This window comes from Gossypium raimondii, chromosome 5, assembly GCF_025698545.1.
Source record: "Gossypium raimondii isolate GPD5lz chromosome 5, ASM2569854v1, whole genome shotgun sequence".
NCBI lineage: Eukaryota > Viridiplantae > Streptophyta > Magnoliopsida > Malvales > Malvaceae > Gossypium > Gossypium raimondii.
Genome location: NC_068569.1, coordinates 19028546 through 19100634, shown reverse-complemented (window position 1 = coordinate 19100634; position 72089 = coordinate 19028546). Strand labels below are relative to the sequence as shown.

The window sequence follows — 72089 nt, the reverse complement described above, 5'->3', positions numbered from 1 at the left end:
AATATAATAATGTTACCAAACATTTTCAATTCTCCTCTCCAAAACTATTTTTATTATTATTATTTGTTTTTTCAACAACCTCTTGTTTTATTATTAAAATTTATGGTTGAGAGACAATGTAATTAGTTCTGACTCCGCATTAATGCTTAGTATCCAATTTTAAATTGTGTAACTCGTGTTTGACTGGTGATTATATTTATATAAGGACCACAAATATTTTTTTTTTTTAGAAATCGGGACGTCAAATTCAAGTTTTCATACCTACCTTATAATGCTTTTTGTTATTAGGTCATATTTTGAAATTGTGGCTTCATTGTTTGTAAGCCATACGTAGGGACGGATTGTATTTCGACCCTTCTACTGAAAAATGGATAAATTAGCACTTATACGTTTCAAAACGTGCAAATTAGCCCATTTGTTAAAACTTTTTTATTAAATAATGACATGAAAAATGCTGATTTTTTTTTTATGGTAAACTATAAAAATGGTTACCCAACTAAGCTTTTCATTCTACTTTGGTCTCCCAACTATTTTTTTCTAATTTAATCACTAAACTTTTCAAATTCAAATATTTTAGTCATTAATGTTTACGCATTCTATCAATTTGATCCTAAATATAAAAAAATTCAACAATTTAGCCCTTAATGTTTACAAAATTTGTTATTTCAGTTCTATTTCTAAAAAATTAAAATTTGGTCCTCAACATTTACAAAATCTATCAATTTAGTCCAAAATTTAATTTTTTAAAAAATTCATTTTAGCATTTTATAACCAATTGGCTAACCCATGAGAGATATTAAAATAAGAAAAGAGTACATTCTTTCAAGTCACTTGCAACAAGTTTTTTTTTCCTATAATTTAGACTTCACACTGGACCAAACCAATTGATTTGTAACTTGTATGGAATAATTGGCAACAAATAATGTTTTAAATGCTTTTATTTTCTTTTAGATCTATTTTTTTTATCCCAACTTTTTAGAGTTCTTTGACAAGTGAATTGAAATAGGGTACTTTTTTTTCTTGTTTTAATTTTTCACATGGGTTAGCTGCAGAGATGGCAAAAAAACCCAAATCCAACGAGTTTCGAGCCAATCTAACCCGGCAATGTAGGTTTTTTTATTGAAGTTAGGGGTTGGGGTGTGGTGGGCTAAAATTTTAAAATAGTCGAGTCAAGTTTAGAATGAAACTGCCCACCTTGCACTGAGATATTTACGAAATTACCCTCTATACTAGTCTCAAGGTTATTTATCACTACTAATCTCATTCTACCGCCTCTATACTAGTCCACGTCCACCATTGTAAGGTTATTTCCCTCATTTTTTATTCTTAATTTAATAATTTATTAAAGGAATCTTTGTTCCTTCTTTTGTTTTTCTATGTTGTAATCACAACATGTGTGTAAATATACATTAACACACAACTCCATAAATAAATCATTAAGAAAATCTAATAGAAAATGGTGCCAAAGCCTTTCATTTAAAAAAATTAAACTCGAGTTAGATCGGATTGGAGTTGAGTATGCTATTAATTTTTGGGTTCGGGTTTAGAGCAGTTAAAATATTTTAAGTCGGGATAAGGTTGGGGTGGGCAAAAAACCACCCCACCCCACCCCATTGCCATCACTAGTTAGTTGGTGGGTTATAAATGGCTAAAAATAATTTTTTAAATATTTTTAAATTTTTAGAGTTAGGACTAAATTGACAGATTTTGTAAATATTGAGGCCAAATTTATTGTATTTTTAGAATTAGAACTAAAATGACAAATTTTGTAAACATTGAGAGCTAAACTTGTTGAATTTTTATATTTGGGATCAAATTGATAGAATGTATAAAAATTAGAGGGCTAATTTCGTTACTAGACCAATAAAAAACCCACATCATTTCAGAGTGACTAAAATATTTAATTTCAAAAATTTTAGTGACTAAATAAAATAAATTAATAGTTGGGTGACCAAAATAGAATGAAAGCATAGTTAAGTGACAATTTTAAATTTACCCATTAAAATAATTTTCAACATGTTCCACATCATTATTTAATAGAAAATTTTAACTGAAGAGCTAATTTGCATGTTCGAATATACAATCTACCTCTAAATACACTCTTTATTGTTTAAAAACATTCCATAAAAAATTACTAGATTTGATGGTATCATAAAATAAATTTAAAATGATAATGATAGTAAGTATATGCTACAAGTGACAACACCTACTTCATCTAAAATTTTATGGATGTTCATAGGAATAATGAAATTAGGGGGAACCTTTGAATACCATGCAAACTGTGAATTTAAAACCAAAATTTTCTCCATAATTAATCTTTGATTTAATAATTATAAAGAGAACAAGGTTAAGAAAATAAATTATTTTATTTAGATAGTTAAATTTAGTAAGTAAAATTAATTTAACCATATTTTTGTTAAAAGAAAAGAATTGAATATAATAATTTTGCAATTACAACAATGTAAAAATAAGAAGGGTTTTAGGTATATATGTCATGATTTTAATCTTTATTCTATAATTTAAAACTTAAGATTAGGATAATGTATTCCGTAAATACTCTCCAACTAAACTTTAATTCCCTTGTATATGTTAAAAAATTCTTATGTTTAAAAGAAAATATTTTGTATTTATTTAAAAAAAGTTTTAATAATATATCAAATATAAATAAGATTTTCTTACTATTTTCTCTTCTAATTACTATTTTAGCAAAGATGTTTGAAAATTTTTGTTTGATGTTAATTTTGATGAATTTTAGAATAGGGTCATTTGGGTTGAAATCAATTTATCAATTTAAAGTTAATGTTTTATGATAAGATAAGATAAAATAAAATAAAATTTGATTTAGTAGAATTTTCAAACTTATATTAAAATTGACAAGAGTGAGTACATACCTAATACCGAAATGGTAAATGTTCTACAATTATTACACTCTCACTCCTCATTCATTTTCCTGATATGTGAAAGTGATTGAATGATCAAAAAGTAACTGTTGGATGCAATGTTAAGGCACTTGTTGAGAATCAATCCCTATTGTAACGAACAAGTAAATAAAATAAAATCGAAAAGATCGAACACACAAATTTACGAGAAAAAATTCCTCAAAATAGGATAAAAACCACGAGTGCAAAGAGATTTCACTACAATAAAATGAGCGTATAAAAGATAAAGAGAATCAAAAGAAAACCCGAAGCCTCAAAATGAAAACCCTTCAAACTCAAAGAACAAAATTCTCTTAATCTTAATATCTCTGTTATATAAAACCTAGAGTAACTAAGGCTTATTTAGAAGCTGAAATTCATAGCATATATGACTAGAATATCCCTAGGTTAATCAGGGTTTAAGTGGAAAACTGAAACAGTGTTCAATTGAAAGAAGTAAAGCCAATAAAATTGAGGAACACGTCGTGACGTGGCTTTCTTCTCGTTGTGACGAAGTATGGTTGTGTCGTCGAGACGAAGCTTATTTTCTCGTCGTGACGTCAGCTGCTCATCGAGACGAAGAGCTCCACCTCGTCGTGACATCACACACTATTTATGCTGAAATACGAGGTATACTCCACAAATCTCCACCTTGACTCATATTTCACTTAACTCCTTTGTCAAGCCCTGTTACGTGCCTAATTGGATCTTTGTCGGATACTCATCAAGTCCAAGCAATGCTCGGACTTTGAAACTGGAAGACTTTTTGTCAACATGTCGGCTGGATTGTGTTATGTGCTAATTTTATGAATCTAAACATCCCCTTGAATGATCACCTCTCGAACAAAGTGATAACGAATATTTATGTGCTTTGTCCTCTCGTGGTGCATCTAATCTTTGGTGAAATGTATGGCACTTTGACTATCATAATATACAACAGTTGCTCCTTTCTTATTAACCAGTTCGCTAAACATGCCTTTTAACCAAACCGCTTCTTTTATAGCTTCGATAATTGCCATGTATTTTGCTTCAGTAGTAGATAAGGCTACTGTCGCTTGAAGAGTAGCTTTCCAACTGATGGCACAATCTCTAAAGGCGAATAGATAACCTATGAGAGACCTCCTTTGATCTGAGTCTCCTGCATAATCTAAAGCAACATATCCGACTAAACCCTTTTCACTTCTTTCGAACTCTAAGCACATGTTGGAGGTACCGTGTAAATATCTAAATATCCACTTAACTGCATGTCAATGTAACTTACCTGGTTTGGCCATGCATTTACTAACAACACTAGTAACATGTGAAATATCGAGTCGAGTACATACACCATTGCGTACATCAAACTTTCAACTGTGCTTGAATAAGGTATTTTCGATATGTACCTTTCTTCTTCTTCATTTTGGGGAGAATATGAAATTGATAATTTAAAATATGCAGCTAAGGGAGTACTTATCAGTTTTGAGTCTTGCATTTCAAATCACTCAAAGATCTTCTTGATGTACCTTTGTTGCGATAAAAAACCATGAGTAAAAAGAGATTTCACTATAATAAAACGAAAGTACAAAAGAGGAAGGGAATCAAAAGAAAACTTGAAGCCCCGAAATAAAAACCCTTCAAACTCAAAGCACAAAATTCTCTCAATCTTAATATTTCAATTATATAAAACCTAGAGTAACTAAGGCCTATTTATAGGTTGAAATTCATAGTATATATGAATAGAATATCCCTAGGTTAATCAGAGTTTAAGTAGGAAACTAAAACAATGTTTAACTAAAAGAAATAAAGCTGAGAAAATTGAGGAACATGTCGCCACATCGTGATGTGGCTTTCTTCTCGTCATGACGAAGTATGGTCGTGTTGGGGGGACGAAGCTTGTTTTCTCGTCGTGACATCGACTGCTCGTTAGGACGGAGAGCTCCTCCTCATTGCGACGTCACAAACTTTTTATGCTGAAATGCAAGGCATACTCTACAATTAGGAAAAGAGCTTGAGTATTGAATTCTGAAGATACCATTGTTGGAAAAAAAATCACAAATCCCTAAAAAATTAAACCGTAATATGTAGATGAAAAATACCTTAATCATACCAAAAAGTAATTGAATGAACCTTTACAACGTTTACAAATGAATGGAAAATAGATAGAGTGCTACCAATACCAATACAATCTTACCTTCTTTTTTTCGTAATGCCAAAGCTCAGAAGCAAACAGTATAAATGGAATAAGACTGTTTAATCCTTGAACCTTACGGATGAATGTATTGATGGCTAATGAATTTTAAGTACAAATTTTACGATTTGGCAACACAAGTTGGTGGTAAAAAAACCTTATTTTTGGGAGTAAGGGGTGAAATATTCCAAGGTATCAGATGGGTGGTCCCTGAGTTCAAAAGAAGAGAGGAAGGGGTGGGGGAGAGATATTGTTGGGGTCGAAAAGTACACATGGCCAGGAAAGTAATGGTTGTTTCGTCTCTTAGTGTTAAACCAAAGTTTATTAATTGACTAGACTAACCCCAGTCTTTTTGCGACTTATTGTGTGTTAGTGCGCTTCTGTGATTTTCGCCTTTTCTTTCCTGTATATTTTCTTCTTCTTCTTCTTCTTTTTTTTATCTTTTCTTTTTTTTTTGTTTTATTTTTGGTCTCCCTCTCTCTCTCTCTCTCTCTAAGCCTTTGCTTATTTAAAACCTACCATTGGGCGTCTTTGTAGTCCTAAGATCTCACATTGCCATCTTCTCTGCTCTTTTGATACTCTGTTTCTTTCTATACTCTCTTCAGGTATCGAGGCTAGGCATTGAAATAAGATTTTAAAGCGTGTGTGTTTTGTTTTATTGGCTATATCCCAGTCTAAAAGTTTTTCCTATTTTGGTTTCTCTGAAAATAGGCAGAAGATAAAGCAACAAGAAACTAAGAAAAACAATGACTAACCAACAAAATGTGGTGGTTCTTGATGTGATATCGCGGGGTGTTAGCAATGTGTTGCCTCGATCATCTCTGCCAGTGCCCAAGTCCTTTTCACCGCAAGACCTTAAGATGTTATTGATGAAGAGATTCGAAGCTGAAAATGGGGGCGCTAAAATCAGTGCCTGGGTGGATTCCATGAGAGCTTCTTCACCAACCCGTATCAAGTCCTCTACCACTGCTTCCTTACCTGAAACTGACGACACTAGTTCCTGGATCGTAGGTTCCATTTCTCCATCAACCATCATTACTTCCCACTTCTTCAGCTTCTGAGCATTAATGATTAACCACCCCTTTGTTTCTTTGTTTTGTTATCTGTTAGGTTCACCATCCCTCGGCTTTGAGCATGTTTGAGCAAATAGTAGCCGCTTCTAAAGGAAAACAAATTGTGATGTTTCTGGATTACGACGGCACACTCTCTCCGATTGTTGAAGACCCGGATCAAGCTTTCATGCCCAAAGAGGTTAATTTCTTCTTATTCCCTATTCATGTTTATCATCAGCCTATAAAACTCCTACTAATTCCCTTCTTCGTCTCTAATCAGATGAGAGCAACTGTAAGAGATGTTGCAAGATATTTTCCAACAGCAATCGTGACCGGAAGGTGCAGAGACAAGGTACATTACTGTACCATTATCTTACAGTCGATATACTTTTTCTATATTTACATGTTGGATTGGATTGGTTTTTGATGATGGGATTTTACAGGTTTACAGCTTTGTGAAACTGGCTGGACTTTATTATGCTGGTAGCCATGGTATGGACATCAAGGGACCATCTAAAAGTTGCAAATACAAGAAAGTAAGAGCATCAGTGTACTTGTGCAATTTCACCTATTGTACTTTTTTTCTTCTTTTTTTCAGCACCAGTGAAACACCCCTTTTTTTTTTCTTCTTTCTTTCCTTGGATGCTTCTAATTTTCATTTCTACTGTCAACTTTTTTGGTTGTGTGGTATCCAGGGTAACCAGGGAGTTCTTTTCCAGGCTGCAAGTGAATTCTTGCCCATGATTGATGAGGTTTCCTGTCTCCCACCATCTTCTTCACTTGAGAAAGTTAAAAAGAAAAAACCCATATTCAGGAAAGAAAAATTATACCTTTCTTTTTCTTTTTTCCCTTTTAAATTTTCAGGTTTACAAAGACTTGGTGGAGAAAACAAAATCCATTCCAGGAACGAAAGTGGAAAACAACAAGTTTTGTGTCTCCGTACATTTTCGTTGTGTTGATGAAAAGGTACAAACCAAACCCAACTTTTGTCTTCTTTTCCTGTGTAAACTGTAAATCTATACTCTTTATATCTTACTTAAAAAAGTGCCTCAGACGGAGTATTTATACATTTGAAAGTTGATGTTTATATTCATATTGGAAGGCTAATATCATGGTTGGTGTGATTGGCAGAGTTGGGCTGCACTAGCGGAGCAAGTTAGATCGGTGCTCAACCACTACCCTAAGCTTAAACTAACTCAAGGGAGGAAGGTATTAGAGATCCGACCCACCATCAAATGGGACAAAGGAAGAGCCCTAGAATTTTTGTTGGAGTCCCTAGGTGATTTCTGTACTCATCATTTTCAACCTAGGTCTTTTTTACTAGGAATCATTTCAAATTTACTTAAAGAAATTTAGTTTGTGTTTTTAGGATATGCGAATTCAACTAATGTTTTACCGGTGTACATTGGCGACGATCGATCCGACGAAGATGCTTTTAAGGTTGGATTTAATTATATAAAATAGATGTTATAATATTGAGTTTGTAAGTAAATTAAAGACATTGTTTATTTATGAACAGGTTTTACGTGAGAGAGGGCAAGGGTTTGGGATTCTTGTGTCCAAGCTACCTAAAGAAACAAATGCTTCATATTCTCTCCAAGAACCATCTGAGGTAATTTTACTAATCTTAGCTGCTTGCATTTTTGCTATTTTCTAACATTAATTTTGGGCTAACTTTTAAAGGTGTCTTTATTCCTTTTTACTATAATTTTACAGGTTAAGGAGTTTTTGAAGCGTTTGGTGGACTGGAAAAAAATGTCACAAAGAGCAGCTAAATGTGCTTAGATATATCCCACCCTAGAAAAGGGAGGAAGGAATTAATTATTATTATGTAATTTTCTCGTTTTAGAGAGAGTAATTTCCAATTGTAATTAACTACCATCATCTTCAACAGGCTGTGATTGAAAAACATGAGCCCCAAGAAGAATTCCATAATTTTGGAAAATCTTTGAATTATTTCTCTCCTTCTCCCTCTTTTTTTTTTTTTTTTTTTTTGCATATAGCCATTTGTTTATGAGATATTCTCAGATATGTTGACCATAAAAATGAGAAAAAAAAGGGTATAAGTTTGATGATGCTAACACGTGTTGATGCAGTCACCTGCATCTGCCATTGTAATTTGTCTTCCCAGATAGAACCTGATATATAATTGTAAACTAACAGATTAATGCTAGCAGTTCACGTTCTTATAAAAATAAAAATTGACCCTAATGTCAGGTTTGATCTGAAGCAAACAAACATTCAGAATCTACAAATCCATTGGTTGTTTTTCCTCCTTTGAGCAACAACCAAGTACAGTCAAAAGCTTTTATTTATATACATCGATGCAACTTTATTATAATTATTAATTTTCTATTTCCAACAAGCTACGCTACATTCATAACCCATCACCAAAAGAAGGCGAGTCTTGTGATTAGAAGAATTTTGTTTTCTAAAGTTTAACTTGTTTTGACTTTAAATGGAACGGAGCTCTGAAGAAAAAAAAAAACCCTTGACATGTTACCTTCGTATGCCCTCTTTTTTTTCTATTGGGGACTTGTTCCATGTGGTTACTAAATTAAACAAAGTTTGTTTAATTAATTAGAAAGAGCTAATTAAATTAAGTGATGGATTTGCATTTTTCCATGGCTTTTTTTGTTAGTAAATATTTAACGCACATGATCGTGATTTGTATATTGCTTGGGAGAAAGGATAGCAAACTCAAACATATTACAGTTTTTAGATTTGTGGTTTTCCTGAATAAGTTGATGCAAATGGAACCCAATAATAATAATAATAATAATTCCTTAAACTAGTTTTATGCATTTCTTGGCCATCATTTTCTATTTTTAATCCTTATTAATACAAGTTTTGGATTAAAAATTGAATAGTAAAACAAATTCCCATCACATCAACAAATGGAATGGAATTTGTACACTAAATATAGAATCCCCATAGACGCATATAATAGAAATTCATGAAACGGGGGATGCTGCTTAAGTTGGGTGCCCCACATTCATTAGAAACCTATGTTGGATTACACAAAAATTATTGGGAGGTGAGCATCTCTTTAGCAAGTTGTAAAGATACCTTGAGAGCCAGACAAAAATCTGCTCTAATGAGACATTAATTACGTATATTCTGTAGCAATGAGGTTTGAATATTTAGGCAGGAGGGTGTTATAATTGAGTAAAGAAGCCTAGGAAGTGTCTTTAGAATGGGTGGATCGAAGGACCAATCATTTTTCTAATGGCTAACAATTAATGTATCCAAGTTGTTGATGTTTACACTCTTTTTTGAGCAAAATGCATCAATCAATGGCTCTACTCATTTGCTCGGGAAAAATATAATTTTCCTTATATGGCTAAAGCAAGCATCATAAAAATGGTACAGTAATATTGCAAGCACATCTAGTCCTTTTTGCCTCTCAATTTCATGTGCAATTTTTTCCCACTTCTGGACGAATTTATCTTTATATGCAAACCCCATTTGTAAATGGGAGTACCATAAAGTCCCCCCCTATATGCAATTTATGACAAAATCGTACGTATGGCACTCACCTTGCAATTATTCTCATTTGTGACTTAATTGGATTCTAAAGAATGGGAACCCTTTAATCATTGAATAATTACACGTTTTGATGGTAAGATGACCACATACAAACAAAACTTTGATGGGTCTCTTGAAAACTCAATAAAAAGAGAAAGGGATTGATTTTACTTTGAACATTTCTAATTTTAATCCTATTTTAACCATTTCCTCCAAGTTTCAATTATCCATTACCTAGCCAGGAATTGCACATTTTGCCAATTACTCGAATCTTAATCAAAAGCTCAATCATGGGTAATAATAGCTATGAAAAATATCATAATCTCCCTGGCCAATGTGATCTATCCTTTTGAGGTACTTCATCATCTTATAGAGCAAGATAAGATCAATGACAGGTTTGAAATGAAAATAGTAAGTTCATTTAGATATACTCTTAATTATCCATAAGCATATGTTTGTAATTATTGGCAATTGATGTTCAAGTCATTAATTAATATTTATATTACCATCCCAAAGATTCTTGTAACTTCCAACCTCCATATAACTTATTGCACCCATCTGTCATGAATATTATATATATTAGTAACCTTGTTTTGGACAGCAAACTAATAATAACACTGCAACACTATTTTTTTTCTTAAAAAAAATTCAAAGGAGAATTGGCACCATAACAGGGTACAAGGAGATGTATAAAATACAATTGTTGTATCTTTAAGCAGATATTAAAAGTACAGATAAAAGCAGAGAGCTTTTGCTTTTTAAAGCAGAAGCATAATCTAATTGGATAATGGAGCTTATAAGTGATCTTTAAAAACATAAAAATAAAATAAAAACTGGGGATGAGATCTGTGCATGTTTAAGATATTAGGGAGTGAAGATATGGGGGGAAGAAGGCCATTGCACAGCAACAAGCATAGAGCCAAACTATTGGGCACTTGGATTTGAGAGAACCCACCTTGAAATATTAAAAAGGAATCTTCAAGTAGTATTGATTTTTATAATGGGATCTAATTGATCTTTTATATTCAATGGGTTACATTTTTTTCAGAAAGGTTAGGTGGTGAAAAGGATGCCCACTACTAGGTGAAGAGGGGGGAACCCATGGTTGAAGAGGAGTTGGAATCCACTTGAAGTGCTTTCATTTTAACAAGACATGGACATAGACATAGACAATAAACATGGACATGGACATGGATTTTTAATGGGGACATCCAACATTATGCTTTCAAGCCGTGAAAATCTCTCTCTCTGGTTCCTTCATACGTGTAAAGAAAGGTGCCACTAGATTTGAACCCATCATTGGGTCTTTAAAACTCAAATAAACTAGGTAGCAGAAGCTCCAATTATTGTAGGAAAAGAAGTCACTTCCCTTCCACAAAACCAACTCACTTAGTGATCCCATTTGATTAAACAGCTTTCACTCTGATCTATTTCTGCAGGGACTATGGTTATGTGTCTCAAAACTAAAAAACATAGTTAGATTTGGGTTTTCGAGGAAATCCATTTTAATAGTATTAAGCAGTCCATGTTTTTTTTTATAAATTGAATCCTCCCTGCTTCCAACAAACCATCTCTGCCTTACCATATTAAATAACTCCTTTTGCATCACAATTGCCAGTGCTTCAGGCTTACAGCCTCAAACCCATGATGTGCAACAGTTGAATCCATTATTGCCCATAATTTCCCTTTTTTTAAAGAAACAAAGGCAGAGAGAGAGAGTAACCCCATACTATTACTACCCTGTTTGATACATTAAAAAACGCCTCTAGTTTTTGAGATGTGATTGTTCCCTAGAAAATGGTCCTATAGCTTGTACGATGCAGCAATTGTTTTTACAGGAGATACTGGAATGATGGATTTATTTCATAGGGGTGTTCCCATAGGCGGATGGTCCCCGCATAGAGGGCCGAGCAAAGAAGGGCTTTGTGCTATTCCAATGTGAATAATAATAAATCAACTTGTTTGTACGGATCAGGCTGGTCAATTTTGGAGACGGCGATCGCTTTTAACCTTTGATTTAATATTATTTATAATCTGATCCCCATCCAGATGACCTTCCAAGAGGGAGCAAATTTATCAGGTGTTTGTGCTTCAGGGTTGTTGCTTGGATCTTACCCATCCATCCATCATTACTGTAAACTAAGTTACTCCCCCCGCCCCTGACACACTCCCTATCACCAACACACCCCAACTCCTAACCGATTAACCAAATGTGAAAGGCAGCTTAGTTTATATCGGTTTGGCCCTGCTAGCTAAATTATTATTTTCATACCAATTTCACCATAATAGTTGGCAGCCTGGCACCAAGAAAACTCAAGAACCCCAGTGCTTTTAATTAATAAAGAAAAAAAAAGCATTAAGTTTTTGAGCTGGGTGTTCAAATGTTGAAAAGAGAGAAGGCAATGCACACAGGAACTGGCATTTTTAATCCGAATCAGCTTACCATATTTAAGTTGTATTTTTCGACTTGTTTAAACCAACAATGGGGGGCCTGTTTTCCACCATTTCCATATTTTCTATCATGATCAAAATTGACTCAGAAAAGGTTCCCTCCTCCCCCCTCCACCTTTAAAGCGGTTCATCTTTACCACTATTATATATATATGCACACGCACATACACATAGAGGCACCTGGACTTAGATAAACTGATATAGTTGGTACATGAAGATGTAGAGTAATGCTTTTTAAAATTGTTTTCTTGTGCCTAAAAAAGAGATGAGGGAGAGGAAATAGGATCCTGCATATCTTTATCAATTACTTTATTAATATAAAATTAGACAGCCAAAGCTCCTCATAGGGTGTATTTTCTGAAGCAAATCAAAGGTGTAAACTTGAATAGGGAATGACTTGTTTTTGTCATTATATATAACTTTGGGTTGTTTAATCAAGTGAGTCATGGGAAGGGTTGAAAAGGGCCAAGTAAGGGCTCTTTTCAATTCAACATTATAACCACTGTTTTGTTATAATATACTTTAAACAAGAGATTAGTTAGTGGGAGATGTCAAATGTAAATGTCAACAGTCGTCGGCCCCTTGTTTTGATTATTTTGTTTTTCAATTAAATTTATTTTTTAAATGTCTCACTATCATCACCATCTATTGCACTTCTTTTTTCCCAAAAATGTTTAGTGCTAGACTTTTTTTTTTTTTTAATGTAGAAAACTTGTATGAAGGTTTGAGGGTGAAATTCCTTTCTTTTTCATAAATGGGTGAATTCCTAATTTATACAAACATTTTCTTTGCTCAAGACTCAAGATCTCGTTAATTTTGTGATGGGGAAATGAGGCGATTGTTATAAAATTGAAATAATAATAAATTTAGCATTTAACGGTTTAGTATTATGTGAATTTGATCCTTATTCTAAAAGAATTAACGATCATTATTTACATATTATTTCAAAAAATTTAGATCTTCAAAATTTAAAATATATAAACTATAAAAATTAAAATTAAAAATATGTAAGTGTAAAAAATTTCAATATATATGATTTAAACTAAAAAAAAAAATTCTACTTTTGCTAGATTTCTTACAAACTTAACAAAAATTTCTCATTTACCAGAAATTTTCATCAACGTTTATCTTCCCTCTCATATCAAACTTAAAATAATGATTTTGAATGATGATTGTATTAAGAAAAAGTAAAGATGAAGCCTTCGAACGTATTTGTTTGAAAGCGTCTCACTTGCTAATCCCTCGTTTCACATCTTTCGTCTGTTTTTTTTCCTTAAAAGAAAGTGTTTCACATGTATTTGTGAAAAGGGAGGCAATTTTGGGTTTGATCAATAGTTTGGGCTTTTGGGATTGTGGCTTTATTGTGGGTTTCAATACATTTTTATGATTTGATTTTTCCGATTATTGCTATTATTGAGGGTCAGAAAAGAATGATGATTTCTGTTCTTGATTTATGAAGCAGATTTCAGTTGATAATAAAATAAAACTTTAGATATCTACTTTGACCAAAAAAAATTCTAAGTACCTATAATTTAGATATCTAATTTTCTAAGTTTTTCATATATACTAGATGTCCAACAGAGGCAAAGAGAACTCATTTCAAAGTCGTTTTGAAATCTGCACTTCTTTCTGATTCTAACCATCTTACTCGCATATAGTTTGTTTTACAATAAAAAACTACATGAGTAATCTAATCCTTCAACATTTTAGATAAATTCCCAATTCATCATAATTACATGTCCCAAAAGTGTAAGTCCTTCGTACTTAAACCGACGGCTATTGTATGATAGGACAATTTTCTCATTCTCTTCAAAGGGTTAAAGCCTCCCAATACGGGTTTCGCATTGTGACCCACAAACCATCCAATAACATTCCCAAACTGCATTGTCACTACAAAGTTTTCATAAGCAAAAGTAGTGGTCTCTTCACGTAGGTTAACTTGCCATGGTTCCTCGTCATCGATAGTGAAGGCTGATATGTCACCTCCATAGGCAATCTCAGAGAATCCAATTAAAAAAAAAGAAAAGAAAGGATAGAACGTGCTACAGGAGCGGAGAGTAGAACATGCTTGTCACAGAAGCAGATGAATAAATCTTAGTAGTTAAACATGCAAATTCCGTATGAATAAAATTGTATTGATCATACGTCTCTAGTAAACTGTTTAATAAAAATGGATCAAAAGTCAGTTCTGAGACGTACCAGTAGCAGTACTCTGATTAACGATAGATATTGGAAACTTCAAATTCTGTTTTTCGAATTTAAAAACTCAGCTAACCATTCTATTTAAAATATACATTGTGAAGTACCAAGAAGAATAAAATCTAAAATGCTGAATTACACTAGAAAAATAACCATGTCAGCAGACTAGTATTTCATCCTCGAAACCGCTGCAGCTCCATATACACAATTTTCCCTAATTTCCCATTTCGATTTCTGGATATTCACCAAATCTGTCAGTTATTAATAATTAAGTACATGCCGATTGAGTCTTAGTTCGACTAGTATGGGCATTGTTACTAATGCAGAAGGACATGAGTTTGTGTGCTTTGAAGTACATTATCCTCCTATTTATGGGTTGCGATGGGCTATGCGTAATTTTAAGCATTGTGTCAAAAAAAAAATATGATCAAAACTTATAATAAAATTGTTTTAATAATAATAATAGTAATAGTAATAATAAAGACATTATTTAATGCTTTGGCTTACGTACTCTTTATGAGGTATGTATAAACAATCCAAGCAATAATGCCAAGAACAAGGACAAGGATGATAGAAGAGAGAATCCAAATCTAAGGATCACAATGGGACACGTGGCAACACGAGAACTAGCTAAAGAGACCTGCAAGCAACCCTTTGCTTTGGATTGTTCATATGGTCATCTAGTGACCGACTATCCCCCCCTCACGATAAGAAATCATCCATTCTTGACCACTTGGTCGAGCCCTCTATTAAACCATTTGTTATTAACAGGTGCACTCTTCTCAAGAGGGGATCACTCGAGAACCATCAAATCTCCTATAAATACCCCCAAAGCACAACATAGAAGAGGGGTCTCTCCTTTCCTTCCAACAAAGCCTAAGAGGCCAAGCCATCGTCCTCTCCCCTCGATTCTCCGCTCCACTCTCCTACTTTTCTAGCTCTCAACCCTGGCGTGAGTGAACTGACCTTCCTCGTCACCATCCCTCCTCTTTCTCCAACCTAATTGATATCATGTATCAACAATGGTGCGGTGAGCATGGAACGAACACCAAGTGCACCTCTTTACCATCTCCCAACAACAACAAAAAGGTAAAACAATACTCAAATTATCTCCAATATGTAATGATTCGGTTTTCAAAGTTGTAGGTAAATTCGATTTTAAGGCCGAAATTATTAAAGTGAATTGGTCTAAAATTTGAATCAGAGAAAAAATTACGTGTCAAGCATGGAATTGAAGGTTAATTAAATGTGTGAGTTTGATTTAACTTTGAACAAGTCTTTAATGTGCAATAAAACCAAAGACCAAAAAGGAAATTAAACCTTAAATTAATTTACATTAGTGGAGTGAAATGATCATAGCCTTTGATAGCCATTAACTATTAAAAAATTAATCATGGCCATTAAAATTTTAATAATTTTAGTTTAATAAAATTTGTTGATTCATGTTATTATGAATTAGTGGGAGAGAATGAAAGAACAAAGCTTTCATCTCCTTCCTTGGCCAAATGAGAAAAGGAAGAAAAACATCCAAACTTTCCTTCCATTGCCGCACATCATTCTTCAGGTAAGGGAAAACTTTTTACTTCAGTTTTTGATGAAATTTCATGAAATAACATTAGATAACGAAAGCCCAAGTATTAGATTAAAGAACTACTAAGTTATAGTTTAGTTTTCTATTATTGGAAAGTTTGACTGTTTGAGAGATTTGATGTTTAGGTATTCAAATTCATGCATGTTGCTATTAGATAAAGTTATAGTAGAGTATGTTAAAATTGTAAGTAAAAATATTAAATCGAGCTTGAATTAAACTTAGATTAAATAGTTAATTATGGTATCATTAAGGACTAAATTATACGGGATATAAATTTTGAGGGTTGAAAATAATAATGGTTATAAGAGGTCCTGTATTATATTTATTAAGCGAATTTAAATTTGACCGGGTAAATTGTGAAAAATGAGTGTTTTGGGTAATAAGAGTACAAGGACTAAATCGAATAAAATACATTCATGTGTATAATGTATAGAATTGTATTTGAGTTGTGTGATTAATGAATTTTCCGTATTTGAATTTAATTTCATAACTAAAGATGACGTAGGGCCAACCCAGGACAAAGGAAAATCCAAAGTCATCGACAAATAAATATTTTGATTTGTGCTCTCCTAACTCAAGCTCATTAAATAATTATATATATATATATATATATATATATATATATTTGATGCTATATATGTTTAGGAATGGTTAATTATCAATACGAATGTGTTGACAAGTACGTGTATACTTGATAAAGTGATTTGTGATCAATTGGTTGAATGAATGTATATATATATATGTTTGATAGCATGATACAATTATTAATGATGATATTTTCCCTATTAACTTTGTCAGATAGAGTCACAGATATAGTTCTCTAATACCCTAGGGGTCGAGAACATATCACCAACTCAAATACTCTGGGGTTATGAGCGTATTATGGTGTGATTGGTGGGATCAATGCATTTATGCCTAATTAGCACTTCAATGCATATTAGGTGTGATGGTAGATTGATCCGAGTATCTGTTATTATATCTAATTTGGTTAATAGGGGTTAAATGTGAAAAAAATTTATATATTGAATACGTATTGGATTGATACAAGACATTGATATTAATTGGAGATATGATTTTGATATATTAAGCTAGATGCAAATACCTTGGGGATGCATCATAAATTATATTGAGAAATTGGATAAAGTATTGACGATATTAAGATGAAATGACTCATAAACTATTGGTATATACGTATCTCGGATATTAACGTAAATTTGTTTGTTGATTAAGTTGAATTATTAAATTACTTGTGTTATTTAAATATGGTTATGTTTATAATTGAATTTGAGTTATGTCAGCATCACTGAGTATACTTTACTTAGGTATAGATTTGTTTGTTTCAGTGCATAGGTCTCGATTAAAGCTTAAGTGGTCTCACGGTCAAGCATCCAATCCTCAAGCTCAACTTGGAAGCCATTAAGACCTTATTTTGAATGTATGTATATATATATATATATATGTATGTATATGTGTGTATATATTTGTGTGTGCGTTTTAAAGTCATATGACATGTACCTAGATTGGTTGGCTAATTGCTTAGTTATAGCATTTTTGGTAAGGGACCTAAAATGTCACTTTGGTTGAATTTTATCTTTTGATCACTAGTTGATTTTGTTTGATTTTGTGAGTTTGAATGTGGAGATTAGTTGGTTTAGTATTGATGGTTATAATTTGGTGAAGTTCGAATGTGTTTAGATAGGTTAATTGGATGAGTATGTTTTGTTGTATAGCTCAAGTATGTTTAGTGCATTGGGTTAAATTTTGAAAGCCTAAAAATGCATAATTTCGACCATTGGTCATTGAGTCTCGAGATTGGAAGAACAAATTTCACCTAAATTTTATATTATATAGCTTGAAGTCCCGAAACATACTTGTATAATCTTGAGACAATTGTATCTTGGTCTCAAGATAGGTGACCTATGTCTCAAGACATTCAAACATTGAAACAAAAAAAGAAATAGTAGAAATTAGTCTCAAGACATAAAAAACCTTACCTCGAAACACAATATGTTGTATCTTGAAACCTGTTAACTTCCAAACTAAAAATCTCAAATTTATTTACGACTTAGTCTCAAACTTATCCAAATTCAAACCATGAACTACTTTTACAAGGTATTTAGCAGGTCAAACATATCAAGGTGCTAAATAGAGTGCATAGCTTACTCAGATGTGTATTAGATTAACCATTTATCTGACTCCATACAATAGATTAACTTCCCATATTATTGAACTTAAATTATGCTTTTAATTAGAGTTGGATCTCTTCCCAAAGCATATAACACTGCAGATTAATTTGATGCAATTATCGCCCCCAAATCATTAAAATATGGTAGATATATATGACTTTATGGCTTGTAGGAATGCAGGCAATAGAACATCAATGGAACATGCATTATTAGGAGCAGAGTAAGGTTTAGTTTAACAATATTTTTTAAAAGTGTTTTTGAGAAAAAAAATAGAAAGAAGTTAAAATTTTTAATTTCTTAAAAAAAAGTACTTTTAGGTCAATTTTTGATTTGAAAGAAACATTTTTTTTTTCAAAAAGTAGTTTGTTTAAGAATGTTTTTATCTTAACAGTAATTTTTATTTCAAGAATACTTGTAGAAGTAATACCAAAGAGAAATCAAAATGCATCAAGAAATCAGTGCAGATTGGGTGTAGAGATGAGCCCAATGGGTCCTTCAGATTGGGAGAGCCTGTTTTCAATCTCAACTTCGCTAAGAGGTTTGCTCTTCCCGCTTCAAACTTGAGATTAAATAGGTCACACTCTCAACTTTGCAATCAATGTGATTATTTCATTAAATGGTGTATCGAATTTGTTTTCAACTTTTGTTTGAATTTAGAAAATAAAAATAAAAATAATTAAAACTTCAAAAGATTAAAATAAAGTTTGAAGTATAGAATATTTATATTTAATAAATAAATACTTTTTTATATACTTTATAATAAGATTTTTTATTATTTAGTTTTTATGTTTTGAGAATCCTAAATTACTTTTAGCTTTCTATGCTTATCTAATTTACTCATTTTGAAATTTCCTTACTTGTCAAATTCTTCTCAAACCCATAAACCCAGATTTAGTTCATGTAAGATTATATTTAGAAATACACTTATTAAAATTATTTAACACATTATTGTATCAACGAAGTTACGTAAGAGATTACAATTTTTTTTTTTAAATTTATGGGTAAACTACAAAAATAGTCACTTTTGTTTGCCTTCAATTACATTTAGTCACTTATGTTTGAAATGCTACGTTTTAGTCACTTACGTTATCGTTTTGTTACGGAGTGGTCACTCTACCGTTAAGCTCCGTTATCTCCCTAACGACGGTCCTACGTGGTAGTCCAAATGGGTTTTAAATGCCAACTTGGATGTCCTACGTGGCAGCCCAAATTAAATTTATTTAATTAAAAACTTATTTTCATTCCAGCAACTAGACATCCAAGTTGGACTGCCACGTAGGACTGTTATTAGGGAGGTAACGGAGTTTATCGATAGGGTGACCACTTCATAACAAAACGATAATGTAAGTGACTAAAACGTAACATTTCAAACATAAATGACTAAAATATAATCTGAAACAAACAAAAATGACTATTTTTATAATTTACTCTAAATTTATATAAGTAGTTAATTGACCCCACAAAAGATTGCTTCATAAAAATTGTAAATGATCCACCAAATTTTGTGGAAAAAATTTATTTTATAAAATAAACAATTTTAAATAAAAATAAATGAATTTATCTCCACTACTAAAACTCAAAATTTTTAATCCTTTTGTTTTCTTTGAACACTAATCACTTTTCTCTCAAATTTCTCTTATTCTCTCACATACACGATCTAGAATTTTACAAGATAGGTGATCAATATTTTAATATTTTAGATCTCCCTAATTTGGTAAGAACTTTTATTTTCAAGCTTTATTGATTAATCTCTAGAGAATTTAGGATTGTGGCTATCTCCGAAAATTAGGATCGTGGTTTTTCTTGTGATAGATTAGGAATTTTATGCATGATTTAGTTTTTTATTTATTGAATGAGTTTGAAATATTGATTTTATATGAGATTCCTAACATCTTCAATAGGTAACAATTTTAGAAATTGATTAATACAAATCATTAAAAAATAGAATTGATTGTATTTGTAGTCTTGAATTTTGGAATATTGATTAGAAATTTAATATTTTTATTCGAAATAGTTGTTCTTAGTGTGATTATTGTGAATCTTGCGTTTGCAATTTAACATATTGTATTCTAATGACACCAAAAATCACTTAAGTGGTTTTTATTTTGTAAAAGAAAATTGTCCATTGTATGACGGCTTCATGAAAACTTGTGTTTAAAGCTTAAATTCATTTATTCTAAATGTTTAACAAGAATGAAAAATATCTTTAAAGAAAGTCCAATAGTGAAATAGATTACTTTCTAAAAGAAAAGCTTAGATTTATTTGTTTTAAATATTGACTTATGTTAATTTTGCTAGTTGCTACAACAAGTGTCAGAAGAGTTTTTTTTATGGGGATAAAATTGTAAAAAATATTTGAAGAATCGAAGAGATTAATGGATAAATAGTTATTTGATTACATAGGTTGAGAATGATATTTTTAGTAGCATTGACAAAGGAGAAGGCAATTCAACAATAACATATAAAAAAAGTGTGTTATTCAAAATTATTTGATGTATCTTTTCTTTTAGTTATTAATTTAATAGTTTTGTAATAGTCTTATATTTAACCAAATACAGTGATTTTTCCACATTTGGTATTATTCATTAGTTCATACGACTTTTATAAACGTTTAATTTTAAAAGAGATCCCACAATCTTTTTTTTTTTTTGTTTCGCCCATGTTTGGGCATGTTAAAATATTTTATTTAATCCATTTGATTGAAATATAAGATTTTATTATTTAGTTGACGCGATTTGTTATCGAGACATTTTATTGGGAATAACAAGAGCATCTCTGAACACTCAAAGTTTTATATCTGAAGCAAGTTTTCAAGAAACTGCTCGAGTTTTAGCAAAAGCTATTCTCGGGGACGTATCGATTGGTTGAAAAGCCTGAAAGAAAACGTTGTGCTTGGGGGTATGATACCCGCCGGTACCGAATTCAAAGGATTAGTGCACCGGTCATGGCAACACAACATTCTTTTGGAAAAAAAAAATTTCTTCCGAAGAGAAATGAGAGATAGAAATATAAGATTATTTCATATTTATTTTTTAATTAATTACAACACAAAGGTTGAAGCTTATAGGATTTTATTTTACGCACTTCTCTTGTAAATTATTTTATATTTGCTTTCTCAAATAAAATAAAATTGGAGCGAAAAGATAAGCAGCTAGGATTTCTCTTTTCAACAAAGTGATGGGAAAGAAGAAAATTATATATTTTTAAAAATCATGTTATTTTATGGTTGAACGGAAATTTTGATCAAAACGGAAAAATTATTATAAAAGTATTATTTGGGTAGAAGGTAATAGATAAAATGTAATATGATATCTAAATATTAATCTTCCTCGATTTATAATAAATCATTAGATAAATATATAATTGATGTTAATTTATTTGGTCTTCCAACTTAATAAAAATAATTTTAATCCTGCATTTAATTTTTTTCTCTTTTTCTCAAAAATGGATTAAAAAATTAACATCTATTCACTTTGCTGACATGGCATACACGTAGATGTCAACTGAGTAGTAAATTATTTTAAAAATTAAAATTTATTAAATTTATTAAAAAGTATAAAAATTATAAAAAATTATAAATTTTTAAAAATTAATTAGCAATACGTGGCATACACATGGACTGCCACGTCAAGAAAGTGAACTGACGTTAACTTTTCCATCAATTTTAAGGTGATTTGACAAACAATGTAAGTTTGAGAGCTACAAGAGGCGAAAATTAAATAGAATGCTAAAATAACTTCTTCTTTTTTTTGTAAAGTTGGAGGGTCAAAAAAGTTATTATCTTTGTTTTATTAGTTATGGCTTAATTCGCAATTTGGCCCCCAAAGTATACCCATTTTCTCACTTTGATACTTAATCATTTTTTGTCTCAATTTAGTACTTAAAGTATCTCTCTCTTATGGTTTGTAGTTCAAAAGTTAACTGAAGTTAAAAAAAGTTCAACTAATTAAATTTAATTAATAAAAAATATTTTTTAATTCATTTGCTTTTCACATTCTCTCTTTCTCTCTCCCCTACTTCTTCCCCACTCTATCTTTTTATCAACTCATTCATCTTTCTTCCCAACACAATCAACCACAGCTAATATTTTCCTTGCCACAGCCATGTTCATATTGATGCTAGTGACGCTATTGATCGTGACCTTGATACGGAGTTGGAGCTTCTAACTATGATGAATGCGTTAACTATGGATATGATGTCGGAAATAGACTGATTTTATATCACCCTTCAATTCGAACTAGTAAAAGTAATGTCTCCTTACATAATATGGATTCCAAACATTCATGATCTGGATGTGAATGAGGCGAATTACTTATCCCTCGGTCTATTAGTGAACTATATCTCCAAGGATTGTGAAAGATGTTCCACTAGAAATATTCTTGTTATTGCTTCGACTCATATTCCCCAAAAAGTAAATCCCACTCTAATAACCCCGAATGAATTAAATACATGTATTAAGATACGAAGGCATCGATCCCCGCAGGGACAAAGAACCCCTTGTCGTCTCGGCTGTGCTACCGGAGGCTTTGGGGAAGTTAGAATAGGAGAGCACTCATATTGGAGTGGGCTTACTACTTAGATGCTTTCAGCAGTTATCTGCTCTGCACTTGGCTACCCAGCGTTTATCGTGGATACGATAACTAGTACACCAGAGGTGCATCCTTTTTGGTCCTCTCGTACTAGGGAAAGGTCCTCTCAATGCTCTAATGCCTACACCGGACATGGACCGAACTGTCTCACGACATTCTGAACCCAGCTCATGTATCGCTTTAATGGGCGAACAACCCAACCCTTGGAACATACTACAGCCCCAAGTGGCAAAGAGCCGACATCGAGTTGTCAAACCTTCCCGTCAATGTAAGCTCTTGGGAAAGATCAACCTGTTATCCTTAGAGTAACTTTTATCCGTTGAGCAACAGCCTTTCCACTCAGCACCATCGGATCACTAAGGCCGACTTTCGTCCCTGCTCGACGGGTGGGTCTTGCAGTCAAGCTCCCTTCTGCCTTTGCAATCGATGGCCAATCTCCGTCCGGCCCGAGGAAACCTTTACACACCTCTGTTACCTTTTGGGAGGGTTACGCCCCATAGAAACTGTCTATCTAAGATTGTCCCTTGGCCCATAGGTCCTGACACAAGGTTAGAATTCTAGCTATTTCAGAGTGGTATCTCACTAATGGCTCGGGCCCCTCCGGAAGGAGGCCTTCTTCGCTTTCCACCTAAGCTGAGTAGGAAAAGCCCAAAGCTAATCCCAGGGAATAGTGAAGCTTCATAGGGTCTTTTTGTCCAGGAGCGAGTAGTCTGCATCTTCACAGACATGTCTATTTCACCAAGCCTCTCTCCGAGACAATGCCCAGATCATTACGCCTTACGTGCAGATCGAAACTTACCCAAACAGGAATTTCGCTACCTTAGGATCGTTATAGTTACGGTCGCCGTTCACCGGGGCTTCGGTCGTCGGCTCTCCTGTCATCAAGTCACAAACTTCCTTGACCATCTAGCACTGGGCAAGGGTTAGCCCCCATACATGGTCTTACGACTTTACGGAGACCTGTGTTTTTGGTAAACAGTCGTCCGAGCCTGGATATTGCGACCCCCTTTGTGAGGAGGCACCCATTCTCCCAAAGTTACGAGGCTATTTTGCCGAGTTCCTTAGAGAAAGTTGTCTCTCACCCCTAGGTATTCTCTACCTACCCACCTGTGTCGGTTTCGGGTAGCTATCATCTCTATACACCAAAAAGAATAAAAATGAGAGACATCAAAAAGATTGATCCAAATTTCAGTCAAAGCAAGATTAGGTTTTTATGGTATTACTTGGTCGATCTAAAAGGTAAAAGAAAAGCTTCTGAAGAGAGGAAGAACATATTGAAATTTGAATTAATTCGACGGTAAAAAAAACTCAGATCTGGTGTTGAAATTTTGGGATTTGTTTGTAGATTTAAAAAATTCTAGTGTTCTTTTAAGCAATAAATGCTAAAAATAAAAAGAAAGGCCAAAAATAAGAGAATGATGAAATTTTGACTTAAATGACTACCAATGAGTGGTAGCCGACAGTGGCCATTGATGCTAAAATCTTGAAATTTTCTTAGTTTGGTTTGAAACTTAAAAAAATGGATGATTTTAATTTTAATTCAATTAAAGTAAATTTAATTTTAAAAAATCTTTAATTAAAAGAAACTTTAAACATGTTTGGGTTTGTTTTTGTTTGGATTACTGTGAAAAAAATATAAGAGAAAAATTGCGCAAGGTATGTTATCATTGGCCACCTAATTTTTTAAATGGTGTTAAAAATTGGATCAAAATATATAATGAAATGATACTTTAAGTACCAAATTAGGACAAAAAATTTCATTATCAAAGTGAGAAAATGAGTATACTTTAAGAGCCAAATTGTGAATTAAGCCATTAGTTATTATTATTTTGTTTTGGTATAAGTAAAATAAATTAAAGGCATAATTACTTTTTCAGCCCTCCAACTATACAAAAAAATCATTTTAGCCTTCCATTTAAATTTTTATTTAGCCTCTTTTAGCCTATAAACTTGTATTTTTTGTCAAATCACCCCAAAATGAATGAAAAAGTTGATGTTTGTTAACTTTGCTTACATGACTTACATGTAAATTGTCACGTGGATGACACATCAATATTTAATTAATTTTTTAAAATGTTAAAAAACATTTAAAATTTTTTTTATAATTTTTTAATTTTTAAAAATAATTTTAATAGTTTTTTTTTTGAAAATTTTAAATTCTAAAAAATTAATTAAATGCGTATGTGTCATCTATGTAACACCTCTAACCCGAATTCGTCGCCAAAATAGGGTTACGGAACATTACCAGAGTTTACAGAACAAATAGACAGAAATTTCAAACATTTCACATCATATAATATTTATGTCATAAACCAACCGGAAACAAACATACTGTCCCTTATATAAGCCTTCGAGGCCCAAAATACACATTAGAAATAAGTCGGGACTAAATCAGATACTCAAAAAAAAATTCAAATAACATTAAAAATTTTCAAAGTTGTAGGGGGCACACGGCTGTGTGACTCACACGGCCAAGAGATACGCCCATGTCTCAGGTCGAGTGGGCATTCGAAATAGGGACACATGGTCGTGTCCTAGCCTGTGTCTGTGCCCGTGTACCTCTCTGACTTGGGTCACACGGCCAAGTCACACGCCCGTGTGCTAGGTCGTGTTGAGCATACTGACTTGCACAATTTTAAAGATACAAGGGACACACGGCCGTGTCACCTAGCCGTGTGTGACACACGGTTGAGACACACCCCCGTGTGGACAAAAATAGACCATTTCTAAGCCACATTTCTCACCCAATTTGGTACCAACCTAAACACAAAAATTTGCATATCAACAAGCCATAACAAGGCATTCAAATCAAGCTAAAATCAAGTCTTAAACATGTATTATCACAATATAAAACCAATATGTCCTTAGGCACCTCAAATGACAAATTAATAACATGTCAACCAAATATTCATATTTACCTAGATAACCAAATGCATATATGCATAATTATACCAAATATACCATTTCAAACCAATCATCAATATACCTATAATTTTTCCATCATTCAACCATATCAAGCACACATTAAATATGTTAAGGCCACATATATAAACACATCAAAATACATCAAACACAAGCCACTCAAATGGTTTGTCTCAACAAAACATTTATATACCAACATTGGCCAAAATATCCTATACATGCCATTATAACCGAAATTAATTTACTGAAAGTACCAAAAGAGCTAATGGATAGTGTGAAATAGCTCCGACCAGCTTCCAACCCAAATGAGCTTCTGAATTACTATAAAACATGGAAAATAACACAGAGTAAGCACTTAAACTTAGTAAGTTCGTATAATACAGAATTTAACTTACCATATTTCCACAAAATAGGTAAGTAAACATAGCATATCTCAATCAATTTGACCAAAAGCCTAAACACATTATCACCAACATATTAGCCATTAAAATCACATATAAAATCCAACACACATGGTTGAATTCATCAAATAATCATATTTCATGTATATACCAGTAATAGTTCATATCAAACCCTTATGATTTCATAACAGAATTGTGCCTGTTGAACCATTTAGAATATCGTTGGATACACGGGTAGTACACACGAGGTGTACTGAACTGTAATCCGTCAATTCATATTCATGTATGCTCATATGAGCTGTAAACAGGAAGCTCCTCCAAGCTGAATAACGGGAAGCTCATGCGAGCTGTATAACGGGAAGCTCATACGAACTGTGGTGTGTCCGCAACTCATGCAAGACCCCAACCAAATCAGTAACCCTAATGACATGTCATTTGTATCCTACGAATTTCATAAGGTTCATACAAGACTCGGTAATCGTCGAATATACAACCGATATTTATTCATGGCAATTGTACAATTCACAAACAATAATTCAATCTAACACATATTAATGTACAATTTAATTATATGAACTTACCTCGACGAGTTCATATAGATACGAAGGCGATTAATCCGATATTTTTCCTTTGCCTCGATCTAACTCCGCACTAGGTCTAACCGGATCTATACGAATGAATTTAACACAATTCAATATAATTCATATTCAATTTAGTCCAACACACATTTTTGGAAAATTTACTATTTTGCCTCTATACTTTTAATTTATTACAATTTAGTCCATAGGCACATAAAATGACTTTCATGTCATTTAATCCTTACTCAAGCCTAGTCAATTTATATATATATTAATAACCCACATAATTCAAAATTTCACAATTTTACCATAATTTTATCATCTTTTTCAATTTAATCCCTAATTGATAATTTCATCAAAATTCTCTTTACAAAAGTTGTTTATCTAACAATAACCTTTCATTTTCTATCATAAAGCTTCAAAGTTCAAGCATACTCATCAATGAAAAACCCTAATACTTTATCAGTTTTGCAAATTAATCCCTGAGCTAGCTAGATTAAGCTACTATGATCTCGAAAACATAGAAATCATAAAAAACGGGACAATAATACATACCTAATTAAGCAAAACAAGCTTGCTAATATCTCAAGCTTCCATGGCTAGGTTTTCTCTTCTTTTTTTTGGTGGTAGATGATGTAATAGATTTTTTTATTATATTTAATATCATTTTAATTGATAATTTCCAAAATTAACCTTAATGTTTCATGAAATTTCCAATGATGACTATTCATGCTTAACCATTAAGCATTTTAATGGTCTATTTACTATATAAGGATCTCCAATTTAAAATTATAAAGCTATTTAATACCTTTAGCTATTAGAACTCAACTTTTGCACTTAATGCTATTTAGACCTTTTCATCAATTAGGTATGTAAACGGTAAAATTTCTAAATGAAATTTTTAAATTGTATTTCTATCATATAGTAGAACATAAAATAATAATAAAAATAAAATTTTCTGACTTCGGATTTGTGGTCTCGAAACCACTGTTCCGATTTTATTGAACACAGGTTGTTACAATTTACATGGCAATCCAAGTGCATGCCATACACATGTCAACAAAGTTAAAAAATGTTAACTTTTCTATCCATTTTTGGGTGATTTGATAAAAAACACAAGTTTAAGGGTTAATAAAGGCGAAAAATTAAATGAATGGTTAAAATACTTTTTTTTTGTAAAGCTGGAGGGCCAAATAAGTCATTATGCCTAAATGAAAATCCTTAAAAAAGGGGCAAAATTGTCAAAAATTGTTATATGAGCTAAGAAAGATATAGCCTTATCTCATATATTCTTACATCTTGGCAGTGTTGAGAATGTAACATTACATGCTCAGGAAAATCTGGACACTATTGAGAATGTGAAATTACCACTATAAGAATGTTACAATTAAAATGTGAATGTACCTGAAAGGTCTCTCTATTCTAGAGACAAGATCAAATGAATATTCTAATATTAAATGGATGAATTTAATCTCTATAAGAATAGAGTTAACATTTATGCTACGTTTAGTAGGAGTATTATTTTTACACATGTTTTAGTATATGAGTTAACAATAAACTAATTCAATTGGTAATATTTAGCCACCCCTATGACTTATTTTTAGCAAAGATAATCAAATATTTTCACTTATTTTGAAGATGTCTTGTTTTTACAATAATTATTACTCACCTTCCTAATTTCAAGTTTAAATTTGTACTAACTCTTCTTTATTTTATGTCTAACTATTGTAATATATACGTAACAAATCAACATTTTCATTTTTTAACTATCCTCATGTTATTATATTAATAAACCAAACGAAATATAAAGTTTTAAAAATATCATTTATTGTAATGGCCCAAATTCAAAATTATCGGAATAGTGGTTTTGTAACCACAAATCCGATTTAAAGAGAAATTTATTTTAATATTTTTGCATGAATATTGATATGATAGGAAAAATCGTATGAAAATATCGATAGAAAAATTTTCTTGATTAAGTGGTTAGTTAGAAAAGATATTATTGAAGGAATTAGGTAAAATAAGATATCGAGACTTGATCTCGTAAAACCGAGTCAAAAATATTTTTATAAATATTTATGAAGTGTTAGTAATATGGTATTAAAATTTCGCTAGAAAATTTTAATGTTTGGGTAGTCAATTAAGTGAAAAGGACTAAATTGAAAAAATGTAAAAGTTACTAGAAGGATTAAATAGCTCAATTGTGAAATGAGGAGGGACATAAATTGAAAATAACCCCAAAATGAGATATTTTGGGCGGCATAAGTGAGAAAAATCAGGAGAATTGATGAAATAAGGGTAAAATGGGAAAATAACAAATTTCACTAATATAAAAATGGGACCAAATTGGAATATCTAGAATTCTCTTCACATTTTCTGCACTCTCATCAGCCAAAAACGTCCTAAGGGTTTCTTCAAGCTGGTTTTTCATAATTTTTGCACCAAGTGAGTTAATTCTTGCCTTTTTCTTGTAATTTTTGTGTTTCTAAGACTTTTACAACTAGATCCTATTACTAAATTCATTAGTTTTTGATTTTATGAATGAATTTGAAAGTTGATATGAATATGTGCTGGAAGTTTATGATGAGATAGGATGAAATTGAAGCTTTAATTGGTTTATGAGATGATTTTATTAGGTAATTTCAATAGAAATTGATTTATAGGACCTAATTGTGAAAAGGTTTGAAATTAAAGTCTAGTGCTAAAATTATGATTTCCAAAGGTTATAAGGTAGTTTAAAGTGATGGGATGAAGTGTTAATTGAGAAAAATCAGCTCAATTTAGAGGTTAATTGAGCAGGAATGAAATTATCATTTATTGAAAGTTTAGGGAAAAATAGTAATTAACATCAAACACAAAAACAGTTTTGGACAGCAGCAGTAGTCTAACTTTGAAAAATCACCAAAAATTTTAGTGATCGAATTAGAGGATGAATAAAATATTAAATTAAAGCTTATTGAGTCTAGTTTCTCATGGAAGAAACGGTTTAATCAATGGATTTGTAAATCATGAGATATAATAGATTTTGTGAGACAAGGTCAGAATGAATTCGGGTTCCTATGTTCTGACTTTGGAAAATCATTAAAAATTGTACAAAAATTATTATGAGTTATAATTTATATGGTTAGAATCCTTAATGAGTCTATTTTCAGAAGAAATAAATGGAAACATCATCAAAATTCTGTATAATGAGATAATTAATTTTTAGTAAAGAGGGTCGGAACTATCAAACAGTGAAACAGGGGAAACTTTAAAGAATAAACTGTACTTATTGGCTACACCAAAAATTTTGAAAATTTTATGGTAAGAAGATATGTGAGTCTAGTTTTGGGTAAAATTAATGAATCTTGATTTGGAGTTCCGTAGCTCAAGATATAAATAATTTAGTGACTATGACTTAGTGAGACAGCTTTGAATGCACTATAAATAATAATGGAATTATAGAGAATCTTACACATGAACATGAAATGTATTAGATTAATGATTAAATTTATTTATTTAGATCCAGAAAGTTCAAATACGAAGCTAGATAGAGGAAAAGAAAAAGTTCGGGATTAGTAGATTTTTGTTTACGAACAAGTGTCGAGGTAAGTTCGTGTAACTTGAATTATATTCTTAAATGCTTGAAATGTTTGTTATTGATGTGAAAATGATTTGGATGTTTATTGTATGATAATTGATGAAGTATTGATATTCTTGATGAAAAGAGGAAATAAATCTCGGTTGAATGAAAGGAAAAATTCGATGGATCTCTGAAAAAGGAATTGACAGTAAAAAGGATCTAGCCCGGACGGGTGATCCTATTCTGGTATAGCCCTCCCGAAGAATATGTGGAAAATGGATTTAGCCCGGACGGGTAATCCGAATTAGGGTCTGAATTTAGCCTGGACTGGTAATTCAGATCCAAGCTCATTAGAGTAATTGTCATTGCAGGGGATTTAGCCTGAACTGGTAATCCCGACAATACTCTATGAGTTTATATTATGAGGATTTAGCTTTGACCGGTAATCCCATTGTAAGGATGAGGTTCACGGAGTGTGCTCTCGAAATGGAAATGTCGCACATGAATATGAATTGACGGACCGGATTTGTACACTAAAGTGTACCTCTGAAAATCCATCGAAATTCCAAGTAGTTCAAAGGGATAAATATGGAAAAATAACAAGGAAATGGAAATCGTGGAATTGATGAGCTCATCAATCATGATAAATATCATTGATACATGGAAATTATTGGACTAATTTGAATGTTGAGTTTGTGCATGATAGGGGAATAATGTATTGAATGGATGTATGAATATTTATTGCATTGTATTGAAAATATTAGGTAAGTATAATTCTTGTTACATGAGCTTACTAAGCACAAAGTGCTTACCCTGTTTCCTTTTCCCCTGTTCTGTAGTGTTAAGAGCTCAGAGGTCGGATTTGGTCGGAGACGCATCACACTATCAGCCTCAAGATCTCGGTATATAAAAAAACTTTATTTTGGGAAATCAATGGCATGTATAAGCTAGTAATAATAGTAAAGTAGATGTTAATGTGAAATGAATGTATGGTTAGCCATTGGTATGGCTAACAAATTTTGGTTTTGGTATGTGATGAAATTATCTTATGAATATGATAAATCTATCTCGAAAAAAAATTCGGTAAAATCTGGTAATGCCTCATACCATATTTCGGCGACGAATACGGGTAGGGGTATTACATTTATCGTTTAACAGAGTTAATATTTTTTAAGTTTTTATCATTTTGTAAATGAACTATTTTGTTTGGAATTGAACTACAATTAAAAAGAATAATTTCAAGATATTTTTATACAGTAAATATTAATTCTATTATAATTTCTATTCAAAAAATTCTATTATAATTTAGATTTATTTGATTCTTTTAATATTATAAAAACTAAATAATTCATTTAATAATAATAATAATAAAGAATAATTTAATTTAATTTAATCTCTATAAAACAAACTTCCCATTACTTTAACCGAATCAAAATTGACATTAAGTATCCTCAATAGCATTGATCCTACTTTGGTGAGAAATATAACATCAATTTTATTAAAATATAAATTTTAATGTAAACTACACTAAATTTTGCATAAACTTAACTTGTTCCTTTGTAATCTTAATTGATATTTAAAATATATATATAATTAAATAAATAAGATACATGATAATGTTTTAACTCGATTATCAATGTATTAAATAAATATTTTATCTTTAAACATATAAATAATTTATCAACTAATATTAGTAATAAACACTATAACAACCCAATTTTTTTATTTAGCTGTACTAAAAATATTTAATAATATCGTTAGAAGACTTAGAAGAAGCAATCATGAATTTTTAAGATTAATTTCTATGAAAAAAAAATAAAAGGTAAGAGTACTATGGAGGTCTTTACATGAGGAGTCGGATTGTATTGTACCCCTCTATTAAAGAATGAGTAAATTAGTCATTGTACATTAGATTAATGAGGTATATGCGGCACACCTTGTGTAACTGTTTGGTTATTCTATCAACTACACTAATTTTTAATAGTAGAAATAGATAAAAAAAATTTTAACAGAAAGAATTGGTTAGTTCTTTGATTTAATGCAGAAGGACTAATTTATCTTTTTTTTTTTTTAAAATAAAATATAATTTAACTCATAATACAAAACCCCTATAGTATTTTTTTCTTCGACAAAAAAAATAGGAAACAATTGTGGGACTTGCACGCTGTTTATAAAAGGATGATTTGTTTAACTAGACAGGTTGGGACATTGATTCAGAAGTTAGAGTGAAGCAGCTTTCCTCTGAACCTTAAACCATGAGTTTTTCACTGAATTTACCCCACATTTTCTCTTCAACCCCGTCACCCTTTCTACCCACATTCTGTCCCTTTGGTTTTCTTTTAGCAGGCAATGATAATCGGTGGAAATTTGTAAAAACGAGTGTACCTTCATTGAATTTATTAGTTTTAGCATCAAACATGTTTCTCCAATTCAACTGTTTTTAAACAAAGTAGGAAAAAAACTCATATGCATGAATCGAAAGTAAGACGGATCCTTGTAAAAACTTTCCCGTACTTGAAAATTAGCTTGGGAGTTATTTGTTGAGATTTTTTTTGGGGGGGGGGGGGTTGATGACGGAATTACGAAATTATGTGACAAAAGTTAAAAGATTGATATCCAGAAAATAGGATATGGAAATTTGGTGCTTTTAATACTTGAATTGTTATATTTCGAAAGATGTAAGTTGGACAAGTAGTTGAAGGTAATGGTTTTAAATGTATAAACCCACCAAATGTCCGTAGTGATCCAGAGGCTCTAAGACTAAAATGATTGCTTCTGAGCCGTCTTCACACCTTGAGAGAGCAGCCACTTTCTTTAAAGCACATATTATATAAATTAGTTCAAAAGCACTCGATGGGAACAAAGATACGTGTTCATTAAACCAAAAAAATGCACATCCTCCCGTAGGGTGGCTGGCTAATCAACTAACTCTTTTTTTTAAAGTAATAATAATTGGTACAACTTTCATATATCTACTGTGTTTAAATTCATATCTTCTTAATTATTACAATAACAATAATATCAATCAAGTCATAAATAAAACTAGTAAGAGGTAAAAGAAAAATAAGGTGGAAATGGGTGTTAGCATAGCAATTTCTTTTGTAGCCTTTAAATATGAACGCCATTACACCAAATCTTTAGCTTTTGGCTTTTTCTCTCCCTTTCAGTTACGAAGCAATACATTATGTCACGAACCTGTTTATTAGCCTGCACCTAATTTCTCCCCACTTTTTGACAAAAACGCTCTTGTTGGCTACTGCGCAATGGTAACGCCAGTTGTTCTTACGCAATTTAAGATTTTCTTTTTCGTGGTGTCCAGTTAATATTCACTAATAAACTCAATACAATGGAAAACACACTTGCAACTGGGTTTTAATCTCAACTGTAAAACATAATCGGATGTCTGGTCATGAAAAACAATGAGTGTTTGTATATGATAGTCGAGGAAGGAATCTAGTTGTTATGACAGGGCTAGATATGCATGCACCACCACCACCACAAATATAATGAAATGGTAGCTTAGCTAGCTTCTTTTTTAAAACTCAGCCCTTCTTTGCATTGTCTATCATTTCCTCCAAAGCCCTACATGTCTATATAGAAAATGAAGAAGAGAATTTTCAAAGTTGTTCCAATTCATTGATTGTAGTCGCATAACTTTAGCTTTGTTAGGCTTTGCTTGCTCGGCCCGCTAGCTTTTCGACCCTACCTTTTATATTATAAAAAGAAAAAGAGTGAAAATTCTGATGAGGCTACCCATCTTAGGAAGCTTTGGGTATCAGTTAGGTAAAAATCCCTTCGAATCTGCATTATTCTTCTTCTTCTTTTCATCATTTCAAAGCATTACCAAAAGCTTCTTTTTTCTTTTTCTTTTTTTTACATTTTTTTATCAAGTAGTTGATCAAAAGCTTACATATAAATCGTGGAGTTAAAAAGTAAAGGAAAAGAAGTAACTGTTAATCTTTAGGTTACTATTAGAATATCTCATCACATTTGGCATGTTCAGAAACAAGTGATTAATTCTAAAAAAACATGATGTAAACACATAAACTATAGCTAATAATTAAGAAGTGAAGTTTGGAAGAAAAATGGTTCCTTAGTTTACCCCCACTAATATCTCTCTCTCTCTAATGATGATAATGATAACTATAAATCATAAAGAAGGGGGAGTTTAGAGTATTTTACTAAGCTTCTCTTCCATCGTGGAAAGTCGTAAACAAAAAGCAAAAGAAAGCGAGTGTAATTAATCGTAAGGCAATGCAAAGGTGATAGTTGGCTGGGGGGGCCATTCTTTTCCCCGTGCTCTCAAGTACTGCACCATTACTCATTATACCTTCCCTAGCCCTTTTTCCTTTAACCTCTGTTTTCACCCTCCTTAATTACTTTCGGCTACGCTTTTATCTCCTTAAAACAGGCTCCACTCTTTGTTTTTATCTGCTGAGAATATTACCACTAGTTGAAGTCTCGTAAAAGACTATGGAATCAGATCAATATAAACTTTTGATGGTGGTGGCACATATGTTTCTATGGGCACCATGCGGGTTGGAATAAATGGCATGGGCTCACAACTTGAGGGTATGATTGGATCATGAAACAAAGCTCCTGGGCTTTAACTTTTCTTTCTTTTTCTTTTTGATTTTTTAATGGGGGAAAAAAATTAAAGGCCAAGAATGAAAGAAGCTCACTTGTGAGCTGTGAAACCCAATTTTCAAAGAGAGCAAACACGAGAGAAATTTAACATAAAAACAGGTTGTTGCAGTGGTAAAGAAGTACAAATAATAAAAAAAGGCAATGGAAAAGCAAAGAAAGTTGTCCAACTTCTCCCTCCTTTTCTTTTAAAAACACCCCAAGTCCAACCACACCTCATATACATTTTTTTTTTAACCAAAAAATAAAAATATTCATAAGTGCTCGTTCTCCAACATCTAAAAATAAAAAGAAACAACTGAACTGGAACTGAAACCAAGCGAAGAGCAGGCACATAAGAGGAGAAACCAAGGAGAGAAACAAAACAAAGTTGGCATGAAAGGAAGAGAAACCAAAGGAGCCCCTTCAGCAGATTTGCTAGTATGTTTCCCATCTCGAGCCCATCTCACACTAATGCCGCCAAAGCCCATTTGTAGTCCTGCAAGGTCATCAGAACCCAACAAGCGCCACCACAATCACCACCACCACCACCACCGTCTCCTTAAGAAATCAAGCACCAGAAAAGGTTGTGGAGCTGGCGGCCAAGCTAGCCCTCTCCTATGGGCTAAAAACAAGCAAATGGGATCCGAGATCACGGAACCAACCTCCCCGAAAGTCACATGCGCCGGACAGATCAAAGTCAGGTCTAAGACAAGCTCGTGCAAAAGTTGGCAATCAGTGATGGAAGAGATCGAAAGAATTCACAACGGCAGGAAACACAAAAAGAGACTAAGTTGGGTGGACTCACTCGGTTTCAAGAAAGAAGTCATGCAGTTCTTAACGTGCTTGCGGGCCATTCGTTTCGATTTTCGATGTTTCGGGTCTTTTCCTCAATCTGACATCACCACTGACGATGAGGATGAAGATGAAGATGAAGAACCCCAAGAAAACCACAATTACGTACAAGGCAATGAGACATCAAGAACCGTCTTTTCCAAATGGTTCATGGTCCTGCAGGAGAATCAAAACAACGGGCTTTACAGAGAAGAAAGCAAAGAACAAGAGAGCTCCCTCGATCATGTTGATGATCAAGCTGCTGCAGTCCCACCTGCAAATGCTCTCTTGCTTATGCGTTGTCGATCCGCTCCTGCAAAGAGCTGGTTAGAAGAAGCTAACATGGTGGAAGAGGACGAGGAAGATCAAGGAGACAAACAAGAGTGCAAGAGGAAAGACGAGAAAAAAAGAAAAAATTTGAGGTCTTTAATGGAAGAAGAAAACAGGAAGGTGAAAGAGAGCTTAGTAGTGATGAAATACGACCCTGATTTCTACGAAATTTCATCTGATATAGCCCAAGAGACATGGCTTGTTGGTGGAATGAAAGATCATTTATCCCGAAGCCGAAGTTGGAAGAGATGATTATACTATATTTTTATCCCTGATCACTACTCTGTTTTCTTCATAGTTTCACTTTATAAATACTTGTTTGTGCTTTATTTTTGAACCCTTTCATCTGAGAACTGAAAATTCTAAGCCTGATCACCACCTTATAGTTTTACTTTTGGAATTTTGATATGTTTTCATTGTTGTGTATGATTTGAAAGTTGTATGTATTTAATTTGTGCCACATAATTTGTACAGCTTTCCTTTCTCTTTCAATTGGAAAAAGATTTTGCTGCTATTATATGCTATGCCATGTAAATTCATGAGTTGTGTGTTATTTTCATTTGCATGTAATGAATTTATCATCAAACCTTTTATTGATGCTTGCCTGTTTGGTTGCACTAGAAGAAATCTGGAATGTGCAGATGTTTTCACATGAAACTAAAGATAATTAGAGTGAATTTACCAGCAAAGTTGGCAAAAGTACGGTTGAATTCATACTAAAAAAAACCCCTCATAATGGGGGTTAGACATGTTGATAGAATCATGAGTGTAAATGAAATCAATTAAAAATTTAACGAAGGCAAGTGCACTATTATCAATTTATCAATTAATAGTATAGTTGCGGTGAGCAAATATATCATTCTCAATCGATTAAAAGTATTAGTAATTATTGTCTTACTATTATTTAATCGATAAATTTGAATGATCATTTAAACTAAAATTAACTAAATTAATTAACTACGAATACGACAAAGAATAATTCAAGAAATTTGTATAACAATTAAGAAGCAAAACAATACCTAAGAAAGAATTTACCTAAATTTCATCCATCATTATCAATCTAAATTACGCAAATTCTCACTTAGTATCTTGATCCATAAAATCCTTAAATTATGCTAATATCTCTCTTCAAGAAAAATAAGAGTAACTAACACTTTGGTTGATTAATTGAAATTTCTTTCTAATTAAAATCCTTATTATCACATTAACTTGATCTATGGATTCTCATATTATATTTGACTCTAATCGATAGATTTATGTCGTTCTATTTCTAGAATTGCATGCAATTCCACTCAATTACACTAGATCTACTCTTAAGCAGGTATATTCCTCCTCTTATTTAAGCACATCAAACATGGATTAATAGCTTAGAAATATTAAACCAATAATTAAACACACATAATTAAAAACAATGTCTAATTATTTATTATGTAAAATAAAAATCTAAAGACAAAATTCATCATAGGGTTCGTCTCCCTAGGTATTTAGAAAATTAGTTCATGCTTGCAAATGAAAACATCTAAAATACAGTATAACCACAAAAATAAAGAAACTCATAATAATCTCCAAAGAAATCAAAAGGGAATATTCAATCTTGATGGAAATCTTCTTCAGAATTGACTTCAATGGTATTTTTCGAGTTGTTTTCTTAAGTATTCTATGACAGCTCACTTCTACCTTCTTATTTTTGTCATATATAGGTCTTAGAATGTCCGAAAAACTCTGAAAATTGCGTTTTTCCGTTGTTTGGAGTGCACTTCGCAAAATCGACACGGCTTGCCACATGGTTGTGTGGCAGCCTGTGTGGCTCACACGACCGTTTGTCCAAGACGTGTGGAAGGTCCAGCCCACGTGGCTCCTGTAACTTGCTCCAATTTTTCGGTTTTGCTCGTTTTTTGCTCCTTTTGCTCCCAAATGCTCTCCTAAGTATAAAAACATGAATTTAAAGGATTATGAACATAAAATTCACCATTAACATCGAATAATCACCCAAAAAACGCATTAAGAATGAGATTAAAACATGTTACTTTTAGCACCTATCATAAATAAAATATGAAACAGACATGTTTATACGTTTGATTAAAATCATGTTTAGGGTTATCCATTCATTAATCATTTGGTTAAGCAACCTTAATTCTTTAAGTGGTGATAGACGATGTCAATTTGAAATTAATTACCAAACAATACGAGCTTGAAAGTAGATTTTCATGCTAGAAAAATCGGAATCTTTTGACTCATAGTTAACTATTTATTTCACTCAATTGGCATTGTAAAAAGGAGGAGAGAAAGAAATAAACAAGCTCTACACTACTTGGATCCTGTATTTATACAATTTTTTACCTTCAACTGGTTGCTGATTTGGTCTCCAAATTAATGAAATTAATCAATTGTAATTTCACATGCGATTGTCTTTACCATGAATATCTCACACATAATTTATGAAAATTTTAGTCTAAAGTTTGCTCCACAACACATTAATATATTAGTGTTATGAGAAATTAATGAGGGGTTCAAGTTCAAGATGCATATCAATGTTATCTTTTTTTAAGGTTCTATTCATCCCCGTTTATATTATGGTGTGGAGAAAAATTACTGGCAAATGAACCTCGAGGATACAATAAACTTCAATGACCATCTACGTTTTGCACTGATGGTGGGAGAGTAAAAAGAAACTTAATTTCTATATTTTTTTTTTGTGAGTGTCATACAAATGAATTTTCACTAGGAGGTCTCATGTCTCTTTATATGAACATAATTACCCAAATAGATAGTTATATCTTTAGCAATACATAATTACTCAATAGATGTCTACTTGAATAGTTATGACTATTTGTTAATAATTAAAATAACCAAGTGACATAACTTTTGGTTACTTGTAACTTTTCATTTGAAACTATTGGAACACTGTATATATTTTGAAAATGTTCCAACAATATATATAAATAAAAGTACAAGCTTGGAAAAACTTTTAAATTGACAACTCTTTATTATTAATTATATTACTAAATTAATATTATTAGAATAATAATTTATTTGTATTATTAGGTGATAATAATAAAAGTAACATTAATTAATATGATTGTATATTAATTTGGAATTAGTTAATTTGATCATATCTTTTAAAAGTTTTAACTAAAAATAACATAATATATTATTAATTAATAAAATCGTAAATCTATAAATAATTAAATATAATTATATAATTAAAATTAATAAAATTAAAGTTTTAATTAAATATTCCAATTAAATAAATATAATTTTTATATATAAGTATAATTTTATGTTAAATACAATAATAATTAATAATTTTAAAATCATTTTTTAATTAATAAGAATTAAATGTGTGAGATTAATATTATGCATATAAAAGGATAGCGTTAATATATTGGTAATATAATTTTTTCCATTAATATTGGTAATCTAATCTAAATATATAAATTTATTTATTCTTTATTTATATGACAAAATTAAAAGATAATATATATATGTATATATATTTTAATTAAATTAAATATTATTTTTTATAAATACTAATTGCATCTAATAAAATCGGTTCAATCCAATATAAATTTCAATTTGACAAATAATATGACTTATATCTATTTGAAAGATTAAAATAAAGAAAATTGATCCTTTAGAAATTAGTATTTTGTATTATTTATGTTTGCTATAATTTTAAATCTATAAAATCAATATTGTATTATAATATATATAAAAATAAAGATAAAATAAAATAAATATTGTAATACAATATAAAGATAAAGATAATTATTTTATTAGTGATGTTTCCATTAAATCTTGAATATAAGATTAAGTTCATAACAAATTATTAATATAAAATCATTATAACTATAATTATTTTATTAATAATGTTTCCATTATCAATGTACTAGTTATTATCAATTAATTAGATTTTGGATCCATGTTACACTACACTAATTATTTTAAACTAATTATCACTTAATTAATATTACAGTTATATATGAATTAAAATTAATATTAATTAGCACTATTAATATATGCATTAACAAGACATTTTCATTCAAAATAACATCTAAAAACTACTAGAAAATTCACATGTTAGCATTATTTAATAGGTTTTATTTCTATCACCAAAATTGATATTCGATAATTTTACTATTATTGAATTTTAATAATATTTACACAATAGTGAATGTTGTTTACTATTATATTGTGAAATATTATGTCAATGACAATGATTTATTAAAGTAATGGTTCTTTGTTGGTGAATTTTTACTCAATTTTGATGACAATTTATTTTGTCGATTACTTAATATTTTACTATCAGTTGCTTTCCATTTTTTATTTTGATTAATTTTAAAACGTTATTTTATTCTCTTAATTATTTTTGTAAATTTATAGACTTTTATTATAAATAAGATGAATTCATTTAATTAGACAATATTTTTAAAATTATAAAAAATATTATTTAATAAATTTTAAAAATAAACACGTAAAATTAGAATTATATATATAAAATACGAGTTTAGAAAAATAGAATGGAATTATATATATAAAAGTATACGTTGATTGTGGGTTTTTACAAAATATTATAAAAAATAAAAATAACCAAAATATTATAACTTTTTTTTATTATTTACGAAAATATACCAAAAAAACAAAAAAAAAACCTGTAAAAGCCTCCAAAAAGCTGACACCAGCCTGATTAGGCCAATCACATTGGAGGCACCAAAGGTGCCAAAGAGATTGGCGGCACCAATGGTGCCAAAGGATTAAAATGTGATTAATTGCCTTCTAAGCCCTCCTTATTTATTATTTTCTTTTTATTCCCCTTCAACTCATTTTTTTATTTAATAACTCTATTTTAATTTAATAAACTATTCTCATTTAATAACTCTATTTTAATTTAATAAACTATTAAGTAATACTTAATTTTTTAAATTAAAATAGAGTTATTAAATGAGAGAATTCTAATTAAGTGACCATTTGCAGTTTTAAGGACCTGAAATGCAAATTTACTATTTTGAATTTTAAAAGTGAATTGCTGCTGCGCACTAAAATTGAAATGTGGCTAATTTCCTTCTAAGCCCTCCTTATTTATTATTTTCTTTTTATTCCCCTTCAACTCATTTTTTTTATTTAATAACTCTATTTTAATTTAATAAACCATTCTCATTTAATAACTCTATTTTAATTTAATAAAATATTAAGTAATACTTAATTTTTTAAAATTAAAATAGAGTTATTAAATGAGAGAATTCTAATTAAGTGACCATTTGCAGTTTTAAGGCAAATTTACCATTTTGAATTTTGAAAGTGAATGGTTGCTACTGTGCGCACTAAAATTGAAATGTGGCTAATTGCCTTCTAAGCCCTCCTTATTTATTATTTTCTTTTTATTCCCCTTCAACTCATTTTTTTATTTAATAACTCTATTTTAATTTAATAAACTATTCTCATTTAAATTAAAATAGAGTTATTAAATGAGAATAGTTTTTTAAATTAAAATAGAGTTATTAAATGAGAATAGTTTATTAAATTAAAATAGAGTTATTACTTAATTAGAATTCTAAGGAGGGCTTAGAAGGCAATTAGCCACATTTCAATTTTAGTGCGCACAGTAGCAATTCACTTTCAAAATTCAAAATGGTAAATTTGCATGTCAAGTCCTTGAAACTGCAAATGGCCACTTAATTAGAATTCTCTCATTTAATAACTCTATTTTAATTTAAAAAATTAAGTATTACTTAATAGTTTATTAAATTAAAATAGAGTTATTAAATGAGAATAGTTTATAAAATTAAAATAGAATTATTAAATAAAAAAATGAGTTCAAGGAGAATAAAAAGAAAATAATAAATAAGGAGGGCTTAAAAGTCAATTAGCCACATTTTAGTCCTTTGGCACCATTGGTGCTGCGAATCACTTTGGCACCAATCCATTGGTGCCACCAATCTCTTTGGCACCTTTGGTGCCGCCAATGTGATTGGCCTGACCAGGCTGGTGTCAGCTTTTTGCAGGCTTTTGCAGGTTTTTTTTTGTATATTTTCGTAAATAATAATAAAATTAATATTTTGATAAACAAAAAAAAGTATAATATTTTGGTTAATTTTTTTTTATAATATTTTTGTAAAAAACCCGTTGATTGTTGTGCTCATATAGGGTATAAAATATTTGAAGGGATCCAACACGTTTTACCAAATTTCCAAAGGTTCATTAAGAAACAACATAAAATTTAAAAATCATGTCACCAAGATGAAGCTTGGGTTTGGATTTTGGACTTGAATTGAAATTTGAAAGGGTCCATCTTCCTTTTCAGTTTTCCACTGCCAGCCCGGCTGTGACTCTGCCCATGCTTCCTTACCAAATTTAAACCTCCAAATTATGCTTAATATATATAAAACAATTCAACCTTCAATTAAGTATCCAATCGAATTAAACTTTTAAATCACAATTTTGCCGAGGACGTTATATTTATCAAAAAAATGGCTTGGAAAAGGAAAAAGAATTAATTAAAAAAATTGTATTTTACCTAAACCATGGAGATTAGGATGGTTGACGTTGACCCCCATGGAATGATTTGTATCCACAACTTGTGTACTTATTGGGCAGATTTTTTTCCCAGCATGACTTGATTATGTATTGCTATTTTATTCTCAATAGCCTCATACTTCTTCTTAAGAATAAAGGGAAAGTACGTAGAACAGTAAAAAGCATTTAAATTTGCAATTTGATTGAAGGGATGACGGCCTAGCAATGATGAAACGGAGAGGCGGTATTAATACGACATGACCACAGCACGGAGGAGCAATTAACGTTACAAATTGCTTCCAATTGGATTTTTTTTTATCCACCAAGTCTTTGGGGAGTAATGCCATCAAATCAAAAGCAATTTACATGGGAATATTTTGGTACCCGATAAAAGGAAAAAACCAAAACCAAAACACCAACACCTTGTCTTGTCTCCCAGCAAAGCAAAGGCAACGGCGAGTAAATTTTATGACAGAAAAGATGCAGCAAAGCAAATCATAATATGGTACAAACGGTGGGCATGAAAACATATCAGTAAATGCGTGCAAAATATATTTAAATCAGTCCAAACTTATGCAAGGTTTGAGCATTTTTCAAAACCCTAATTTAGTATGGCAGAGGGAAACGAAATAACATAAATTATTTTTATAATTAAAATGGTAAAAGATTCTCTGATGTTATTGAATTATGGCTTAGATTTTGTTTCTGAATTCTGACTTGGTCAAAGGCTGAGTTTTGCTAGAGACTTGCTGATATGCAATTATAATCCTATTCTACGACCCTTGCACACTTATCAATTTCATTAAAACTATTTTCTAAAATATGAAATAAATAAATAAATAAATAAGCTTTTAAATTAGTAATGTGCATTTTGATTTTTTTTTTTCTTTTCATTTCCCTAAATTTATCATTCCTCCTTTCATATTATCTTTTAAAACCTTTTTTTATTAGGTTAAATTTTTATACAAAAAGTATATACAATGAGTTTACGGTGGATTAAAAATTTGATGCTCCTATTTTTAAAAAAATATAAAATAGGATAATCTATACAATATTACGTTCTACTATTCATTGATGGGCACTGATTTCCCATATCGGTCGTTGAATCGTCGCTTGAAACTTGTTAGCGAAACTTTAAAGAAAAAATTTTCAACCCATTGACTTAACTAAAAACTTTTGAATAGTTCAGTATGTAAATTATAATCTTTTTAATTAAGTGAGTAATGGTATAGTTTGCTCTATAAAATAATATGATATATACACCTAAACATTTTGACTGTTTGAAAATTATTATAATTTTATTTTATTTTTAAATGTGGAAAAGGTTTGTCCAATTATATATATATATATATATAAAGCCAAAATATTTATGTCGAAGTCATCAAGTAGTTTGACAAAATTAACAACAACAAAATTTAATCTCAAGATTCTAAGAAAATAATCAAATTATAATTGAGGGGTTAAATTGGCAAAAATACATAGCACAGGAATCTTTTATAAATTTGACCTTGTCATGGTATTTACAATTCAGATTATTATTACCGGCCTATCTTTCTCATTAGCTTTGAGTTTGATATATTGCCAATCAACTCCCGCACTCTAATTTAGAGAGATTTTCATACATGAAAATTTGTTTGATGAGTGACAGCCGGCCCCCACTTTCTTTTTAATTAAAAGGAAAAGAATAAGCTTAAATAACCTTTCATCTTGATCGAAAAACCCTAATTCAGATCATATAAAGGTGAGGGAGCAAGGAACTAGAAGAAGATTTAACAGCTAGAATCTTTCCTCTTTTGCTTGTCGTGTTTTCTATTATTCTCTCTTCTTTTTATAGAATGTTTTCTTCTCTCACTGAAAGACAAGAGGAAAGATGATTGATATAAGAGGAAGCTTTTAAGGATATATATAAATATGGCAACTTTCTCAAAGCTGTTTTAGAAGGATGTATTTTCTTTTCATTCATTTCTTGGCTACTTTTGCCATGTCTTTGTAATCGCTTTTTCGAGCTATACCCATATCTTTGTTTCTGTTTTCCCAACTGTACAACTTTCACCATCTAGATGATATAAAAAAAATATATATATATATATATATAACGGCCCTTTCTAGCTTTTCATACTGCAATTTTAAAAAAGTTAATCAAAGCTTTCTTCATGGATTCCAGTGATAGTAGTAGCATGCAATCTGCAAGTGGGGTTGATGAAGGGTGCGAGTCACCGACGGAGTCGGTCCCAGCTTTTATGAACACTAATCCCTTATCAAATCCACACCCATCACTTGTCTTGCACCATCAAAACCACCCACCAATTTTCTTTGATCCTTCTGCAAATTATCTCAACCCTTTCTCTCAATCTCAACAAATTGATTCACTGCTGAATATTGATGGGTTTAGGCCGCTAAGCCAAAGACCTAAACCAAACTGTTGCACTGTTGACTTGGGTAGCTTTCATCTTCAAGGCTTATCTTCATCGAGCCAATCTACATTAGGTGCCCAAGAACTTAACCAAGGCTGCTTATATCCAAGCTCATCATCCTTGCAATCAAGGCCATATCATGATGTAAGGCTTTTAACAAAATCCGATCAGAAAAGTGTTGTGAAGAACCCCAAGAAACGAACGAGAGCATCGAGAACGGCACCCACTACAGTTCTCACCACCGACACAATGAATTTTAGAGCAATAGTGCAAGAATTTACTGGAATCCCTGCTCCACCGTTTTCGGGTTCATCATATTCTCGAAGGCCTGATCTTTTCGGCTCTAGGTCAGGTATGCGATCCGGTCATGTAGAAACTTTAGGTTCTCTCGACCCTCTACGTCCCTCAGCTAAAAGGGTTAAGCCAACTCCTTTTCTAGCTTCTTCTTCTCCGTCATTGTTAAATAATCCTTTAGCTGATGCTAATATTACCAATACAAGTAGCAATAATACCGTTCCCACTTGTAGTAACTATGCTCAACTGCCTTCTGATTTAGGCATGCTAAAACAGACTCAAAATATGCTAAACTTGCAGAACCAGAGCCCCCTCCTATCATTCCAGTCCTTCCTACATCCTACAACTCTTCAGCCCTGTCTTAATTTGGCTGGTTTTGGTGTGAATTCCCATGGAACTTCAGCCATGCCTTCCATTGATGACTTGGGCATGAGTCATGGGAATGAAGATCATTTGAGGCCTTTAGATCACTGGAATCGTGGTAGCACTGGTACTGATCAAAATTCACAAAGAAATAACAGCTGCAAGTTGAACTACTCAGCTTCTTCATCAGGTTTTCAGCATGATAAGGAATTGGAAAACGTTTCACTTAGAGCTGAAGGTACGGTTGATTCATGGAATTGTCCTGCAGACCAGTAGAATAATTACTTACATGAAATTTGTAATGCAGAGAACTAGAATTTTAATGTGAATAGGCTTTTCAAGCAGTAATCATGTTCTCTTCTCTCTTTTCTTTTTCTTCTCATTTTAGAAATAAATAAGAAATTTAAACTGCAATTTGTTCGGTGAGAAATAAAATTATGATTAATTAAAATACAAAAATTTTATAACTAAATAACTAAAATTTAAGTAAAACACTGTTGTTATTAAATTAGTCTAATTTATTCTCCTCAATTTCGAATACGAGGAACTAAGATAATTAATTAGAGCTAATATTTTCTGTGAATTATACGTAATTATAATTAATATAATAAATAAATTTAGCTCTTATTATTTATATATTTTGTGCACTGATGACAAAATATTGCGGGTATAATTTGTTAAATGAAAATTAAATTTATAGAATATATAAATATGCTAATAAAAATATATATAATTGATGAATAATATTAATGTTGTCACTGTTCACTTTTGAAATTAATAGGATTTAAATTATTTTAAATTTATTAGAAAAACTAATTTACTTAATATCAAAATTTTAAAATAATTTTAAATTTAATAAATTCATATTTTATATTTTTAATATATATAATATTAAATTTTAACTAATTTATTTATAATATATTTACAACCTAAATTCATTATCTAACAGAGCATAAATATACCTTTACCCTAAATTTATGTTAAATAAATGTTAAATATTAAATAATATCCCAATTTATTATTGTTTTGCCGTATGCTAATATTAAGATGCCGCCTAACATCTATGGCAATTTTAGGATTTAGGTTAATTTAATGACCCGTTGAGGATAGAATCTATTCCAATCATTTAAATTTTTATTTAAATTAGTAAAGGATATGTTTATTTAATTTGATTATAACTGTAATATAGCATATGTCAACTTTTTTTAATGAAAAGCTAATTATTTATTAAAAATAGAAACTAAAAGACACCATCAACAAAAATAATAAAATTCAAAAAGAAAATACACAACACAAATAAAAAGAGGTCTTGCTCACGGAGACTCTAACCCAAGTTAACCATCAACTGAAAGCCGCAAGAACGACAAGGAGGAAACACTATTTGGATAAAATCCCCAAACTAAAGCATCCCAAGGCATGGACTAAGCAATCTTCTGTCCTCATCGACAACAGCTATGACCAGCAATGGTGCCTCCTCCATCCAAAAACACTCCTCCTGTAACACTCCTAACACAAGTTCGTTGCCGGCTTAGGGTTACGAGACATTACCAATCAATACACATCATTCAATTATTAACACATCGTAGACATTCAATCTCTATTATCACCATCCAAAATTATACTTATTATCCATACCAAAGTGTACCAAATATACATGCCAATCCATTCATTCATCTATAATCTTCATCTCAATTTCAATACAATCATATAATAATTATAGATCAAATTCCTTAACACATATACATATACCAAATTTAATCCAAATCACAAAGCTTATTACATATCAACTGCATAGATATCAATTACCAAAATTACTTATACCTATCAAATCATCACAAGGTCAATGCATATCATATTTATTTATTTATTTATTTATTTTATTTTCAACTTCAAAAGCTATTCAATTGGTCATTTATATATGGTTTCATTCATGCCTATCACATAACTTATATATCCATTAGAAACATCATCTCAAATCACCATGATTCAACTATCCAAAACATATACCAAAATCCCATGTTATATATATCTATATATCTATATATCTATACCATATAATTAACCAATTCATCATTTCAAATCCAATCACTTCAAGGCATTTCTTAAGCAATTAAATACCAAAAAGGGGCCTAATGTATGACTAAACAAACATATTATCACAACGGTAATAAGCCATTTCATAAAGCCAAATACATAATCATCAATATGCCAAAAAAAAAAAAAACAATTCTCATCAGGCCGAATATACATAGAAACATACCAAATCTCAACACCAATTACATATCATAATTAAACCATAATCACATTTAATTTCATGCCATAACACATGACAGGATTTTCACCTTTCAAAACAATTCCAAAATCTCTAGTCTATACATGCCATACTTTAGTATTTAAAATTCAAAAAAAAAATACCAAAATAGATGTTCGATAGTGTGATTGAGTCTCTGACAATCCCCGAATCCGAGCTAGCTTTATAACACTATAAAACAAAGAAAATTGCACACAATAAGCTCAAAGCTTAGTAAGTTCATAATATAATACCTTTAACTCATTAAAAAAATACAATATGACATAATTGCTATCACATAATTCGACTCAAATTACTACTCAAACTTATTCAACTATTACTCATTTCATACCATTTCTTTTAAATCACATACTTATATATTTAATTCTACTCGATCCCAACTTAATTTAACCATGTTCATCCATTCTCATACTCTTGTTTCTATTTAATACATAATAACATAAACCACATAGGTTTCAAATATACCTGTACCATCTCATATATATCTGTTACATTTACCACTTTCTCGTTCAATGACATTGCACACTTAGTACCAACAAATTCGCTAAGTATCGCACACTTAGTGCCAATTATTCAACCAACTTGGCTTTAGTCTAGCACACTCAGTACCATTTTGATAGCCATATATATATAATATTCGCACACATAGTGCCGTATATATTCGATCCACATTTCACATTTTTAATTTTTTATTCAATCCCATTTCTATTCATTTCATCTCATTCAATATTATTTAAAACCGTATGCATTATATTCGAACTTACCTCAAACGTAGCAACGACGAGAATAGTCGATCAATCGAGTACTTTGCTCTTGCCCCGATCTAGATCCGAATTTCTCCTCTCTTGATCTATATACATTTAAATTCACTTATTCAATCTCACATAAATCCATAAACACATAATTAGACTTTGTTTTTAAATTAGTACTTATATTTTCACCTTTGGACATTTTAGTCCCTAATTCATAAATACACAAAATACACATAATTCTTTGTACTCATGCTTGGCCGAATTCTTATTGAGTCCATAGCAACCCATATTCTTCATTTATTTCTCATCTAACCCCTAAATTTTCTCATTTTCACAATTTAACCCATAATGCTCAAATTCATCAAAATCCAAATACAAAACATATTTATTTATCACATATCCATCATATTTCATCAACTATCATCACAAAACTTACAAAATAATCAATGACACATTTTAAAATCATAATCAAATTTTAAAATTGAAGCAGGGCTTGATAGATTATTGAGCAACAATCACAAAAATATAAAAATCATAAAAATAAATCAAAACACATACGTTAATTAAGAAATTTCTAGCCGAAACCTAGCTAGCTTTTTCTTTCTTTTCTTCCTTTGAATTTTCGACAAGATGAACACCAAATACCACTATTGCATGTTTTGTTTTAATTTAATAAGCCTTAAAACATATATTACCATTTTATCCTTAATGAATTAACATGAAAATCATTTAATATAAGCCCATTTATGTCCATTCCCACTATCCATGGTCTAATATCATCATAAGGACCTTTCATTAAATAAACCATAGCAATTATAAACTCTTAACTTATAACATGCTACCTTTACACTTTACACTATTTAGTCTTTTTATTCGAATTAAGCACATAAATGATAAAATTTTCGCACGAAATTTTTCACACATATCACTTAACATGCTGTAACATAGAAAATAATATTAAACTATTATCTTGACTCAAATTTGTGGTCTCAAAACTACTGTTCCAACTAGGAGCTAAATCGGGCTGTTACACTTCCCTTCTCGTTAAACCATCTTGAGCCATTGCATGTGCAGCTTTGTTCCTCGATCTCGCGATCCAATTGAAGCAACAAACATAAATATCTTTGAAAGATCCTTAACCTCCTAGACAAGTGCATTGATTTATGAAAAATCATTTGGATTTGCTGTTAATTTTTGGATTACCGACCTTGAATCTCCTTCCAAAATGACCGGATAGAAACCCAGCTCAAGAGCAAACCTTAAACCGTGTACCGCTACTAACGCTTCTACTGCAAAAATTGTAGGCACTTGACAGGTAAGTCGACTACAAGCCCCCATAATTTGTCCATGTTCATCCTTAATAATTACCCGTGAATATGCTTTCCTTTGTGCAAGGGAAAAATTGCCATCAACATTAATCTTTACCAAAAATGTCGGCCGGAGGAAACAACGAAAAACCAGCGGTGGAGGCGATTGATATACACCTTTAGTCAGTGCCTCAATCTCTGCACAATAACTATGAACAAAAACTACCAAGTCCCCTACTCTCTGGTTTGTTCCCTCATGTAGTAGTTTATTTCTAGCGTACCAGATAGCCAAATAACGTAACTGCAATCTCGGTTCTTCTATTTACAAAATGATTTCAAACATCCATGATAACCATTCATGGAAGTCAATTTGGGCATTATTTCCTAAACTATCATAATACAAAGATAACCAGACATCTTTTGCAAAAACACAAAAACATAGGACATGATTCACATCCTTAGCAACTTGATAACATCTAGGGCATAGAGGAGCTAGATCCATTAAATGTATGGTCTGGTAATCCTACTGATTATTTTGATTTGAAGATTTTTGGGTGTCTTGCGTATGTTCATGTCCATAATGGGAAATTAGAACACAAATCCATTAAATGTGTTTTTCTTGGTTATAAGGCTGGTGTTAAAGTGTATAAATTATGGTGTCCTGAAAATAGAAAAGTTGTGATTAGCAGAGATGTTATTTTTGATGAAACTATTATGCTGTCTAACTTATCTCTTAAAGACTCTTCCAATAAATACCAACAAAAGCATGTGGAGCTGCAGATTGATCCAGGATCTACAACAGAGCCTACTCCTAGAGTTAGTACAAAAACTTAGAGTAGAATTGCTTCTTCATCACAATATTCTATTGTCAAGAATAGACTTAGAAGAGAGATTAAACTTTCAAAGAGGTACGCCAAGGCTGATCTAGTTGCTAATGCTTTAAACATGATTGAAGATAGAGATGCAAATCAAGAGCCATCTACTTATTCAGAGGCAATTAGCTGTAAAGATTCAGAAAAGTGGATGTTTGCCATACAAGAAGAGATAAAATCGTTCCATAAGAACATAACATGGGATCTAGTGAAGCTTCCTAAAGGTAAAAAGGTTGTTTGTTGTAAATGAGTCTTCAAAAAGAAAGAAGGGACTCTAGGAGTTGAAGAACCCAAATATAAAACAAGGTTGGTTGCAAAAGGTTATAGTCAGATTACAGGTGTAGACATCACAGATGTGTTTTCTCTTGTTGTGAAGCATAGTTCGATCCGAGCCTTACTTGGTATTATGGCCATCTATGATTTGGATTTTGAGCAATTAGATGTAAATACGGCGTTCTTACATTAAGAACTTGTGGAAAATATTTACATGCAACAACCAAAAGGTTTTACAGTCTCAGAAAAGGAGGACTATGTTTGCTTGCTGAAAAAGTCCCTTTATGGCTTGAAACAGTCACTAAGGCAGTGGTACAATTGGTTTGATTCTTTTATGACTACTCATGATTTCAAAATAAGCAACTTTGATAGTTGTGCTTATTTTAGAAAAAACAGTAATGATTCTTTTGTGTATCTACTCCTCTATTTTGATAACATGTTGATAGCAGCCAAAGATAAATGAGAGATAAGAAAGGTCAAAGCCCAGCTTAGTAAAGAATTTGATATGAATGATTTGGGAGGAGTAAAGAAAATACTGAGGATGGAGATTTTCAGAGATAAAAAAGCATGTAAATTATACCTAAGTCAGAAATGGTACATTGAGAAAGTTCTTTGCAGGTTCAATATGCATAATGCCAAACCTGTTAATACTCCATTAGCAGCCAATTTCAGGCTTTCATCGGCTTTATCTCCGTTATCAGATGATGAGATTGACTACATGTCACGTGTTCTATATTCTAGTATAGTGGAATCTCTCATGTATGTTATGGTTTGCTCACGTCTAGATTTATCATATGTAGTTAGTAGATATATGGCGAATTCCGATAAAGAACACTAGAAAACAGTTCAATAGATTTTTAGATACTTACAAGGTACTACTGATATTTACTTACAGCTTGGAAGAACTAGAGATGGAGTCATTGGGTATGTTGATTCTGATTTTGTTGGAGACCTTGATAAAAGAAAATCTCTCACAATGAATGTCTTTAAAATTGGGGGTTGCGCAATCAGTTGGAAAGCCACTGTGTAAACTACAGTTGCTTTGTCTACTACTGAAGCTGAGTACACGACGATTACTGAGGCTTGTAAAGAAGTTATTTGGTTAAAAAGACTCTTTGGTGAACTCAATAAAGACCTTCAGATTAGTACAGTGTTTTGTGACAGTCAGAGTGTCATATTCCTTATGAATGATCAAATGTTTCATGAGAGAACAAAGCACATTGATGTTCGGTATCATTTTGTGCATGATATTATTACTCGTGGTGATATTTTTGTGAGAAAAGTTAGTACTCATGATAATCCTATAGATATGATGACTAAGTCATTTCCTATAACCAAGTTTGAGCATTGTTTGGACTTGGTTGATGTTCATTGTTGAAAATTACCCCTTAAGGGGTTTTGTGGTAGAGGTGGAGACTTGTTCGTTGAGAGTTCGTGATAAAGAACTTGTCCATTGAGAATTCGTGTCAAGGAGGGGATTGTTAGAATTGTATGACCCAAATTCCTATTAAAGAAATAAAATACAGTGGCAAAATAGGGAGATCTGTGGGGGAAGAGGTGGAGAACTTGTTCGTTGAGAATTCGTGCCAAGGAGAAGATTGTTAGAGTTGTATGACCCAAATTCCTGTTAAAGAAATAAAATACAGTGACAAAATAAGGGGATCTATGGGGGTGAAGGCTAAGTCCCCGAAGTGGAATCCGTATAAAAGTATATTTTTTTATTCGATATTGATCAGAATAAGGTGTTTCAACCATACTACACTGTTTCTATTTGACATTGATTAGAATAAGGGTTTTCAACCTATAAATAGATGTAGTAGAAACTCTTAATGAATTTTCTTCTCCTCTACCTATAATTTTTTTCCCGAAAGGATTTCCACGTAAAATTTGTATTCTTATTTTTCTTTATTTTACTTTGCGGTCGTTCTATATTACCATTATCAACATTTAATTTTTACACCAACCAATAGAAAGAACACCACTACTCCCCGTAGAAGTAACATTATAATTAGCAAAGTTTTGAATAAGCAGAAACTTTGGTTCTTCATTCGACTTAATTCTGGAGAAACTGGAAGCACATTTTAAAATAATAGTATCTTTTTATAGTCTCCTTCTAACAAAACCGTAGAAAACCAGATATTTATTTTTCCCCCTCAATTCTATTTGAAATATTTTGAGTAACAGAAACACACCCAAATATAAAAAATAAAATGAAAAATATTGAGATTTGATAAAAATAATAATTTATACCTTATTATTGGAAAAATACTATCTCATCTCATAATGGAACTAATTAATTTAACATAAAAACAATATAATAATTTATTTCAATATTAATACATAATTTAATTACATAGGTAAAATATTTAATTGTAATTGAAGTTAAAAATAATATTTATAAAAAAATCAAATATATTTAATTTTATATTACGTAATTAAATTAGGCTTTTCCTCCCGCAATAATCACAGCTGCTATTATATTATGAAAAAAAGAATAGTACTCCACATATATATAATAATGGAGATAGAGTGTATACCGTTTTTGTTGATGAATTGGATTAAAAACAGATTGTGTGCATGGATGGTGTTGTAGGCCATTTTGCCCAGGCCCAATTACAACCCAAACCCAAACAAAAAATTAACCCAAAACCCTATTAAACCCAAGCCCGGAGCCCAAAACGAGGCCCAACCGGCCTAATCCCAAAACGAGGCCCAATTCTGAAACCAAAGGCAGCCTAGGGTTTCAGAAATCGAAACCCTAAGCGCCGCATCTATGGTCTTTAGACCCTCGGCCTTCACGTCACCACACTGCATTCCCCACATCCTAGACCCTTCGCCTCCATCATTCGTCAAGCGTCCCATCTCGCCCATGCCTCCGCCTTTGTAGCCCGCCATCAAACACCTACAAGCAATCAAAAAGGGACAACAACAAAGAAGAGAGAATAGTGATACATTCGGCTATAAAAGCCAAGCAAAATGTAACGTTTGGAAATGGAAAAGAACACAAAAAACAGTTTCAAGAAATAAAAACAGTTTAAAAAGTGATTCTTTTAGCATTTCCGAGGGATTTTCTTTTTCTTCTCTGTTTATTTTTCTTTTTCTTTTACTTTTTTACATAAATAAATAAGATAAAAGAGGAGAAAACATACCGGAGTCGCCGTGTTTGTAACGTCGCCGGAGTCCTTCGGGTCATCGAAAATGGACAAGGAAGGTGACATTTGAGGCTTCTTCTCTCAGCCTTAGGGCCGTGAAAGCCCGATCTTCGAATGGCCTTTGAAACGGGATAGAAAAACCCTGACTTTTCACCTCATCGATCGCCGCCATCGCGGGCGCCAAGACCGGTGATGGCGAACAAGACGGCGGTGATTGGCCGGATGATTAGGCCGGAGCCTGGGCTGAAAGAGGGGAGGGGAAGAGAATTCTCAAACCTTTTTTTTAAAACAAGAGGGCCAAATGATTTTTTTTTCTGGAAAACTAGGCTTTTATAGGCCCTCAAAACGGCGTCATTTTGGGGCAAGCCTTTCAGGCCAAAACGGCACCGTTCTGCATGACCCGAGTCCGACCCGACCTGTAAGCCCAGGATCCGCGCGTTTTTGGATAAAATGGGCTATTTACGCCTTCAGTCCTTCCGCGTTTGAGGCTTTTTGCAATCGGGTCTTTCTTCTTTATTTTTGCCACAAGATTTTACCTTTCTTACGACTTGGTCCTTAACGAAGCTGCGCGTTTTGGAGAGGGTGGGGATATTTCCTCGTTTAGTCCCTCCATGTTATTCGTGTACTCGATGGGGTCCTTTTCTTTTATTTATTTGCGAATTTGCCACCAGATTTCTGTGTTAAGTTTAAATTAGTCTTTTTTGTTATTGTTGCTATTAAACTAATTAATTTTAATAATATTGCCTTTACTTTCACTATTATTATTATTTTCATATTGCTATTATTATTGTATTATTATTGTTTATGTATTTATTATTTGCTCATTTATACATTTTAATTTAGATTTAATTATATATATACATATATATTTTTTTGATTTATATACATGCATACTTCTATACTTTATGTACTTTATAATTTATATATATACGTTATATACATTTTATAATATATATATATCTATGGAGATACGTGTACATATTTTTATAACTAATATATATATATATATATATGTACTTTATTATTATTGTTTGTTTTATTTATTGTTCACTTATTTATTTATTTATATGCCCATTTTATGTTTTAGTTTATTTATTTATTTATTTATTTGTTATTGTATATACATGATGAATTAGGTTTATTTATTTATTTATTATTTGTTTTTGCTCATATTATTTTAGTCACATCATTTTATTCATTATTCTATTATGCATATAAATACCATATTTCAAAAAGGAAAATGTTTCTAATTGAGGCAATGTTTTATTTGGAAATTCGAGAAAACGTGCCCTAAGGTCTTTGGGTGTCGATTTTCTCGTTCAACCAAATGGCTAAATATCCTTTCCAAAAAATTACAAAATAAGGCAATGTTTTGCGTTTGGAAATTGAGAACATGCCCTAAGGTCTTTGGGTATCGATTTTCGCTTAACCAAATGGCCAAATATCCTCTTGAATTTTTAATCCATGCCATTCGAGTTTTTTTAAGGATCGTATTTTAAATCTCTTTAAAGTTTTCAGTTTTTCGACACTAAGACATTAAGAAATCAACTAGGTACCAATTTTGGGCGATCGAGGTGCTAATCCTTCCTCGTATGAATCGACTCCGAACCCGTTTTCAATTTCGAGACCTAACTTCTTGTTTTAATAAAATCGAATCGTTTATTAAAAACAACCAGTTTTCGAGGTGATCCAATCACACCTCATTAAAAAGGATTGGTGGCGACTCCTTTTTTTTGTTTTCGTCAAAACCCAAGTCGACTCCGATTTTTCAAAAACACGGTGTCAACAGCTTGGCGACTCCGCTGGGGACGTCAAAATAAGTGAGTCGAGCCACGAGTTGATTACTTTTTTTCTTTTTGTCGAAAATTGAAAATTTGATTTAAATATACGATCCTCTCATTGCATTTCATTTGTTTTAAGTTATAGTTTTTATCATGTTTTGTATTTTAAATTTTTATACATCTTTCTGCATTACATTGCATGACTGTTGGTCACACCTTTTAAGTGGGAGTGAGAAGCTACTCCTTCGTGAGGTTTTCACCTCCGTGCAGGATAGTGGATCGCTTTCGGAATACATCCGTACCTATGTCTTCGTGACATTTTCATCTCCGTGCAGCCATAGGGAAATGTATTCCCCTGAATCGAACTCGATCTATATGAGCCTATAATGGGTGAAGATCGAGGAATCTGCTGGTTCGGGTACCTTTACTTTAGAACCAAACCACATGTAGTGAACCCTAGGAACCCACTCTAGATAGAACTACGTCAAACCCCTTGTAGATATCCAAATATATGCTCTATTATTCCTTGCTTGTATCAGATTTTACTTTTGGTGCTGACTTATTATTTTGTTTTGACTGCATGGCATTTTTGTCTACATGGCATTTCATTATAGAAGGCGTTGATTCATATTCGGTTGCTAGGTAGAAAACCCAATCATGGAAAGTGAATTTCTTAACAATGTGGAAAATAATGCGGTTATCCGAATATGGTCAGAAAGGTCGCAACTCGAGAAAGGTGACAGTCTGACAATGGGGCATGCATCAGAGTTATGGGATTACACTAGCATCAATGTGACTCAGAACAACCTTCAGGAGTTGAGAGAAATTTGGGCTCAGTGGGATGATGAAGTCAAACAATTATTTTACTGTAATTATGGTGATTTACCCTTCTTGCTTGATATCAGTGTAGATGAACATCTATTTCGAGCTCTGGCCCAATTTTGGAATTCCGCTTATAGCTGCTTCACATTTGGGGAGGTGGACTTGGTGCCTACTGTGGAGGAGTATACAACTTTGCTTCGTTGACTAAGAGTCCAAGTGGATAAAATTTACTGTAGAGCTGCCAATGTTTTGACTTTTACAAAGAAGTTAACAAGAATTACCGGAATGAGTGAGCAATGGGTCACCGCACGAATCAAGCAAAAGGGGGAAAACAGATGTATCACTTGGAGAAGTTTGCGAGATCAGATTTTGGCACACCCTGATACAAAGAAGAAAGTTGATGTTTTTGTTTTGAGTATGTACGAGCTGGTTATTTTTCCTAAAGCGTTGGGGCATATAGATGAAGCCGTTACTGATTTGTTTGATCAACTATATAGGAGGGTCACACCCGTTCCAGCAATTTTAGCCGAAACGTTCAGATCTTTGAGTGCCTGTCGAAGAACGGGGGAGGGAAGATTCATTGGTTGTGCACAACTCCTGTTAGTTTGGTTTCATAGCCATTTCTGGAAGGTGGATAAAATTTCTTATCAAATTTTCTCAGAAAATTATTCGCCTTTGAAGGAATTAGCAGCGACACTAAGACGCGATGACATCACAGAGGAAAAGTGGATGACGATCCTGCAAAATCTACGAGATGAAGATGTCGAATTGAGAGCTTCTTGGATGATGCCCGATGAGATTTTGTACCGATGTGGGGACTTTGACTGGGTCCCTCTGCTTGGAATTTGGGGAGCTGTCGGATATGCCCCTTTGCTCGTGTTAAGACAATATATGTCAAGACAGTTCGTACCAACAACACAAGGGCTAGCCGAGTGTGAGTTTTCTTATAAAGGTAACAACTACAGGGGGAAAATTCGAGAAATGTGGAACGCTTGGAAACAAATTCACCGGATGAGAAGAATTACCGTAGGAGCAACAACAACTCCTGAGTATCACGGGTGGCGGAGTAATAGGATCAATGATAACATCCCAAGGCCCAGAGAAAAATGTGGTTATTCTATAGAAGAGCATTTACGAGTAGTCCCTTCAGAATTAGAGATCATCAAACAAGACTTTGAAAAAAGAAGTTCAGAGTTTGGAAAGAGGATAGAACAGCTAGAAGAGGAAAAGATGCGTTTGGGACTAGATGTTGATATCCACAGGTTGGAAGTGGAAAAGTTAAGAAAAGGGAAGAATAAGGCGGAAGAGGATTTAGACAGTTTAAAAACGGATTATAAGAAGTTGCGCTTGTCAGTGCGAACCGCAGGTTTGGGGAAAACATCGGAACAATGGAGACAGGAGATCAAGGAAGAAAAGACCAAAGTTGAACAGTGGGAAAAGAAATTTCAATATGCTCAAGCTCGAGAGAGCGCCTTGGAGCAAAGTCTATCAGAATGCCAAAACGAGGAAGCAAGATTGAAAGATCGGGTAGCGGAGTTAGAAAGGTCGCTTCACTTATGCCGTAGTCGCAACTCGGTGATTGAGCTAAAAGCAAGTTTAAGTAAGATTGAAGAGCTGAAGGAAATGATAGAAGAGCTTGAAGACGCACTGCAAAACTCTGATGTAACAGCCCGATTTTGGGTCTAGTCGGAATAGTGGTTTCGGGACCACAAATCCGACAAGGAAAAAAAAATGTAATAGCCTGAATTTTCAAAGGTGTCGGAATGGTGATTTGAGATCACTAAATTCGATAAATGAGTAGAAAATATTATTAATTTAGTGAGTATAAGTTAAATGTGAAGTTAGGAAAATTTTGAAATAGTGAATAGTGCACTAGAAATAAATATTAAAATAATTAGAATCGAAAATAAGGTATTGAGACCTCGAGATTTTAAACGAGCCATAAATATTTATAAAAATATTTATGGAGTGTTAAAAGTTAGTATTAAAGTTTCATCAAGAAATTTTAAAGTTCGATAATTAATTGAACAAAAGGACTAAATTGTAACAAATGCAAAATTATAGGAAATGATTAAATAGCTTAAATGATAAAAGGAAGAGGGCTTAAAGGAAAATAGACCCAAGGTCTATTTGGGCTGGACGGCAAAGGCAGAAAATCAGGAGAATTGAGGGCAAAATTGGAATATTGCAAAATTTACTTAATAAAGTTAGGACCAAAGTGGAATTATCTAGATTTCTCTTCATTTTTCTGCATTCTCATCAGCTAAAACACCATGGAAGGGTTTCTTCAAGCTGGTTCTTCATATTTTTACTGCAAGTAAGTTCAATTCTTGATCATTTCTTGAAATTTTGTATTTTTATGACTTTTACAACTAGGCCTACTTGTTGAATTCATTAGTTTTGATTTTATGAAAGAAGTTGAAAGTTGATATGAATATGTGCTGGAAGTATATGATGATTTAGCATGAAATTAGAGCTTTAAATTGTTCATATGCTGATTTTATTGAAAGAATTGAATAGAAAGTGAATGTTTGGGACCTAATAGTAAAAGAGTTTGAAGTTAGAGCTATATGTGGAAATTCTGAATTTCAATAGTTGTGAAATAACTTATAATGTCTAGGTAAAGTATTAATTGAGAGAATTAGATCAATTGAGGGGTGAATTGAGAAAGGACTGAATTGTATAAACTGTGAAATTTGGGGCAAAATGGAAATCAACATTTTGCACTAAAACAGTTTTGGACAGCAGCAGTAGTCTAACTTTGAAAAATCACCAAAAATTGTATAGATTGAATTAGAGAATGAATAAAATATGAAATTAAATCTTATTGAGTCTAGTTTCTTATAAAAGAAACGGTGTAAGCAATGAAATTGTAAATCATGAGATATAATGGATTTTGTGAGACAAGGTCAGAATGAATTCGGGTTCCCCTGTTCTGACTTTGGAAAATCATTAAAAATTGTACAAAAACTATTATGAGTTATAATTTATATGGTTAGAATATTTAATGAGTCTATTTTCAGAAGAAATAAACGGAAACATCATCCAAATTTTGTACAGTGAGATAATTAATTTTTAGTGAAGAGTGGACGGAACTGTCAGACAGCGAAACAGGGGAACTTTAAAGAATAAACTGTACTATTTTGCTAAACCAAAAATTCTGAAAATTTTATGGTAAGAATATATGTGAATCTAGTTCCGGGGAAAATTTATGGATCTTAATTTGGAGCTCTGTAGCTCCGGATAAAAATAATTTAGTGACTCTAACTCGGATAAACAGTTTTGAATATACATGTGAGTGAATAGTGAAATTATAGTTAATGTTGTTTAAGTGTATTATACACATTAAGGATGTGGAATGGAGAGGAGGAGGAGGAAAATTGGGAAATGTATGAATGATTTGTGTATAATTGGTCATATGCTTGATTATAATTGATAAACGATAAAATAGAAATGATGCTTATATTTGTGCATTATTAGACATGGTTTAAGCTCATGTGTGAAAATAAAGTTTCATAGTATGTGTGAATAATATAATTGGTATATGATTGGGCATGAAGTAATGTCATGAATGGTTTATGAATTAACATCTGTTGGTAAATGTGGCACATTAATAAATGTTGTGCTCATCCATGCTTATAATGCTTATGTTATATGTGTATTTGGCTAACATATTTGGTATACATGCTTAGGCTTTGGCCAAGTAGTGGCTGAATTATGTCACGTTAAATTTATAAGTTATGCATTGAAATGTGATTATTGAATAGAAATTGAAATGGTTTGAATTGAATTATTGAATTAAATTGGAGTATTGAAATTGGTGATTGATATGAATTTTATTGGAATTGAAACTGAGAAAGTGGAAATTGATATGTGAGACCGACATCTTGAATGAATTACGAATCTTGAATATTGTTATGTATCTGCATTGAACTGTGAAAATGCTGAAATAATGAATTATCGCAATCTTGTGAAACCGATTGAAATAAGAAATTATAATTGATCTTGAACTAAGATGGAAATTTATTTGGAAAGTGAATTAAATACCCTATTAACTAGTCGGGCTAGTCGGATATAGTTGGCATGCCATAGGATATGGAAGAGTACGGGTATTTGCCGGCCATCGATTAGGCACTTATGTGCCGACTCATCATATCTTATCGTTATCGATTCGGCGTTTTTGTGTCGAATATCGTTATCATATCATTATGATTCAGCACTTTGTGTGTTGAATATGTTACTACTACCAATTATCGATTCGATATGGTGTGTTTGGTTGGAATCCATGTATCCGTCGAGTCCGAGTCAAGTTAATAGGGCAAATGAAATAAAGTTCTTGATAAAACTAAATCGAATGATAAGACATATGTGAAAAGTGAAATTTGAAATAAAGAAATAAGAATGATTGTTATATATAATTAGTTGATAATATTAAAAGATTGAATTGTTTATTAGTAGTGATAATTGTAAAGAAAAGTATGTGTGTGATTTAATGTCGATAATGATAAATTTTATGAAATAGATTTTGACAATATAAAATGATGTAAAATGAGAAGTGAAAATGAAATAATTTGAAATAGTGAAATAATACTTGAATTTAATTGAATACAAGGTATCGAAAAATATATTTATGGATTTAATGTATGAAGTGAGTATTTAAAGACTTTAACGTAAATTGATTATAAAAAAAACGAATTGACAATGGAAATTGATGATGGATAAATTATTAAAATGGAATGGGAAATTGAAATGAATGGTATAGTTAAAAAAACATTGAATTAAATGGTAATTACGTATTAGTGTTAAACTTAGTGGCATTGAATTGTACGTGAATTAAATTGGAAAATTGCTAGTGATATGATTCAAATTGTAAGCATGAGAAATTGCAAATTGAATGAAATGGAAATGAAACATTGACTTGCATGAGTATGTATCGGGTCTCATAGGCCATATTTATTAAGATTATAATATTTTGAGGATATATTGTGAAAAGTTATAAAAGCATGTTAATAATTTTGAAGTTTTTAATTTAGATGAAAATTTATAACTCGGTTAAATACATTTACAAGTGTATGTGTTCTGGTAATGCCTTGTACCCTATTCCGGTGTTGGATATGGGTAAGGGGTGTTACATCTGAACTTCGAGTGGAACTTCTGGAGAGGCGTAACGAACAATGCCAGGAGCAAATCCATCATTCTCAAAATCAGATCAGAGATAGGGATCACATTATGAGTGAAGCCATAACTCAAATTCGGGAAGTAGCTGATCATTTGCAATCCTTAGCAGTTCAGGCTGATATATTGAGTTTGAAATATGAATCTGAATCAAGTCGGGGTCGAGAGTTAGCTTGGCTCCTTAGGGGAGTTAAGGCTTTGGGCATAAAGGCAAAGCCGTATATGTAATCCACTTCATGTAAAAGAAATTTGTTTCCTATTTGGATTTTATCTAATGAAATTGAATTAGAATCAATGCCTTTTTTTGCATCCATTCATCCTCATTACATTTCATCATATGCATTAAAGTTTCGAAAAAGAGCCCTAATTAATTAAAATTATGGCAGTTATCCTGGAATCCAACAAAAACTTACCAACTGAACATTGTTACGGTACCCGTGCTCAATCAAAAATTATGGATCAAAAGTTGGAGAAGCTAGAGCGACTTCAAAAGGAAATGCAAGACCAGTTGCAGGCGCAAATGAAAGAGCAAATAGAAAAGATTCAGCATGACATGGTGCAAAAGATGGAGGACTCTCAAAATGATCTAATAATTAAAATGACACAATTATTGAAGAGAGTAGATAAGGGGAAAGGGCATGTGATTATTAATGAAGAAGAAAACAATGGTGAACCACTTTATCCTCCAGGTTTCACGCCTCTGCACGCGTAAGTTCACCCTGAGCCGCATCCGCGGAGACCTTCTGTGTCGGTTAGGCCCCAACAGTTCCAAGGCGATGCTTCAATCCCAATGAATTTTCAACCCCGAGCGGGTTCTAATCCCGGTGATAGCCCGAATAATATTGCTGTCCCAGATCTTGATGAGGTGGTTGAAAAGGACAAGGTGAAGGAGGAATTTCCAAAACAATTTGAGGAGAAATGGAAATGGATAGAAGAGAAGTTTAGGGCAATAGAAAGCATTGAAAGCTATCATGGGATAGATGCAAAAGATCTGAGCTTGGTTCCGGACTTGGTACTCCCTTACAAATTTAAGATGTCGGAATTCGAGAAATACAACGGGACCAGTTGCCCAGGATCCCATATTACTATGTTTTGCAGAAGAATGACGGGGTATATTAATAATGATCCATTATTAATACATTGCTTTCAGGAAAGTCTTACGGGAGCGGCGTCAAAGTGGTACAATCAGCTGAGCCGAGACAAAATTGCTGCTTGGAGGGATTTAGCACAGGCTTTCCTGAGACAATACAATCACGTCTCAGAAATGATGCTTGACAGGATAACTCTGCAGAATTTAGAGAAGAAATCGAACGAAAGCTTTAGACAGTATGCGCAGAGGTGGCGAGAGGTGGCGGTTCAGGTGCAACCACCGCTTTTGGAAAAAGAGATGACGACGCTTTTTATTAATACATTGAAAGCTCCGTTCATCACTCACATGTTGGGAAGCGCTTCAAAAGATTTCTCAGATATAATCATGAATGGTGAAATGATTGAGCATGCCATTAAAAGTGGAAAAATAGATGGAGGAGAGAATAATAGGAGGGCAGCCCCGAGGAAAAGAAAAAATGAAGTGAATAATGTGAATGCTTATGGTAGGTCAATTACAGTGAATCAACCAAAGAAAGTGGTTGCCAATCAACAGAGATCATCAAGACAAGAGTCGGGAGTTAGGCAAACTACTGAAAAGCCTCAATTCACGCCAATCCCGATGTCATACAAGGAGTTGTATCAGACTTTATTCAATGCGCATGTTGTTGCTCCTCGTTACTTGAGCCCTCTACAACCCCCGTATCCAAAATGGTATGATACGAACGCGCAATGTGATTATCACGCGGGAATTTCTGGGCACTCAATAGAAAATTGTACTGCCTTCAAGAAGGTAGTAGAAGAACTTATCAAATTAGGTGTTGTCAAACCCGACGACTCACCTAACACAGAAAATCCGTTACCTAATCACGCTGATAAGGGGGTGAATATGGTGAGCGAAGGTACGAGAGAAGAAGTCAAGATTGACATTGCTGAAGTAAAAACTTCATTGAAATTGGTCTGGAAAGAGATGGCAAAGAGAGGGTTAGTTACTTCAGATTTTGAGAAGGGGTACGAGACCGGAAATTATTGTGAATTCCACCATAAAACGGGGCACGAAATCCAAGAATGTGAAGGATTCAGGGCCTTGGTTCAAAGCATGATGGATAACAAGGAGATGAGGTTTTATGAAGGTACGGAGGAAAGAAGGAACATATGCGCAACAGAGTTAGGAATAAAGGCTCCAAAAATAAATCATCCTGTGGTCATTATCTCACGCCCTAAGGGTAATGAGGCTAGGGCTCAGGTAACACCGAAAATTGTAATCCGTAAACCATCAAATTTCTCTTATAGGGATAACAAAATGGTGCCGTGGAATTACGGGTGTAATGTGACCATTTTGGGAGGAGAGGCAGAGAGAAATCAGGAAATAGGTTCTTACACGCGCAATAGAAAAAGATATGATGCTCCAGCAGAGTCGTCCAGGGAAGAGGATTAGAAGAAAGAACAGAGGAAAGTGAAAGCAGTAGAAGTTGAGCTATTGGTTAATGAACCAATAAAAGAAGAGGAGGCAAAGGAGTTTTTGAAGTTTCTGAAACATAGTGAATACAGTGTTGTGGAGCAACTGCACAAACAGCCAGCCCGTATTTCTGTATTAGCTTTGCTCCTAAGCTAAGAAGTACACCGGAATGCACTTTTGAAGGTGCTAAACGAAACATATGTGGCTGACAATATTTCGGTAAACAAGCTGGATCGGTTGATCAACAATATTGGCGCTGACAATTTTATCTTCTTCAATGATGATGAAATACCATCCGGAGGAAGAGGTTCGACTAAAGCCCTGCATGTTACTGTCCGATGCAAAGGGTACACACTCCCGGGGGCCTTGGTTGATAATGGATCTGCATTGAATGTATTGCCTTTGTCCACTCTTAGTCGATTACCAATAGATAGTTCGCACATGAAAGCATGCCAGAGCATAGTAAGGGCTTTTGATGGAACAGAAAAGAAGGTTATGGGGAGAATTGAGATGCCATTAAGGATTGGCCCAATCACTTATGAGGTGGACTTCTTGGTAATGGATATTAAGCCTTCCTACAACTGTTTATTGGGAAGACCGTGGATACACTCAGCCGGGGCAGTACCTTCATCATTACATCAGAAGGTGAAGTTGGTATCGGAGGACCGGTTGGTAACAATTGATGCAGAGGAGGATATTATCGCAATGATGACTAGTGATGCACCTTATGTAGACATCAACGATGAGGCACTGGAATGTTCTTTTCGGTCGTTAGAATTTGTGAATGCGATGTTTATTACGAAAGGAAGCAGAATTCCAGTACCGAAAATATCCAGGACCACCAAAATGGGGTTGCGATTGATGGTAGGAAGAGGAGCCTCACCAGGGAAAGGATTGGGAAAACATCTTCAGGGAAGGATTGAAGCACCAATGCTGAAGGAAAAGTTCGATAGTTTTGGCTTAGGATACAAGCCAGACATGAAGCAGAAGAAGAAAGAAGTAGAGAAAAGACAAGAAAAAAGAAGGGCACGTTTGAACGGATATGAAGCTAAGTGGGAGCCTTTAACCTTTCCCCACATATCTGCATCTTTTGTGTCGGGAGGATTTATTCATTCTGAGTGTGGAGTGTCCAGTAGCAAAGGCATTGAAGGAATGTTGGAAAATTTTTATATCAACGCTATAGAAGCAGTGGAAAAAAGGGCCTTGTTGGAGATCTGCCCTTATGAGCCGGGGAGCAAGCTAAACAATTGGACTGCTGAAGAAATCCCCGTAGTCTTTAGGGCTTATTCAGAGTAATACTCAAAATATTCCTGTTGTTTTTGGCCTAGGAACGATATGAAATCTTTTGTGAAATAGGCCTTGTGCCTAAATATCATTATTTTAATGAAATACCTGTCTACATTCATCTCGATCAGTCATTTTTTTTCTTTCCATTTGATTGATTGTCTTACAAATAATTCTTTCATTTGTAACTCTTTTGCACAAATATTTATACATTTATATATTCTTGGTATATTCTTTGATATGCCCTCATAGGTCTCCAGATATCAATGACATGAGTGACGCTGCTTCAAACACGGAGTCTATTTTTGAGCAAGAAATGTGTTTGGAGGGATCTCACGACTTTGAAGATAACGAAGATTATGGTGCGTCCCCGGACTTGTTAAGAATGATGGAACAAGAAGATAAGCAGATCCTACCTCATAGGGAATCATTAGAAATAGTGAGCCTAGAGGATGGGAAAGAGGTGAAAATTGGAACTGAAATCACTGCAAAGACAAGGCAAGACCTCATTAATTTACTCCGAGAGTTCAAAGATATTTTCGCGTGGTCGTACCAAGATATGCCTGGGCTAAGTACTAACATTGTGGTACATCGTCTACCCATAAAGGAGGATTGTAAACCCGTTCAGCAGAAGCTCAGGAGAATGAGACCTGACATTGTGTTAAAAATAAGAGAAGAAGTCAAAAGACAATTCGACGCTGGATTCTTACAAGAGGTCAAGTATTCGGATTGGGTAGCCAACATCGTCCCTGTTCCCAAAAAAGATGGAAAGGTACGAATGTGTGTGGATTATAGGGATTTGAACAAGGCTAGTCCGAAGGATAATTTTCCACTACCTCACATTGATACTTTGGTAGATAACACGGCGGGCTTGTTTTCTTTCATGGATGGTTTCTCGGGAGACAATCAAATAAAGATGCATCCTGGAGACATGAGGAAAACCACATTCATTACATTATGGGGAACATTTTGTTACAAAGTAATGCCCTTCGGATTGAAGAATGCGGGAGCAACGTACCAAAGAGCTATGGTGACTTTGTTTCACGACATGATGCACCAAGAGATCGAAGTCTATGTTGATGATATGATTGCGAAGTCTAGAACGGAAGAAGAGCATGTTCAGGTCTTGAAAAGGTTATTTTTGAGATTAAGGAAATTTCAGCTCAAGCTTAACCCGGCAAAATGCACGTTTGGAGCCAGATCAGGGAAGTTATTAGGCTTCATAGTTAGCAAAAAGGGGATCGAGGTTGACCCAGACAAAGTAAAAGCAATACGAGATTTACCTCCCCCGCGCACTCAGAAGGAGGTACGAGGTTTCCTAGGGAGGTTGAATTACATCGCCAAGTTCATCTCACAACTGACGGAGAAATGTGATCCAGTGTTCCGTCTCTTAAAGAAACACAATCCGGGTGAATGGGATGAAGAATGTCAGAAGGCATTCGATAAGATAAAGCAATACTTGGCTAATACACCAGTACTATCGCCGCCAAGTCCAGATAGGCCATTGATACTGTATCTAACAGTGTTTGAAAATTCTATGGGATGCGTATTGGGCCAACATGATGAGACAGGAAAGAAAGAAAGGGCAATATACTATCTCAGTAAGAAATTTACTGATTGCGAAATGAGATACTTATCGATTGAGAAGTTGTGTTGTGCTTTAATCTGGGCAACCCGAAGACTAAGGCAGTATATGTTGTATCATACGACTTGGCTGATTTCAAAGTTGGATCCTTTGAAGTATATGATGGAATCAACTGCTTTAAACGGGAGAATGGCTAGATGGCAGATTCTGCTATCTGAGTTTGACATAGTTTATGTAAGTTAGAAGGTCGTAAAGGGAAGTGCGATAGCTGATTTCTTAGCTAGTAGAGCTTTGGAAGACTATGAGTCTTTGGACTTTGATTTTCCAAATGAGGACCTGATGTATGTGGCGAGCACCGAAGAGAATACTAAAAAGGATAACGTATGGAGGTTAAATTTCGATGGAGCTTCGAATGCTACGGGTAATGGAATTGGGGCAGTCTTAGTATCACCAAATGGAGATCATTATCCTGTTGCAAGCAAGTTGGATTTTGATTGTACAAATAATATGGCAGAATATGAAGCATGTATTATGGGCATTCGTGCAGCCATTGAACGAAACATCAAAGTGCTAAGGGTATATGGGGATTCCGCATTGGTGATATACTAACTTAAAGGGGAATGGGAGACTAGGGACCCTAAGTTAATCGATTATAGAAAACGGGTCCTCGAATTGGCTGATGAGTTTGACGATATCACCTTCTATTATCTCCCACGAGAGGAAAACCAGATGGCTGACGCATTAGCTACTCTAGCTTCGATGATTCAGGTGAATAGACTCGAGGCAATGAGGCCTATTCAAATGAGTATCTATGAGACTCCAGCTCATTGCTGCAATATTGAGGAGGAGGGAAAAGATGATTGTCCTTGGTATCAGAATATCCTACAGTATGTGAAGAATCAGGAGTACCCTAATCAAGCGACAGAAAACGACAAAAGAACTCTGAGAAGAATAGCCATCGAATATGTCCTAGATGGGGAAATGTTATACAAAAGAAGGAAGGATCAAGTACTGTTAAGATGTGTGGATGCCGTGGAAGCCAGGAAAATCTTGGAGGAAGTACATGAGGGTATTTGTGGGATGGACGCCAATGGTTTTACGATGGCTAGACAGATCATGAGATTTGGGTACTATTGGCCCACCATGGAAGGAGATTGCATTGATTATGCCAAGAAGTTCCACAAATGCCAAATTTACGGAGACAAAATACATGCGCCTCCTTCACCTCTTCACGTCATGACCTCTCCTTGGCCGTTTTCCATGTGGGGTATGGATGTTATTGGGCCTATATCACCAAAGGCTTCTAATGGACATCGCTTCATCTTCGTGGTCATTGATTACTTTACCAAGTGGGTGGAAGCTGCTTCATACGCAAATGTCACGAAGTCAGCAGTCAGCAAATTCTTGAAAAAGGAGATTATTTGTCGATATGGAATTCCTGAGAAAATCATATCCGACAATGCGTTAAATTTGAATAATAGCACAATAGCTGAGGTTTGCAGCCAATTTAAGATCAAACATCATAACTCATCACCGTATCGTCCAAAAATGAATGGTGCAGTGGAGGCGGCCAATAAGAATATAAAAAGGATTATGGGGAAAATGACTGAAACTTACAAGGATTGGCATGAGAAATTATCATTTGCTCTCCTTGCCTATCGAACATCTGTTAGAACTTCTACCGGGGCAACACCCTTTTCTCTGGTATATGGAATGGAGGCGGTATTACCCATTGAAGTTGAAATCCCTTCTCTACGGGTGCTATCTGAACTGCAGTTGGACGAAGCCGATTGGGTCCAATCTCAGTACGATCAGTTGAACTTAATAGAAGAAAAGAGGCTAAGAGCTATTCGCCATGGGCAAATGTACCAGAAACGAATGATGCGAGCCTATAATAAAAAGGTCCGCCCTAGAGAGTTTCGTGAAGGAGACTTAGTGCTAAAAAAGATTCTCCCCATGCAAAAAGATTCGAGAGGAAAGTGGATGCCAAATTGGGAAGGTCCTTATGTTGTAAAGAAGGCCTTTTCCGGTGGGGCTTTGATCCTATGTGAGATGGATGGTAAAAGTTTGCCAAACCCTGCAAACGCAGACTCCGTCAAGAAATACTTCACTTGAAAAAAGGGAACCAAAGTGAAAACCTGCAAATGGCACTTTGCTTCCTAAAAAAAATAAAAAAATAAAAAATAAAAAAAAACTTTGGAGAGGCCAGGGTGAAAACCCGCAAAGGGCACCTTGAGACCAAAGGGGGCTTGAGTTGAAAACCTGGAAAGGCGGCTCAAGTATTGATCAGATTGGGGCATGAGGTGATTTGAGCGGATCAAATTTTGATCGGGGAGCTTATGATGATTTTGCTTTACCTGAACCAACAAGAAAAGATAGGCGGCGTCCTGGAGCATTGACAAAGTATTGCAGATCTCCTAAACACATGTCAAGCTCAGAATGGTATTCAGAAAGTTTGTACAGAGAAATTCAAGTTGCGATAACTGGAGTACCTGGTTATTATTCTATTTATATGTGTATTCTTGCAAATACATTTTTTTGTGAAGATACACATTATCAATCCACTTCTTTGTTATCTTTCTTTCGCTATCTGCGATGTTTTATTTCTTTTGAGTTATGATCAGAACCAGCTTCATTATTATCCATTGTTATGATCTTTTTGCAAAACATGTTGCATTGAAATAATGATTAATGGCTAATAAAACCTTCACGAAAGAAGTTTTGCATATTACTCTGAAAAGTTTCTAAATAATATAGGAGCCTGAAGCAGGACTATTGTATGGAACCAACAAAATTTAAAGGTTGGAGATTTGGGAAGGAGTAGTCTAAATTTAGACTTTCTCCTTGGATTTTTTTGTTGTTGTCAAATGCGTTGATTGACAAGATGCCTGGTTGGCGATAATGCTTAAATAGACGAGCAGGTGATGATCATCAGGCAATAGGAAGAGATTACCTCGGAGAAGTGGACCTTCATTTGCGCATAAGTTTTTGGTACGACACCTTGGGAATGGTGTAAGGGACCGGAAGGATTTAGATCTTGTATCCTTGAATTGTGATAGGAAAGGATTGAGGAAAAGCCATATGATGGTACAAATTTTACGCCCCGATGGATTAAAACTTTGAAATCTACAGTGGGGGCAACCGGGCTAAATGTTTCTTCAGAAAAGTTAGTCAAGTAAGAAGGTGTTGTAACACGTCAGTAACAAGACCTTAATAAACTTCGAGTAATGACAGCCTAGGCATGATCATTCTTAAAAAAAAAAATTTGCATTCATGCAAACACCATTCACACATGTCTAGTTAGGGGCATTTGATTCATGTCATCCTAATCATTAGGCATAATTAGGTTCATTATATAGGTCCAGTTCCCCAGAGAACAGATCAGTGAAGAATTGCAGATCTTATCTCCCTGAGGTTACAGCGGAGCAGATCGAAGACACTATCCTATCTCCCTGAAGTTACAGTGGAGCGGATTAAAATGAGGGATCTTATCTCTCTGAAGTTACAGCAGAGTAGATCGCATCAGGTCTTATCTCCCTGAGGTTACAGTGGAGCAGATTGAAGCCAGAGATCTTATCTTCCTGAGGTTACAGTGGAATGGATCACATCCAGTCTTATCTCCTTGACATTGCAGTGGAGCAGACTAAAACCACAAATCTCGCCCCCTGAAGTTGCTGCGAAGAAGATTGAAGATACAAGTCAGAGCTCTCCAAGTGCGTTGAGTAGAGCGAAGCAACAAACCACATGGATGAAATAAAGCTACTCAAGAGAAGCACTAGAACAAGTCCATAACAAAGTAGACTGGGCAAAATTGGCTTTTCTTGGTCTTTGCTCTGTCCTCGTTACACGACAACGAGCAAAGAGGGGCAGCTGTTGTAGGCCATTTTGCCCAGGCCTAATTACAACCCAAACCCAAACTAAAAATTAACCTAAAACCCTATTAAACCCAAGCCCGGAGCCCAAAACGAGGCCCAACCGGCCTAATCCCAAAACGAGGCCCAATTCTGAAACCAAAGGCAGCCTAGGGTTTCAGAAATCGAAACCCTAAGCGCCGCATCTACGGTCTTTAGACCATCGGCCTTCGTCACCATGGGCTGCACCCCACATCCTAGACCCCTTCTGCCTCCATCATTCGTCGCGTCCCATCTGCCCATGCCCTCTGCCTTTGTAGCCCGCCATCAAACACCTACAAGCAATCAAAAAAGGGACAACAACAACAGCAGTAGAGAATAGTGATACATTCGACTATAAAAGCCGAAGCAAAATGTAACGTTTTGGGGGGGCTGGAAAAAGAACACAAAAAAACAGTTTCAAGAAATAAAAAACAGTTTAAAAGGTGATTCTTTTGGCATTTCCGAGGGATTTTCTTTTTCTTCTCTGTTTATTTTTCTTTTTCTTTTACTTTTTTACATAAATAAATAAGATAAAAGAGGAGAAAACATATCGGAGTCGCCGTGTTTGTAACGTCGCCGGAGTCCTTCGGGTCATCGAAAATGGACGTGAAAGGTGACGTTTGGGGCTTCTTCTCTCAGCCTTAGGGCCGTGAAAGCCCGATCTTCGAATGGCCTTTGAAACGGGATAGAAAACCCCTGACTTTTCGCCTTACTGACCGCCGCCTACGGCAGCGCCGGCACCGGTGAGCGGCGACCGGCACGGCGGCGATTGGCCGGATGATTAGGCCGGAGCCTGGGCTGAAAGAGGGGAGGGGAAGAGAA

The 72089-nt window shown here is 33.2% G+C and overlaps 4 protein-coding genes and 1 long non-coding RNA gene across 5 annotated transcripts; all 5 read left to right on the top strand.

The window, feature by feature from the left end:
- The first annotated feature begins 5534 nt into the window (after window positions 1-5534).
- On the top strand, window positions 5535-8093 carry LOC105770074 (probable trehalose-phosphate phosphatase D). Its single transcript, XM_012591123.2, has 11 exons — window positions 5535-5690; window positions 5797-6092; window positions 6196-6336; window positions 6418-6489; window positions 6581-6673; window positions 6833-6889; window positions 7002-7103; window positions 7269-7416; window positions 7507-7577; window positions 7657-7749; window positions 7854-8093. Exons 2-11 carry the CDS (start codon window positions 5832-5834, stop codon window positions 7920-7922), a joined length of 1107 nt encoding a protein of 368 aa, XP_012446577.1. The 5' UTR covers window positions 5535-5690; window positions 5797-5831; the 3' UTR covers window positions 7923-8093.
- Window positions 8094-28967: 20874 nt separating this feature from the next.
- LOC128041195 (uncharacterized) lies at window positions 28968-31367 on the top strand. Its single transcript, XR_008195862.1, has 3 exons — window positions 28968-29027; window positions 30085-30169; window positions 30984-31367. It is a non-coding gene; the product is annotated as an uncharacterized LOC128041195 (long non-coding RNA).
- A 3553-nt stretch (window positions 31368-34920) lies between these two features.
- LOC105770075 (uncharacterized) lies at window positions 34921-36448 on the top strand. Its single transcript, XM_012591125.2, has one exon. The coding sequence runs from the start codon at window positions 35164-35166 to the stop codon at window positions 36181-36183; it is 1020 nt and encodes a 339-aa protein (XP_012446579.1). The 5' UTR covers window positions 34921-35163; the 3' UTR covers window positions 36184-36448.
- Window positions 36449-44160: 7712 nt separating this feature from the next.
- On the top strand, window positions 44161-45871 carry LOC105765989 (uncharacterized). The gene has a single exon (XM_052630997.1). The coding sequence runs from the start codon at window positions 44598-44600 to the stop codon at window positions 45789-45791; it is 1194 nt and encodes a 397-aa protein (XP_052486957.1). The 5' UTR covers window positions 44161-44597; the 3' UTR covers window positions 45792-45871.
- Window positions 45872-62339: 16468 nt separating this feature from the next.
- Window positions 62340-69489, top strand: LOC128040997 (uncharacterized). Its single transcript, XM_052630244.1, is given in 4 exon segments — window positions 62340-62668; window positions 62717-64419; window positions 64549-65449; window positions 66042-69489. Coding segments are annotated over 4 exon segments (6381 nt in total).
- The last annotated feature ends 2600 nt before the right edge of the window (window positions 69490-72089 follow it).

Coding starts and splice junctions, on each gene's coding strand:
- LOC105765989 (XM_052630997.1), top strand. CDS start 44,598: ATGGATTCCAGTGATAGTAGTAGCATGCAATCTGCAAGTGGGGTTGAT.
- LOC105770074 (XM_012591123.2), top strand. CDS start 5,832: ATGACTAACCAACAAAATGTGGTGGTTCTTGATGTGATATCGCGGGGT. Junction 6,490..6,580: donor CCGGAAGGTGCAGAGACAAG/GTACATTACTGT, acceptor GGGATTTTACAG/GTTTACAGCTTTGTGAAACT. Junction 7,417..7,506: donor ATTTTTGTTGGAGTCCCTAG/GTGATTTCTGTA, acceptor TTGTGTTTTTAG/GATATGCGAATTCAACTAAT.
- LOC105770075 (XM_012591125.2), top strand. CDS start 35,164: ATGAAAGGAAGAGAAACCAAAGGAGCCCCTTCAGCAGATTTGCTAGTA.